Source organism: Callospermophilus lateralis, chromosome 9 (genome assembly GCF_048772815.1).
Source record: "Callospermophilus lateralis isolate mCalLat2 chromosome 9, mCalLat2.hap1, whole genome shotgun sequence".
Lineage (NCBI taxonomy): Eukaryota > Metazoa > Chordata > Mammalia > Rodentia > Sciuridae > Callospermophilus > Callospermophilus lateralis.
Window position 1 is genome coordinate 40,022,422 of NC_135313.1, and position 72,089 is coordinate 40,094,510.

Consider the following 72,089-nt stretch of genomic DNA (forward strand, 5'->3'; position numbering starts at 1 on the left):
AAATGTTTGCAGATAGGGCTGCATGTATTATACAGGAGGATTTTTTAACTCTTATATCAGTGAGCCAAATATCATACCATTCAAATGAGCTATATCATTATTTCTTTTTTTTTAAAGAGAGAGTGAGAGAGGGAGAGAGAGAAAGAATTTTTAATATTTATTTTTTTTAGTTATTGGCAGACACAACATCTTTGTTTGTATGTGGTGCTGAGGATCGAACCCGGGCCGCACGCATGCCAGACGAGCGCGCTACCGCTTGAGCCACATCCCCAGCCCCTATCATTATTTCTTAAGAGAAAAAAAAATCATATCTATAGTGATCTTGGGAACTAACAGTCAATGTGAAAAGACCATCAAAAGAAACTCACCAATCTACTTAATGTGATCTTTCTGAAAGATAAAAAAATAAATTTGATTAAGCAATATTAGCTTATAGTAAAACAATGATGCATTGTTATCCCTGTGATTAGAGATTCACACATACACACACACAAAAAAAAAACTAGCATAAAAATAGTTTCACAGTTTATAACTACTTAGAAGAACCATGTTCTTTTTCTTATTTTCTCTGAATTTGAGAGCATTTTTTGTTGTTGTTATATAACAAATCACCACAAATTTAGTACCTTAAAACATTACATATAAGTTTCTTTACAAATAATTACAATAAAGGTAAGATAATTCTTTGTCTTTACATTTCCCCCACACCTTATTGTGGTAAAACCACCTAACATGAGATTTACCTTCTTAACGGATTCTAAAGTATAACATATAGTATTGATATCTAAAAGCACTATGTTGCATCACAGATATCTTGAACTTATTCATCTTGCATAAGGGAAATTTTGTAACCAGTGTTTAGCAACTCCCCATTTTCTCTATCCCCCACCTCCTGACAATCAGTGTTCTATTCTTTCCTTCTGTGTATGTGACTCTTTTAAAGTCAATCTTCTACTGAGCTCTCACAAAATGAAGTCAAGGGTCAGATTGTGTTTTTCTTTGAAGAAGGTCCTGGGAAAGAACACACTTCCAAGTTCATTCCATACATATAATTCATTTCCTTGTAGTTGTAAAACATGGAACCCACTTTCTCACCAGTTGCTGGCTAAATCCAACCACCAGTTTCTAGAATCCTGCTGTAGTTATTTTCCTCCTACAAGGCTCTCTCTTTAGGCAGCTTATGGATGACAATTTGCATTTTCAAGGCCAGAAGAGAGCATCTACAATGTGTTTTTTTGCATACAGACAAACCTAACACCATTATTTTTGCCACATAGTGTAACCAAAGCAATACAGTGTAAAGCCATTTATTTGCCATACTCTATTAGCTAGAACCATCTGCACTGAAAAACATGAAATTATACAAGGGTGTCACTCACTGCAGGTCACTTTCTGGTATTTATACATTACCCTAAAAGTGTTACATTACCCTATTTCCCCTAATATTGGAGAGAAGCAGCACAGAATGTTGGGGGAATGAAAACAGATTTTCTATCATAAATACATTTTTCATAGTGCATTAAATATAAATTACTTCAATCTCCTCAGTTTACCAAAAATCCTACAGTCTATTTATGTAGAGTTTACATTGTATTGGTGATGGGGATCATACCGAGGCTGTTGCACATGCACTCTACCCCTGAGCATCATCCCCTAATACTGTCAAAATTTAAAGAAGATTTTTAATTCTATAGGGAAGAATGACCTGGGACCCTCTCTGAGATTTTACTTTACATTTTACTGGAAAAATAAAAGCGAAATTTTGTCTACTAAATTATTAGGAAAATGGCAATCTGCATTTAATTTTTTTCTATACTTAAAACGATTTCTATTTGATCACAAAATCAGGTCATCGATAATCCTCAAAGTATTGTGTTTGTCAATGAAAAAAACCCATCAGAAGTTTGTGACTTATGCAGGTTTGGGGATATTGTCTGAATGATATGTTTTCCTGCATATTTTCAATTTCTCATTGGCTTCACTTTAATTCATCTTACCAGATTACTTTCAATAAAACAATGGGGCAGCATATTCATCTGCTTTGACATTTTTAATTTTAATTTTATTTTATTTTTGCTTTTCTGGCTTTTCACTGCTGCTTTGTTTTCCCTATGCACTTTCATTCTTATTGTCCCAGTGTAGCAATGTCATGCATCGGTAATTTTCTTGACTAAGGCAAGGCACATCATGGATTTCAGCTTTTATATTAACTGCTCTTCTTAGTTGGTGTTTATTTCAATCTCAATACTCATGTGAGGTGCAGAGGTGAGAAAAGGAACAGAAAAAGTGATAGCTCTTTGCTTCAACTAGCAACACATAGTAGAGATTCAAGATAATTGAAACAGACAGACACAATAAAGCAATTAAATTTTTATTTCTTTTTTAAATTTAGCTTCTGGCTCTCAAGGAACATAAATTCACACAGACAAGGTAGGATAAGACTCAGGATAAAGAAGATTGAGAAAGCTCAACATAATAAAAAAATCTAATTTTGTTTTTATTTGACTTTCAACCAAGAGACCAAGTGTTGAAATCAAAACAAACCCTAAGGCTTGTACATGCCAGTATTCAGTGTATTCTACAAAACAGAACTTTTAAGTATTATACTGAGTAAACAGCTTCTCACCTCATGGAGAAAACAAAGCAAAAACTCAAAACAAATTCTGTCCAAATTTGGATTAAAATTTTTGATAATATGCAAAGAAAAAACAACAAACTAAAAACTTAAGCAAACTAACAAATAGAAAAATTAAGACACTTTTGTTTGTGAGGATAAATCCAACACATATTAAGATTTATGTATGAATTTTGACTTACTAAAGATTATATGAATGGAGAGAATTCCTTTAAAGTAAATTTAGTTATATTTAATGAAATGATATAAAACTATTCTAGATAATGTTTGATTGAAAAGTGAGAATATTTTATTTATTAATGATGTTAGCAAAAAAAAGCATTATTTCACACTTTTTTCCTATAATATTCTCATAGTATCAATTCACAATCATTACCACTATGAGCATCAGACTATGTATGTTTATTTGTGAGAACATATTTAGCACATGTTTTTAATTTGTGACATTAAGAGAAAGGTGATCCATTAAACATAATGCATATTAAATTATTGATTAGATAAGGTTAACTTTTCAAAGTTTAGGATATTAAATAAATGAAAAAATATCCAAAAAAAGAATAAGGTATATGAACTTTTAAATGCAAAGTAATATAGTTTAGAAAAAAATGATAAGCAACAAATTTGACAAGGTCCAATTAACATTTCAAATTTAATGTATTCAAAACTGAACTTATGATCTTCTGCTCTACATGTGATCCACTTCTAATACTCCAAATCAAAGTAAATGACATTTCCACTTTTTATGTGGTTCAAAATAGAAATATGTGTTATTATTTACACCTCTCTCTCCTACACTCTCCAGATCCAATACATCATCAAGTTTGGCTATTCTTTATTATTATTATTATTATTATTATTATTTTGTTAGGGATTGAACCCAGGGCCTTGTGTGTGCTAGGCAAGCACTCTCTCTGAGGTACACCCTTAGACCCCTCTTTTCCTTTCTTCTACTTGTATCTGAAGTTGTCTTTTCTCACTGTCACTACTCTGATTAGCTTAATATGCCATCTTTTCCTGTCTCCTTGTTTTTACGAGCCTGATAGTGCTTCTTTCAATATCTAATATACCTTCCCCAGATCTTCCTTATTACATATAGTAGGTAAAGCAATTTTTAAAAAATAAAGATTGGATCTTGTTATTCCTTTAAAAAAAGAAACACACACACACACACACACACACACACACACACACACACACACACAAAACACAAAAACAAAAAACCCAAGAACAACAACAAAACTCTTCCCAGGCTGGGGCTGTGGGTAAGCTGTAGAGCTCATGTGTAACATCCTACATTCCTGGATTGGATCCCCAGTATTGTCAACTAAATAAATTAAGACTTCTAACAACTTTGTAACAAACCAAGGATTATACACAGAAACTTAATCATGCCTGAATATTTCTCATGTTCTTGTTTCAGAATATTCCCCAACTAGTTTAAGCCATATTTTTTTTTTGTTTGTGTTTTTTTATTGCCTTTTTGAAAAGTTCATTATAAATACACATAATATCATGGTTCATTTTGACACTATTTTATAAACATGAAATAAAATTTGTTCCAATTCAGTTCATACTACTTCCCCTTTCCCTGCACTCCTCCCTCCCCTTGTTCCCTTTCCTCAATTCTATAGATTTTTCTTCTATTTATTTATTATTGCTTTAATTCAGTACCTTTTGTATATACATAAAAGTGAAATTCATATCTGTACATAGGAGGGTTAGATCAGATTCCTTCCACGGTTCCTGCCTTTATTTATTTATTTATTTATTTATTTATTTATTTTTGGTAGCAGGGATTGGACTCAGGGGCACTCAACCACTGAGCCACATCCCCAGCACTATTTTGTATTTTATTAGAGACAGGGTCTCACTGAGTTGCTTAGTGCCTTGCTAAATTGCGGAGGCTGGCTTTGAACTTGTATCCTCTTACCTCCACCTCCTGAGCTGGTGGGATCACAAGCTTGCACTCTATGCCTGGAGGCCTGTTCCTGCTTTGTCTTATCCCTCCTCCCTCCCATTCAATCCCCTTTCTCTACCCTATGTACCTCTTTTCTGTTTTCATGGGATTCCTCCAATTGTTTCTTTTTTCTTCCTCCCTCCCTCCCTCCCTCCCTCCCTTTCTTCCTTCATTCCTTCCTTCCTCCCTGACTCCCTCCCTTCCTACCTTCCTTCTTCCTCGTTTCAGTTTAGTGTTCGCATCAGTGAAAACCATTTTGACCCTTGGTTTTCTAGGTCTGCTTTATATAATTTATAATGTTCTCTAATTCCTCCCATTTACCAACAATTACCATAATTTCATTCTTCTTTAAGACTGAATAAAATTCAGTTACATATACATACCACTTTTTTTAAAAGATGTGGCTACATCCCTGTAGTGATGCTGAATAGAGATCTTTTAGATATATACCAAGGAGTGGGATAGATGGTTCATATGGTGGTTCCATTTCCATTTTTTGAGAAATCTCTAAACTGCTTACCAGAGTGCTTGTACTAATTTGTAGTCCCATCCACAATGTATGAGTGAAATTTTTTTGCCCACATCCCCGCCAAATTTTTTTATTATTTGTACTCTTGATAATTGCCATTCTGACTGGAATGAAACGGAATCTCAGTGTACTTTTGCTTTGCATTTTCCTAATTGTTAGTGTTGAACCACTTTCATACATTTGTTGACCATTTGTATTTTTTCTTTCAAGAAGTGTCTCCTTGGTTCTTTTGCCCATTTATTAACCAAGTTATTATTTTTTGATATTAAGATTTTTGAGTTTATATATATTATGTATATTAATTCCCATCTGAGGAGCACGTAGCAAAGATCTTCTCCCTTTTCTAATAGGCTCTCTTTTCATGATCTTGGTTTCTGTGCTGTACAGGAACTTTGTCATTTGATGCTAGCCCACTTTTTAATTCTTGGTTTTTATTTTTTCAGCTTTTTCTTTGATATGACCAAAAGAACTAAAATACGCAATTTTACAGGAGTCTTAGTCCATAAAAGGCTGGCTTCATTGAGGCACAACATCATGGCAAAAGAGTGTGGTGGAGAAAAAGCAGGTCAGGATATCACATCAGGAAGGAGAGGGAGAGAGAGAGAGAGAGAGAGAAAGAGAGAGAACAAGCGAGTACATGCTCTGTTCAACAAGGACAAACTATACACTCCAAAGGCATGCCCTCAGTGACCCACTTCCTCCAGACACTTCCTACAGTTACTACCAACTTAATCCCTATTAGGAGCTTAATGCACTGATTAGGTTAAAATTCTCATAACCTCTTTCATGATCCAATCATTTCACCTTTAAACTTTCTTGCATGTCTCACACATGAGCTTTTGGGGGACCCATCATATCTAAACCATAACAGTTTTATTTATTGCAATTTAAAAGTCATTTTTTTTGAGAGAGAGAGAGAGAGAGAGAGAGAGAGAGAGAGAGAGAGAGAGAGAATTTTAATATTTATTTATTTATTTATTTATTTTTTTAGCGGACACAACTTCTTTGTTTGTATGTGGTGCTGAGGATCTAACCCGGGCGGCACGCATGCCAGGCGAGCGCACTACCGCTTGAGCCACATCCCCAGCCCCAACAATTTAAAAGTCATTTAAGGAAGCTGGTGGTCGTGCCAATATTTGGAATATTGAGGCACACATCTTCTAGAAGTTGCAAGTTTTCTGGTCTAATTTCTAGGTCTTTAATCCATTTTGAATGGACTTTTGTGAAGAGCAAAATGATCTAGTTTTATTCTTTACACACATGAATATCCAGTTTTTCACAGTCCCATTTATTATAAAGGCTAGTTTTTCTTTAATGTATGTTTCAAGCAACTTTGTTGATTGTCATATGACTGTATTAATGGGGTTTGTCTCTATGTCTTCTATTCTATTCCATTAGTCATTCTGTCTGTGTTGGTACCATTATTATGCTGTTGTCTCCTCTGTTACCTAATCAAATGCCACTTTATTCTTGATTTCATTAATAGATTGTTTCCATTTATGACCTTGTAGATCATGTTATAATTAATTTTCACTATTATTTACCTTGTTTTTTGTGTAATTATTGGCTTATTGTCATTTTTTTTTCACACCAACTTTGAAGTCATATAAGCACAGAAAGTTTCTTTTGTTTCTTGCTATATCCCTTCCATATGGCAATGGACTAGCTCATAATAAGCACAGAAAATTATTGCTAAATAAACTAGTAAGGAGCTATCTATTAGCATGTGTTATAAAAATTTAACATTCAAATGAATACCACCATTCTGTACTGTGGTAAATCCTGAAGAAATAATAAAGGAAACATGGGAGTTTAAAGTTGGAGAGAGTCTTAAACTCATTTATGCCATTCTTATTTTATTAGCAACCAAGTATTAAGATAAGAGGTTTATTAGACATTATACTACAAAAGAAGAGCCAAGACAAAAGTGAGGTCTTTCATCACTCCACCCAGTGCCGGTGCTACTGGCAGTCTGTGTCTCCTTTTCATGACTGCTTGCATTTCTTTGCCCTGTTTTCAGTAGCGTGGGCATCACTGTTGCATCTAGTGGTCTTCACAGTTAATCGTTACTTTCTTTGTGAAACTACTCTTCAATTTAAAAATTACCTGAGTCTTGTTTTTACTATTCTGACCATCATTTTCTAACCTTGCTTCTTTTTAAGATTAGTTGGTTGAGAAATTATCAACATATTAAAAGCTGTATGTATGTGTATGTATGTATGTGTGTGTGTGTGTGTGTGTGTGTATATATATATATATATATATATATATATATATATATGAATATCTTAAAAGCCATGAAACTGTCATCACTATCAAAATCAGAGACATTCCATCACCTTCAAGGTATCTTCTTACCATTATTGTTATTATTATTTTTAGTAGTAGTAATGTTAGTGATAAAAATGCTTATCCTAGCATATACTTTCTCGGCAAATTTTACATGTAAAATACCATATTGTTAGCTGAAGTCAACATGCTGTATATTAGATCCCAAATACTTGATCTCATAAGTGACAATAAGTACATTGCAATCACTATTTCCTGCTCCTACCAGACCTTGAAAGCCACCATTCTACTCCCTGTTTTTATGAGTCTATTTTAGACTGCAGATATGAGAATGACCTCATATAATATTTGTTTGCTATATCTGGCTTATTTTCCTTAGCATACTGGATAGACTAGGAGGACACTGTGCTTGCCCCTTATATGTGGTTGTTATTCAATGTTCTCTCCTTGTTCTCTTATACTTCACATATTCTGTAACATTTCAGGGTGATTGCATAGACTTCAAATTCTTTTACTTCCCTGTATGTGTGTGTGTGTGTGTGTGTGTGTGTGAGAGAGAGAGAGAGAGAGAGAGAGAGAGAGAGAGTGAGAGAGAGAGAGAGAGAGTAAGAGAGGTAGGGGGACACAGAGAGACAGAAGGAGAACTGTTCCAAAATTTAAATTCCAAGATGGTTCATTTTCTAAAACCAAATAAATCTAGTGGATATTGCTATTGCTATTTAGAAACCTTATAACATGGTAAATAAAATTAATTTAATCAGGTACTATCCAAATTAGTCTTTCCCTTTTCCAAACTGAGAACTGATGCTTAAGATTGTCATTTTTCTGTGCTCCAATGACTGAAAACTCAGAAATATCTGATTCGTTTTTCACCTGACCTTCTTTCTTCAGCACAGTCCATTTGTCATCAATTCCCGTGAATTCTATCACTTCTATATTTCCAAGTCCACCCTCTGCTCTCTATCCCAGCTGCCACTGTCTTTGTCACTCTGTTGCTCTCAACTAGATTGCTTTGTCAAATTGAACTGGTCAATCTGTCGCTATGATATTCTTTTCAAAGCAAGCTTCATGGTATCTTCACAGTCTTTTTAAGCTAAAAATTGACTAAGGTGCATTTCCTTATTTCTAAGATCAATATGAGACAACATGGATGAACCTTGAGGATATTATGCTAATAAGCCAGTCACAGAAGGACAAATGATCCATGATTTCATATGGATTAAGTATCTAAGAGTCAAACTCATAGAAGCAAAGAATAGAATGGTGCTTGACAAAGGCCTCTCAGGGGAGAGGAACTGGAAAATGCTAATAAACACATGTAAACTTTCAGTTGTACAAAATGAGTAAGTTCTAGAGATCTGGTGTATAACATAATGGCTATAGCAAATAATGCTATTTTGTACTTTTAAAAAATCTGTTATTAGGGTAGGTCTCTTGTTAAACTTACCACAACTGAAAAAATAATTATCATGGTGCTCTCCTGAATCAAAGAGTTTACCAGCAAAACTATTTTATTTTTCTTTAACATAAAATGCAAAATTTTAATTACGTCTTAAAATTTTTTGGTAAAAAAAAATGGACAAAACCTAACTTGAATTAGTTAAAACAAAAACATAATTATTTACTTTTGGAATCTAAGAAAGGGATCAGCAGTCAAATTATAGAAATGGCAAATGTAATTGTATACATCAGGTTTAATTAAATACAGGAGCTCAGACACCATTGAGACTCTTTTGTTCTCTGAGGGTCTTTAAACTCTTGCATGATTCTCTTTCAGTTTATACTATTTCAAATGAAGTAAAACTTTATCTAAGCAGGATCTCGGATTTACATGAAATAATACCTTTTTTTCAAGTTGATATTGCCTTAAAAGAACCCTATTTTTGTTTCAATGATAATAGAAAAGGGCAATAGAACCAAAGCAAAGGAATTATGAAAAAATAACTACAAAATACTGATCCTAAATAGAAACCCAGTTTTTGAGCAAACAGCTAAACAATTTAACCAGTGGGTTTTTTTTCTGTTGTTTTTATTGGTTTGTGTATGTGTGTGTGTGTGTGTGTGTATGTGTGTGTGTCTGCCCTCCTTTAGTCACATTACAAAGTTTGAACTTTATTTTCTAAGTATTGTTATGGTTTGCATGTGAGGTGTCCCCCAAAAGCACACGTATGACAATGCAAGAAGGTTCAGAGGAAAAATGATTGGGTTGTAAGAGTCTTGACCCAATCAGTAGATCCCCTGATTAGTAACTGAGTAGTAATTAAAGTGGCAGAGTGTGAATGGAGGAGGTGGGAATTTGGGCTTGGCTTTATATCTGGCAAGTGAAGTCTCTCTCTCTTTGCTTTCTGATCATCACGTTAGCTGCTTCCCTCTGCCACACTCTTCTGCCGTGATGTTCTGTCTCACCTTAGACCCTGAGGAATGGAGTCGGCTGTCTATGGATTGAGACCTCTGAAACTGTTATCCTCCAAATAAACTTTTCCTCCTCTACAATTGTTCTGGTCCGGTCTTTTAGTCGCAGCAGCGAAAAACCTGACTAAAACAAGTATAAATTGACTTTTAAGAAAAGCTACAAATGTCTTTTATCTTTCAGAGAAAGAAAATGAGCTGTGGCTTCCAAAAATATTTACAGAGCGATGTTGTCCTGTGGTTGTGTTCCGTGAAGGACTACTGTGTCCCTGTTGCTCAGGATGGAAGCCAGATCTTCCTGCTGTTGTTTTGTTAGCAGAGTCATGCAGCTAACAATGGCATTCAAAAGAAGGTAGCAGTTCTCCACACTCTCTAATTTCCATATGTAGCCACAGAACTTAGCACAGTATGTATTCAAATCTAATTTGCTTCCTTTCTGATTTGTACATAAAGTATATGGTTTCTAAATTGGTCTAATGGAAGCAATTATCAGAGCACTATTCACTGGAAGTGCTAAATGTGAGGAAAACCCATACAAAACAAAAAATACATTTTCAAGATAGAGTTATATAGCCATTTTAATTCAAGAAGTAAGCAGATCATTGAATAACATCCTTATTAATCTATTTTGAGTTCAATGAATTTTCCTAGAATCTAAACTACTTGAGGATGGCTGTGACTTTGCTTTGTTCAATACTAAATTTCCATTGTCATGAGAAGTAAATATTTTTCTACCATTTCATGTATATATACCTCCTTCTGTTCATCTTTGTTTTTTTCTATCTTTAAATCACTAAAACCTAAGTTTAGAGAGTTGTAAGTCAGTTACGTTTATAGTTAGTAACTTCTCTGAAAATCTCAGATAAAAAGTTGATAAATATTAAAGCTGTATCAGAGTCACTCTTACATAAATAAAATGGCATTCTGTAAAATTTGAATTAGAACTTATTATTTACCTACCAAATTTAAAGTCATAAGAACCAACAGTCCACAGCAGGGGCTGTTCCTATTTCAATACTTGGCACTCAGACCTCTGGGTTCAGATATTTGGTGTCTCCGTAATTGTTGAATGCGTCATTAGGATATGGAGGAAAGCTGTTTCCTGGATTTCTGTTTTGTGCTTTGTCCTAATATGGGTCACAACCCCCCAAATGTGGAATATTTTAAATTTCAAATAGATTCAAAAGGGTCTTTTATTTCATAGAAACACATTTGTCCCCCCTTTAAATTTGAAATTTTTATCCCAGAACTTTATGTAGTAAAGGAACTATGCAGGGTTTTTATTGTTGTTGTTGCTGTTGTTCTAGAGTTATAAAAACAAAGATGCTTACAGTGCTTACAAAGTATTGGTTACCTGTAGAGTGATCATGCTTGGGAACACTATTCATTTGTTGGCTTGGACCAATTTTAAATGCTGTAGGCAGAAGTCAAATTGCAAATAAAAACTAAATAATTGGTTTCTGAATATAACTTAAATAGAGGTTAAAAATGTGAAGATAATGAAACAAAACTATTTTTAAAAATTAAATATAAAAACATTTCTCTTTTGATGAATGGAGAGGGAAACTTTGATATATATATACACAATGGATCATTACTCAGAATTGAAAGAGAAGAAAATCATTGCATTTTGCAGGTAAACGGATGAAGTTGGAGAATATAATGCTAAGTAAAACAAGCCAATCCCCCAAAAAACAAAAGCTGAATATTTTCTTTGATATGAGGCTGCTAATGGTAATGAGGGGGGAGTATGGGAGGAATGGAGGAACTTTAGGTAGAGCAAAGGGGAGGGAGGGGAAAGGAGGGGAAAATGGGGTGGGAAAGATGGTGGAATGAGTTAGACATCATTACCCTAAGTACATGTATGAAGACATGAATGGTGTGAAAATACTTTGTATACAATCAGTGACTTGAGAAATTGTGCTGTATATGTATAATATGAAATGAATTGCATTCTGCCATCATGTGTAACTAATTAGAATAAATAAATAATTTAATTTAAAAAGTTTCTCTTTTCCCTTATATTCTGATATTGTGTATTAAATAAAATTTTGAAAGATAATCTCAACATTTAAGGCCTGCCAATTTAATCACAAAGTATCTTCTTGTCTATTATTATTAGACATATATCTACAGACATATCTTCTAGAAAATTCTCAATTTTCTTAATTCTATTTTCTTCAATTAGACATATGAGCCCACCATGTTAGCCTTTCTATCCTATTTTTATTTTTGTCCTTGTATGTTAATATTCCTTTGCACTGGTTATGTGTTTCTTATTACACTTTTTTTCTTTAGTTTGAAATTTATGAGTGGTCCTATGATTATTTTAATTTTAATCTTTCTAGAAAAAAGCATGCACCATTCATTTGTGAAGTCTAACATTAGTGGAACATCTACATGTTCCCTAAAAATAAAAATAAAAAACCCACTATAATACACTCCAACTTTGTTTATTGACCATTTTGACATGGGCACCATTTTTTACTGAATTGTCAAAATTGTTAATGTATTTCAAATTCATAATGCATTATTTTTATTTTTCTATAGCCAATATATTTTTTAAGACTAACTCAAAGATTTTACTCTTTTCTTTTGATCTTCTTGAATCGAAGAGCTAGGGTATTTAACAACAAAGAGTGAAATGCCTTTAGTTGAAAACATCCCCACACTGGACAAAATAAGTAAAGACAATGGTTTTCAAGCTGATGAACACTCGACAAAGGACAGTAATATCTAAAAGATGGAAATGCATGAGTTGAACCTGATAAATGCTGCATCAAATTATCTAAAGAATTTCCAGGACATTGGGGCAAAAGAGAAGAACTTAAGTACCAAATTCTAAGAGAACACTACAAGGAAAGAGTTGAGTGCCTCGAATCTGTAGAGGCCCCTTTTAGGAAAACCAGTACAGAACTGAAAACAGTATGTATGTGAGAAAATTTCTTACAGTGGGGAAAGAATCACTGAAAGGCTTAGAGAATGATACATGAAGTTCACGGAGTATCAGGAATGAACCTTGTTCCCTTTATCCCAACTGGGAAAACTCATAATTCACTGGAGATTAGGAAGAGTACTCAGAAAGGTTTTTAGCTAATAGTTCAGATTAGTAAGCACTAGACAAATACCATTTCAGTTCAGCCTGAAAATCTTAAAAGCAATGATTCCCGTTAACAAGTAATTGAAATGCATCCCAGAACAAAGCTCAGTAATATTTACAATGATGCATAAACATCTAGTATCTGCAAAAATAAAACTCACAATATCTGGTATTCAAACATTGCCAGGAAATAAAAAGCAATAACAACAGGATATGTGAATCAATTAAAGCTTAAGTAGAGGAGAATAAACAGAAAATGATATTAAACAGGTAACATAAGAATATTCTTATTTTAGCAATTTTTTTCTAGTTCTCTAAGCATGTCATTTGTATTTTGATGGGAATTTCATTGACTCTGTGTATCATTTTTGGTCTTACAGACATTTTGACAACACTAATTCTCCCTTTCCAAGAACATGGGATGTCTTTTGATCTTCTAAGGCCTTCAATTTTTTTTTTCTTCAGCATTCTATAGTTTTCATTGTAGAGATTTTTCACGTCTTTGCTTAGATTTTTTACAAGGTTATTTTTTTTTTATTTTTTAGGTCACTGTAAAATAAAATTTTTCCTGATTTCTTACCATATTTATTTTTGAAGTATAGAACAGCTTTTGATTTTTTTATGTTGATATTTTATTGTGCTACATTGCTGAGTTTGCTTATAAGCTCTAGAAGTTCTTGGTGGAGTTTTTTTGGGTATTCTACATAATAGGGTCATGTCATCGGCAAATAGAGATAATTTAACTTCCTCTTTGCCTATTCCTTTAATTTCCTTCTTTTGCCCAATTTCTGTGGCTACAATTCAAAAGCTATGTTTAATAGGAGTGATGAAAGTAGAAATCCTTCTCCTATTTCTTATTTTAGAGGAAATTATTTCAGTTTTTCTCCATTTGTTATGATGTTGGCTTTGGTATTGTCATATTTACTCTTTATAATATTAAGGTAATTTTCTTCTATTCATATTTTCTTCAGTGTTTTTAGTATGAATGGGTGTTGGTTTTGTCAAGGACATTTTCTTCATCCTTTGGGGTATTCATGTGATTCCTACACTAAATTTTATTTATATGGCGAGTTACATTGACTGATTTATCTATGTTGAATACAACTTGCATCCCTGGGATAAAAATGACTTGATCATGGTTTTTGAATGTTGTTTGTTGATATTTTATTAAGGATTTCTGCACCTCTCTTCATCAGGGGTACTGATCCGTAGTTTCCTCTTTAATGTGTCTTTTCCTGGTTTTGGTAGCAGAATGATATTGGCTTCATAGAATTAGGTTCTCTTTCTAATTCTTGGAATAATTTGAGGAAGGTTCCCCTTAGTTCTTCTTTAAAAGTCAAGTGTACCTTGGCTGAGAATTTATATGACGCTGGATTTTTCCTTGTTGGATCTTTTTAAATTGCTCTTTCAATCTCATTTCTTCTTCATGGTCTATTAAGAGTCCTGAGATTCATATTGAAAAATAAAAGACCAAGTATAGCCAATAGCAAGAAAAACAATTCTGGAGGTATTACAATATCTTATCTCAAATATACTACGGAGAAATAGTGAATCAAAAAAACAGCATGATATTGGCTTCAAAACAGAAATTAAGACACAGAGACAGACTCACAAAGATACTGTCATCTGATTCTTCACAAATGATTCTTTAGAAATCAAAAAAATACATTGAAGAAAAGATTGCTTTTAAAATAAACAGTGATGAGAAAACTAGGTATTCATATGTAGAAGAATAAAACTAGATCCTATTTTCTAACTTGAACAAAAGGTAAGTCAAAGTGAATCAAAGACTTAGGAATTAGTACAGAAACTTTGCAACTGCTAGAAGAAAACACAGGCTTAACACTCAAATATATTGGTGTAGGCACTGACATCCTTAACAAGACCCTAAAGCTTAAGATATAAAATGACAAATCAATAAATGGGAAGATATCAAATTAAAAATCCTATTTACATCAAAAGAGTAAGATAAGACCATGCATAGAGAGACTACAGAATGTGATAAAATATTTGCCAGGTACTTCTTCAACAATGGATTCATATTATATAAAGGACTCAAAAAACTTAGCATCCATCCAAAAAAAATCTACCCAATGAATAAATGAGGAAAAGTGTCATTTATCAAAACAAAACAAAAAATAGGAGCTACTAACAAATTAAAAAAAAAAATTGTTCAACATCTCTAGCAATCAAGGGAATGCAAATCAAAACAACATTGAGATTTTTACCTTACTCCATCTACAATGGTAAGATCAAGAATATAAATAATAATGAATGCTGGTTAGGATGTGGGGAAAAAGGTACACTCATACATTGTTGGTGGGACTGCAAATTAGTATAACCACTCCAGAAAACGTTATGGAATTTCCTGGAAGACTGGGTGTGGGTGCACTATATGACCCAACTATCCCACTTTTTGACATTTATTCTAAAGAACTAAAATCAGCATATTGTAGTGGCACAGACACATCAATGTTCATAACAGTGCAATTTACAATAGTCATTGGGCCTACCACCATATGAAAAGATCAAGAAATTGTTGTATATATACACAATAAAGTTTTATATTTTCTGGCAAATGGATGAACTGAAGAACATCATGGAAAGTGAAATAAGCCAGACTCAAAAAGTGAAAGGTGAAATATTTTCTCTCCTATGTATAAACTAGAGTGAAATAAGTGAAAAGTTCAAGCTAGGGAACCCGTGAGAATAGAAATGAAATGAATGGAATAGAGAAAAGGATTGAGGACCAGGGAGGAAGAACGGGAAAAGGGAGGAACTGTGGAATAAAAATGACCAAATTATGTTACGTACATATTTGAAGATAAAAAAAAGTGAATTCCACTTTTATGCATGACTATAAATCACCACTTAAAAAATAATAAATAAATAGAAGGAAGGCCAGAAGATTAGAGGCAAATGAACAGAATGGGGAGAAGAGAAGGGAAAGTGGAAGTACTGGGGACTGAGATGGAACAAATTATAATCCATGCATACATAAACATGTCAAAATGAACTTCACTACTATGGATAACTATAATTAACTAATAAAAACACTTAAAAATTAAAATTAAAATTAAAGATATTGTATTGGACACAGGGCAGTAAAAACTATCTGAAATAAAACTGAAAGAGAAAAATGACTGAAAATATTTAACAGAAAGTTTGTGGATACCTTCAGAAACTTAATATAGGTGTAATTGGAGTCAATTAAAGAAATCAAAAAGGTACCAGAAATACATTTGAGGAGATTATTACCTACAATATCTAGTGGAAAGTTACTATATCATTTTAATAATTTTGTATTTATAATTTAAGAAGCATTCATAAAGTTAGCAGGGCAAAGATTGGAATATATTTCAATGTACTTATATTTATGGCTAATAAGTTTATTTTGAAATATATACATAAGTATTTTTTATACCTTTATACTATTTATTTGCTTTTATGTGGTGCTGAGAATCAAACCCAAGGGCTCACACATGCTAGGCAAGCACTCTACTGCTAAGCCACAATCCCAGCCCCTAATTCAGTATATTTTTGAAGCTATTGTAAGTGGGGTAGTTTTCCTAATTTCTCTTTCAGTTGATTCATCATTGGTGTATAGTAACTTAATTGATTCATAGGTATTAATTTTATATCCTGCTACTTTACTGAATTCGTTTATGAGTCCTAGAAGTTTTCTAATGGAGTTTTTGGCATTACATAAATACAGAATCTTGTCTTCAGCAAATAAAAACAGTTTGAGCTCTTCTTTTCCTATTCATATCTCTTTATTTATTTTTATTTTGTCTAATTGTTCTGGCTAGAATTTTAAGAACTGTGTCTAATATAAGTGGTGAAAAAGGGTATATTTATTTTATTCTAGTTTTCATAGGGAATGTTTTCAGTTTTTATCAATTTAGATTGATGATGCTGGCCTTGGGTTTAACATATATAGCTTTTACAAAGTTGAAATATGTCCCTATATAAAAAGGATGGATCAGTTGAAAAAACAAGTAGGAAAACTATCCCATTCACAGTAGTCTCCAAAAAATAAAATACTTGGGAATAAATCTAACAAAAGAAGTGAAAGACCTCTACAATGAAAACTACAGAACACTAAAGAAAGAAATTGAAGAAGATCTCAGAAAATGGAAATACCTCCCATGTTCTTGCATAGACAGACTTAATATTGTCAAAATGGCCATAATTAAAAATGCTATACAAATTTAATGCTATTTCTGTTCAGACTCTAATAACATTCTTCAGAGAAATAGAAAAAGCAATCTTGAAATTCATTTGGAAAAATAAAGAGACCCGAAGCAACAGCAAAAGCAATCCTTATCAAAAAACATGAATCAGGAGGCATCACAATACCAGACCTCAAATTCTACTAGAATATAGCAAAAATAAAAAAAAAAAAGTCAAAAAACAAAAAAAAAAAACCCTGTGATATTAGCATAAAAACAGACATGAAGACCAATGGAACAGAAGACAGAGACAAACACGCATAAATACAGTTATGTCATCCTAGACAAAGGTGCAATAAACATATGTTGTAGAAAAGATAGATTCTTCAATGAATGATGCTGGGCAAACTGGAAACCCACATGTAGCAGAATGAAATCAAGCACCTATCTCTTATTGTGAACAAAACTCAACTCAAAGTGGATCAAGGACCTAGCATTAGACCAGAGACCGTGCATCTGTTATAAGAAAGACTAGGGCAAACTTTCCATTATGTAGGCTTAGGAACGGAATTCCTCAACAAGACTCCTAAAGCACAAGAAGCAAAAGAGGAATCAATAAATGTGATGATATTGAACTGAAAAGCTTCTTCACGCCAAAGGAAACAATCAAGAATGAAAATAGAGAGCCTAAATAATAGAAAAAAATCTTTGCCCTGTACACCTTAGGTAGAGCATTAATCTCCAGGGTATATAAAGAACTCAAGAAACTAACACCTAAAACAAACAAACAAACAAACAAAACCAAATAACCCAATCAATCAATGGGAAAAGGAACTGAACAGGCATGTCACAGATGAAGAAATATGAATTGTCAACAAATAGATGAAAAAAATGTTCAACTTCTCTAGCAATCAGAGAAATACAGATTAAAACTCCACTGAGATTCCTTCTCACTGCAATCAGAATGGCAATTATCAAGAATACAATAATGATAAATGTTGGGGAGGCTGTCAGGAAAAGGGTACATTCATACATTGCTGGTGGGACTGCCAATTGGTGCAACCACTATGAAAAGCAGTATGGAGAATCCTCAGAAAACTTGGAATGGAAACACTATTTGACCCAGTTATTCCACTCCTTGGTATATGCTCAAAGGACTTCAATCAGCATACTCTAGAGACAAAGCCAATCAATATATACAGCTCAATTCATAATAGCTAAGCTATCCCTGCAACAGATTAATAGATAACAAAAAGTGTGTTATATAAACACAATGGAATATTGCTCTTTCACAAAAAAGAAAGACTTTATACCTTTTGCTGGGAAGTGGATGAAACTGAAGATTATCATGCCAAGTGAAATAAGTCAATTTCCCCCAAAACAAAAGTTGAATGTTTTCTCTGACATGGGGATACTAGCACACAATAAGGCTGGGGAGGGAAACCTATAAGTTCATTATATTAAAAAAAAAAAAAAGGTAATAAAGGGAAGGGAGTGGAGACGGGAATAAGAAAGAGAGTAGAATAAATTGGGCATAACTTTTCTCTGTATGAATACACCACCAGTGAGACTCCACATCATGTACAACCACAAGAATGAGATCCTAATTAGAATGTTATACTAATGTATATATAATATGTGAAAGTACACTCTACTATCATGTATATCTAAAACGAACAAATAAAAAAATTTAAGTTATTTTTTAGTGGTTTCTGTTTTTAAAAGTATTTGGGATGCTAATATGTCAAATCTTCACTTTGCTTTCATTTCTGGGGTCCTGAAGATTTCAGAACATTTTAATCCAGCACCATGATTTTTTCCCCACTATAATCTAATCTCAAAATGTGTTATTCTCTCTTAAATCCACATGTTAAAGGCAATAAAGGTCATTAAAAAATAATTTATTTTCTTTTTCCTAGAATCAATGATAAAGACCAGCAAAATCATTCATTGCTCACACCTGGTGCTCAGAATGCAACCTGCAAGGTGAATTTTATCCTCCAAGTCTGTGGCTCCCAAATCTTGCTTATTAGCAAACAACATGCAGATTTCTGTCAACTTGAACTCTGACACTCATTCCAGACAATTATTTCAGTCATAAGTGTGATGATAGGGGAAAAGGAATATTCAATTTTCAAAAAAAGAAAGTATAACTTAAATGATATCATTATTTGGTTTTTAAGGAGTCCTAAACTATCAGGGCATAATTTATTTTGAAAAAAATCAACACATCATATTTCAAAAAGGAATGTTGGAGGCAAATCCTAGCTATTCCTTTTGACTATGAAAGAAAAGAGCAATTGATCAGATAATTTTTCAGATAAGACATCTAGAAATAATATTTTAACTCTGTCATACAAGCAGTACTAAAACCTAGTAAAATTTATAAATTGGTTTGGCATATATCATGTCAAGTTGAATGCATTATTTAAATTGGAAATAGAATTATTTCATCCTATAAATTACATTGATAGGTATTATCTGAAGTACTGATAAAGAGGAATAATCCATGAAGAAATCCCTTGCTACTATAAATTTTATAAATCATCTATAACTTTTTATTGGGAAATATTTTTGTGTTATTCGTTTGTCAACAATAAGAAAATTTACACAATACACCATATTGCATTAATTATATGAAATATGATATTATCACTGTAGCTTCATTAACATTTAAGAAAACTAGAAAGATGCACTCAAGTGTACTAAAATCATAAACTAGTTTTTGTAAAAGTGATTTAACATGTTTTGACTTATTTGAGGGTGCCCTGTAAAATATTACTTCTAAAGACCTACTCAAATATTTTTTAACTGTGATCCTATGCATTCCAATGTTTTTACAATCCTTTTCTCAAAATCCCCCACATTGTATTTGTGTAATCTCATTTAACAACTGAGTAAGTGTCTCCTTTAGTTTAATTTTTTAAAAAAAATATATAAAAGCAATATTAATTCTAAGAATTCTGGTCCCCAGCTAATTTTACTAAGCAATAATATTTATGTCTATGTAGAACTTCAAAATCAAAATTCCAATATGACAAATACTAAAAAGCAAGAATCATCATCATCATCATCATGCAAAGATACATAAAGCTAGCAATTTCTCATTTTGAATGATAAAGAATGTAAATAATTTTGTTGGCATTAGTTCTAGGATCAGAGTTTTCTGTAAGTTTATGACTGAAATGATTGTCAAGATTTTGGTTGCAAACTGATTTTATTTGTCTAATCTATCATTTTTAAATATTGTCAGAAACATATATAATGAATGTTATTTATATTTTTTCTTTAACTTATGGAATTTTGATACATTGCTTGATACAAATTGGATTAAACTTGCACAAAAACAATGTATCAAAAGTGCTAAATATCCTGGGCTGCAGATACAGTTCAATTGGTAGAGTGCTTGCCTTGCATGAAAAAGGCCCTGGATTCTATCCCAGCACCACACACACACACACACACACACACACACACACACACAAAATGTTAACTATATTTCATCCAGGAAATAGCATCCAATAAATTAGTCTAAGGAGCAAAATATTTACAAAGGCTTAGCCAGAAAGATATTCACTGAGGCATTGGGAGAATAAATCATAATAGCAGAAATTCTTGTTAGGAGACTTAGTGACACAAGAAAACAGAATCTCTTGATAATTGAACCATGTAGAGAAATTTTAAGTTTTCCCTTTGAAAGTTTGAAAATGTTAGTGTATAAATAAGCAGATAATGACAGATTGACAGGGGAAAGAAGCATACAGATTTGTTAGCATAAAGCAACCTAAGTACAATATTCAAAGGACAACTGGATAGTTGAAAAGTGAATATTGTATCAAAAGAAACTTGGGGGTCCCACAGTTAGTAGTGACTAAGTCACAGGAGGTAGTGACTAGTCATGTGAGGGTAAATGTAAATGAATGAACAAAACAAAGGCATCCTATTATCCAGGTAAAGTCTTACTTACAGGTGACAGCCATAAAAAGATCAATATAAAGAAGAAGAAGAAGGGAAAAAAAAGTCATTTGTGATTTCTGTATGGGGCAGCTCTCAAACTCCCACTCTCTTTTTGGTGCAAACAGAACTTTCCAGGAAAATAGAAGGAAATCAGATAGAAAAGCTTCTATGGATATCACTCTTTATTATATATATTTAAAAAGTCTTTTAATGAAAGGAGAGCTTTTCAGACATTCATGTGTCTGCAACTCCACTAAATAGCCTTCTGGAAATGTGCAGAAGAAGTATATTTTGGGATGGCCTGTTTTTATCCCTTTTGATCTAAAGAAAGTTGGTCTTCATATTCTCACATTTTCTCACAGAGATGTTTTATCCATCTAAGCATGAGCTTGCAATGGGGTTTCGGCTCCATTGCCTATCAGCTGGCTGTTTGGAGTCCTCCTGTTTTTGGGTTCTTCACTTGTCTTGTCAGTTCCCTTTTATTCTTCCTGTTCTGATGTTCCTACTGTGTTGTGTCTTCTAATGATTTATTCTTATTTTGTTGTACTTCATGTTTCAAATGAGACACGTAGCCATCAAGTTTACTGTACCTATTGTCTATGGATGCTCTATATACTTTTATGTTCAAATGCAGAAACATTCAAAATAAAGCTTCAATCGCTATCACTGTGTTCTAAGAATTCATTTGCTCATCATTTTAAACAATAAAAAATATGGTTTTCTTCTTGTTAAAGGATAGCTTTGGTAATGAAGATAAATTCTTTAAACAACTGTGGTAATGATTAACATATAGGTTTTGATCATAGATGGTCTTCCAATTGTTTTTCTGTTATTTTTGTTTGATTGTTTTCATTATATCTGATTACTGTGGCATGATTTTATTTTGTAGTTAACTACTCACTGAAGTGGGTGTATACTAGAATTAATAAAAATTGTAAGTAGAGGAGGATGCCAAACTTTCCATAAAAGCTCTTTCAGTGCTGGGAACATACATAAAATAAATGCCTTATAATAAATGTATAGATTAAGAAAATAACCACATGATTTTGCATTTATGACTTTGAATCTTATAGTTGAAATGCAGGCTTTTTAAATAATATTAAATCAGTGTTGTAAGAATAATAAATTGTAGGTTGCTGTTTAAGCTTCTTTGTTTTACTCTTTTTCTTACTCCCCTGACTGGTGATATAGCAATTCCAGCAAAGAACTGGCAGTGCTAAGACAGAATTCAGTTTCTAGCTCTCTAATGTGTCAATTATTAGCTTTAGAAATCACAAAGAACAGTAGAATAAAAAGTACATCATATTAAATTATTAAGAAAATGAAGACATTAGAACTGTGAAAGCAGTAATAACAGGATTAAGTAAAAACCTATTATAGTCCACATCCTATAATTTTTAAGAAAAGATTTTGTTAATGCCAAGTAACCACAACTGCAATGCTTTTTTGGTCAGCTGGTTTTAATGATTGCAACTAATATCTCTCACTGAGTAGAAAAGTTGAAAGCTTTGTCATATTGAAGTGTAAACACCTACAGCAAAATGGAACAGAGAAATATTTTAATCCTGCAGAACTTAATACAGAGTGCAAACTTAACAAATGCAACCTCTTTTTTTGTAACTCTTAGGCAAAGAATCCCAGCTTGCTATCTGTACCATTTCCAGATGTTTTTCTCCTTACACACCTTGTGGGCATGTAGAACATAGTGGTCACTTGAAAGTACTACTGTGCTTTACTTCTCCATGGATAACATTGGGGAACAAAAGGCCTGGACCTGAAAGTCAAAATGTAATTATAATGCATTAATAAAAACAGTTTTTAAAAATATGAAACAAAAGAAAAGGAATATTTACTGACACTAGGCTACAGCTCCTATCAGGCTCTAGAATTAGAGTAATAAATGAACAGCAATCAAAAAAAAATTATATCCATATTAGTTCAAATAGGAAAGCTAAATTTTATATTCTCTTACAGAATATCCAACCCCCAAGGATCTTAATAAGACTTCCTGTATATTACCTTGTACATAAAAGTTTTCTTATATATGACTTGTTCAATCTGGTAATTTTTTTACTTCTTTCCTCAATCATTCTCTTATGATTTTGTTTGATTTGTTAAAATAGAAGTAGCATAGCTCACGTTTTTAAATGTATTACACAATGTAAAACAGTTCTGCAAACTGTATTCATTATACAAATGAAAGATAACCTAAGACAATACTTGGCCTCTATAAAATATTGAATTTCCTCACATGAGGTTTTTTTTTAGATATTTAATCCTATGAAGTATTCATTAGATAAAAACTATTCATATAGTTAGAAATTAAAACACTTTCAGCACTTTCAGAGGAGTGTTGAACAAATCTCATGCATAATTAATAGTATATGTCATTGTGAACATCATCATGTTGAGATGGAGGTCACAATTAATTAATGGCTTAAATAACAAGACAAATAATGGGTATTGGCTCTTCAAAATTTAATGGGAATTTCGTATGGAAATCAATTAGAAACATTGTTTATAAAGAATTCCATTCATATAATCGAACTCTTAGCATTTTCTATTTAGAATCTTTAAGAAGTATCTCTGAATATATCTGGACACATATAGTGTTGGTTATGCTAGTTCATATCTGTTTGTCTATCTAATCGGTTATTATGGATATTTAAATGAATCCTCAGCATGCAAAATCATTTCAGGAATAAATTGTTCTCACTATTTTTAGCAGTTAGGAAAGTACATTTGCAAGTTAATGCCAGTGACTGTCATAGGTAAAGGGCTAATAAATTAGCCTGAAGAAGGGAAGGAACTTAGCTGTTTTACCTGAAGACTTTGTAAATGTGTGTTATGTGCCTTATGCTTATGAATATCATTAGAAAAAACCTACCTTCCAACTTCTTAGCCAGATCAAAAGAAAGTAATTTAAATACTACTCTTTTTTAGATTCATATATTTGAACTATTTTCTCTCCATATTTTCCTTTTATTAGCTGTTTTACTGATATGATACTAACTAATATTATTAAGTTAGTAGAGTAACAAAATTACTTTTTAAGTGTAAAGGATTACAAAATTATATAAAATATTTTTTATAATTGCAGGCCTGTGTGAGATTCAAACTCAAGTTTGTTGTCATCTAGTGCAACTTAATGTACTTACAAATGTTCATTAGGAAATACTGATTTCAAACATATATCTCAAAATTAAGAATAACATCATCAGCCCGGTGCTTTGGCTCAGGCCTGTAATCCCAGCAGTTCACCAAGCTGAAGCAGGAGGATTGTGAATTCAAAGACAGCCTCAGAAAAATTGAGACACTGAGCATCTCAATGAGACCCTGTCTCTAAATAAAATACAAAAATACAAAATAGGGCTGTAGATGTGGCTCAGGGGTTGAAAGCCTCTGAGTTCAATCCCCAGTAGAACCCTCCCACCAAAAAAAAAAAAAAAACATAACATCATCATAAATACAAATATTTGCTGTATTTGCCTTTCAGTCTAATTTGGGAAGGAAGTATTGAAAGCTTCACTTTAGTCTCACACTACACTCTTGCACTATATTGAACATTAATCCTTCTTAACGTATTTATAAAAGTAATGCACTCCTGAACAAATCACTCAAATGTTTTCTGACCTGCTATAACTTTCAGGAAGTAGAGTGTTATGATGGAAAAGAAATTTCAACCATCATTAATCAATGAGTTTCTTTCTTTAAAAAGTCAAAGTAAAAGGCATGTATTTAAATTTAGCAATATTTCTAAGTGCATTAGAGTTGCAATGATCCATAGACCTCACCTTAATTACATTTTTTCATGGAAAGGTAAGCAAGTATAATCTAATAACATAAGGCTTCTTAATTTTATAAGCATTTAAAAATTCAAAAACAGCAATTCAAAGATGTCAAAAATAGTTTCTTTCACATTATAAAGGTGAATAAATTGATAACTTAAGCACAAACACCAAAGTAAATTGCAATATGAATTCAACTCTGATAATATTGAGAACTGACTACTTGCTTCATGCTTCTGTGGGAGTATTCAAGTCTAATAAATATAGAAGGCTTGTCGTTTTTGCTGATGAGCTATGATAATCCTCAAACACAAAATAGGTGATACTTATTCATTAATTTAGAACTTTCTAGTGCTATTATTTCTCTTATTACATATCTCACAGTCTGGTTTTAAGTGTTTCATGTGAAATATTTATTGTGGCCATGGACTCAAACTCTGTTTAAACAAGAGATGTCTCCACAGGCACAAACTCTTTATTTTCAGTACACTACTGAAAATAGACCAGAAACTGGATTTGTAGATAATTTGTTTTGAATCCCAGTGAGACCCTATAGACTGTGTGATGTTGTATATGTCATTGAGCTCTGAATGGAGCTTCATTTTCTGCAGGTAGAAATTTGGGGAAAAACATTTCTAGCAAGTAGGAATGGGAACATAATTTATATTGTGTTAAATTTATGGTATATTTTTAATACACTTGTATTTTAGAATACTTGTAGAAGTACTGTATAATAAGTTTCCATATATCCAAACCTCAGTACTGCCATTATTAATATCCTACACTGGTATAGTTAATTTTTTAAGATTAACATTTAGATCTGTGTTCTCTTCTAGGATCCCATCCAGGGTATCACATTATATTTAGTCACCATGTCTCCTGAGATTTCTCTGGACTGTGACAGTGTTTTAGTCAGATTTTTCACCACTGTGACCAAATGAACTAACAATAACAATCAGAGGAGGAAAAAAATTTATTTTAGACTCAGAGTTTCAGAGGTCTCAATCTATGGATGCCAATTTCATGGCTCTGGGTTAGAGGTAAGGCAGAACAACCATGGTGGAATAGTTCTGTGGAAGAAGAAAGTAGCTCAACACATGAAACCGAGAAGGAGAGAGAGAGAGAGAGAGAGAGAGAGAGAGAGAGAGAGAGAGAGAGAGAGAGAGAGAGAGAGAACTACTGTGCTCACCAAAGACAAAATATAAACCCTGAAGGCAGGCCCTCAATGACATGCCTCCTACAGTTACCACCCAGTTAATCCTTATCAGTGGATTCCAACACTGCTTAGGTTAAGATTCATAACCTTATCATTTTATCTATGAATATCATGTATTGTCTCACACATAAGCTTTTAGGGGACACTCATATCTAAACCATAACTGATAGTGTCTCAGACTTTTCATCTTTTCATGACCTCAACCAGTTTAGAGGGTATTGCTTAGGTATTTTGTGGAATGACCCTCATTAGGTGATAGTTTCCCCATTAATAAACTAAGTAAGGTTTGGGGAAGATGAATCATGGAGATTACATGCCATTCTTATCAAGAATGAATCATGGAGATTACATGCCATTCTTATCAAGTTATATCTGGGGCATGTGCTACTAATAATGGCTTATCACTGTTGTTGCTGACTTTGATCACTTGGCTGAGGTGTTGGTAAATTTTCTCGATGACCATTAATTTTCTCTTTTCCCCCTCACCCATTTCACACTTTACTCCTTAGAAGGCAGTCACTCTGTATAACCTACACTTAAGACTTGGAGTTACATTCCACATTTTATTTTCCCCATCTTTTTTTAAAAATTTTTTAAATATTTTTTATTGGTTGTTCAAAACATTACAAAGCTCTTGACATATCATATTTTATACATTAGATTCAAGTGGGTTATGAACTCCCATTTTTACCCCAATTACAGATTGCAGAATCACATCGGTTGTACATCCACATTTTTACATGATGCCATATTCGTGACTGTTGTATAATGCTACCTTTCCTATCCTCTATTATCATTTACCACATTCACTGTAATTTGAATTTCTCATGTATTCCTCACAAAAACTTCTGAAAAAAGAAAAAAATTATTCAAATGTTACAAACAAGTCTTCTGAGGTTGGGAGACATACCTTTACTCCTCACAGTCATACAACTGTATTTTTTAATTTGTTTTTTTTTTTCTAGGTATTCATGATAGTAGAGTGTATTTTGACATGTTATTCCTATCCTTATATATGAATACATAATCAGTATAACTAACTCCATATCATAAACCATATTTCATTTTATTTGGATTTCTTCTGCACTGATCCAAGCAGTACTAGAGTTCAAAACAGTATGTACTCAAATGTAGCATGAGTTTTGACTCTTCCCTCCATTTGTTTGTTTGTTTGATCATTTATTTATATCAGTATGGACACTGGATATTTACTTTATAATTCTGATTAAAATTCATTACCATATTATCTAATATATTGCTCAGATTGTTCCCTCTCAAATACTAGAGCTTCTTCCCATTGACACCACTTCCTTTGGACATGTTACTATAGTTTGTTTTTTTGTTTTGCTTTTAACACTCACTTTTTTTTTTTGGCATCATGAAATGCTCCAGACTCATCTTGTGATTTTCCTGCTCCAATCCTAGAATTGGTCATTTCCTTTTTCAAGGAGCCTGGTTTATCTTAATGGAGAATAAATTAAAAATCAAGATCCAGGTAATGAGTGTGCTTATTGATACTACAGTGCTGTTGAGTCTATGATTTCTCAACAGAGTAAGCAATGAGATAAATAAATGTGTACTGACTTTTATACTTACACATATCTGTACATATTTGCATAGGGAACAACTTGGAAATATATTCATCTAACAATGACTTCACATTTTTGTCTCCACCTCTAATTTGGTAGTACATGTATCTTCCTTAAATTCTCTCTTTGTGTCTCTTATTCACTTTGTAATCCATCACTGACAGCAAGAAACTTATCTGCCACCATTGATTTAATTGTTTAGTACAAGTATGCATGAATATTGTGTTCATATTCTTAACCTACACACCATGGTCAAGAACTTTACCATCTAGAACAGGACACTTACATATAGTTTCTTTTCCCTGTCGTCATTACTATCTCCATCAACTTCTCAAGTTACTTAGGTCAGCATTTTTCTATATTCAGTGAGGTTACTACTTTTGCAATAAAATTAGATTAGTTTGTCATAGTCTACTTTCCATTCTTGTATAACCAACAACTTAAATGATTTTAAATTTACATATATTATGATTCATTTTTTATACTGTAAAGTTCTATAGGTTTTGACAAATGTAGAGTGTTATGTATCCATAATTATAGTATTATTCAAACAAATTCACTGCACTTAAAAATCCTTTGTTCTTCATCTATTTAAAATTCCCCTATTCCTGAAACTTTGCAACCACTAATCTGATTATCAAGATTATCATTCTATATTTTTGCCTTTTCCAGAATGTGAGATAAATGGAATCATATGATAAGTAGATTTTTCAGACTACCTTCTTTCTCCTTTTATATATTTATAGCTTTGACTTGAGTTTAATTGTTTAAAACCTATTGTTTTAAACATCCTTATCACGGGACTAATTCACTGGTTAGGTTAAGGTTCTCATAACCCAATAATTTTACCTAAAAACTTTCTTGAATTGTGTCACTCATGAGCTTTTGGAGGATATCACACATTTCAACCACAACAATAGGCAAGGGGTAAGATGAAGGAGTAGCTATCACAAGCCAAAGAAGAAAACCATGAAAAAGGCTTCTTGATAGTAAGTGTGTTATTAGGTAGGCAGACTAGATAGTCAATTGAGCACCTCCTTCTTTCAATGGAGGAGGGAGAATATTTAATATCACCTCATCTTCTAACTATTCTTTAATTTTCTTCTGGGGACTTCTATTGGACAGAAACACCTGGAAACCAGAATGTATGAATGCATTCCTGTTTTACATATTTATCAACCCCTGGAACACACACCAGACTCAAGAGCAATTGAAAGTGGATCCATTCAGCACATCATTTTATGAAATTCCCTTTCTTTATTTTATTCCAACAATGTATCTATCTGTTATCATCTATGTCTATCTCTCTCTATCTCATTTGTGATAGTCCAAAGGAAACAATGCAATGAGCTCTTTGTTGCTTTAAAACAACACAGTAATTTCCTTAGGACAAATACTTCTTTCTCTAGAGCTCAAGGACAGCTCCCCAGTTCAACCTGGTACTTTCCTTTTAACTTAACCCCTACCATAGCTGATGAACACAAGAGAAGAGCTCCCACAGTCTGTCAAATGAGACCTGGCATACTGATTTTCACCACATCATTTAAAGAAATCTCTTATTTCTCCAAGTCTCTCCCTATCATTTGACTTTGGAAATGTATGAATCAGAGTAATTTGTCAAACTCTTCCTGTTGCACTCTCTTTCTGTTTTTGTTAATATGTATGGCAAATATACATAGATGCCTGTTAACTTTATTTTTTCACTTCTTTGATATGAAAGCAGAGTTTGGGGAAAATACCTCAACTAGAGAAGGCATTACATATATGGCCTTGACCATATGCATTCTAATCCAGACATAAGGGGAATAAAAGATACCTTTTTTGTTTTCTCTTTAAGTTCTTTCTGTTTAGAACAATGGTCCATTCCCTATTAATACAAAAATTTTCAAGGCTTGTGTTAAATATTATGATTAAAAAGAGTGAAACACTGTTAGTTTTAAGGCAGGAAAACTTAAGGGGAAAGTTATCTAAGAAAACTACAAGTATTCAGGCATTCTTGATTCTTCTACCCTGATACAATAACAGATCCCATTTCCTATGTTAATTAATAATGGGATTGCAAGCATGAATGGTATTTGTTTGCACTAAAAGTTCTTGAACATGAAACAACATTGTACTACATGATCATTTGTTCATCTCTTTAAAAACAATCAGAAATAATTGTTTCAGATTTTTTTTTATAATTGAGGATAATGTATATAAGTAATAATTATTCCAGTAAGTATAGGCCTCTGTGATTTTGAAAATGATTATGATAATATGCAACACTGCAAAAAAGAAAAAGAACAATCCTTCCAGTTTTTCATGTGCTGATTTCTAGTGTGATCATCCTGCAGCTCCAGATCCTGATAGAGACAGATTTGATTTATGGACACATAATTTTGTCTTTTCATGAATGTCATATAAATTAGAATCATAGTTAAAAGGAAGCCTTTTGAATTTACCTTCTTTCATACAACATCTCATATTAAGAGATGTTGTATATATCAACATTTTTGCTTTTCTTTATCACTGAGCAATATTCCATTGTATAATTTAACACAGTTGGTTATTATCAATTTAAATAATATTTGGGTGGTTTCCACCTTTGCAGATTAAACACATCAATATCCACCTGCAGGATTTCCTTTGAACTTAAATTTTAGTTTTCTCAAAGGTATACACAGAAGCATGAAATGAAAGATCATGAAATAAAATATGTAGCATGTTGCTCTGCTCTTATATCAACACTTGGTGTTACAATTTAAAATTTTTCTATCATTCTAACAAGTTCTAGAATACCCAATTGTGGTTTTATTTTTAATTTTTAATGTCTAATGATGTTGAAGACATTGTCAGGTCTTGGTTTGCTATCTGTAATTTATTTGGCCAAGTGTCTGTTGAAATTCTATCAGTTTTCATTGTACGATGAATTACCTTATTTCTGAATTATAATAATTATATAATCTTGATAAGTGTCTTTTGGCAGATATGTGATTTGCAAATACTTTTCCCCTATTTTAAGATTTGTTAGTGATTTTTAATACCATTTTTTGCAAAATAGAAGTTTTTTATTTTAATATAGTTCAATTTATAACTTGTTTTCCTTTATAGATTATGAATTTTGTAGCATGTCTTTATTAATGTAAGCTCACAGATTCTCTAATATTTTCATCTGGAAGTTTTGTAATTGTAGGTTGTAAGGGTAAGTCTGAAAAGCATTATAATGCTAAATGGGTGTGATGAGAACAGACAGACCTTAGCATCCTTCTAGATTTAGCAGAAAACAATTTCATCTTTCACCACAAAGAATTATATTAGCTTCAGGGTTTTTATAGTTACCCTTTATCAGACCAAGAAACATTAAACTTTTCTCTATATATCCTTTTTATTTTTTGATAGCATGCTGAGATTTTATAACACATAGATGTTGAACTTTGCCAAAGCCATTTTATGTATCTATTCAGGTGATCATACAAATGTGTTCTTTAGTTTGTTGATATGATGAATTGTGTTGTTTAAATAAATGTCTTAAGCATCTATTTTTTATTTCATCAGCTTTCTTTTAATTTCCTCTCCTCAATTTCATTAATTTGTCACCCTCTTTTTTTATATTCCCTATCTTTTGTTTTGGGGGGTTTAATTTGTACTTAAGGAGAAACCTTACAGATTTTAGACTCCCTTCTTTATTGTCAAAATTTAATGCTCTAATTTTTCCTCTTATTTCAATTCCAGCTTGTATTTACATTTTTATTCTATTATAAATATCTTCTAATTACTTCTTTAGTTTCTTTTGGGACTGATAGGCAACTTATAAATATGCTTTTTACTTTTTTATTTGTTCTTTTTAGTTATATATGACAATAAAATGTATTTTGGCTTACATAGAGTATACTTATTCTCATCAAAATCCTACTCTTGTGGTTGTACAAGATGCAGATTTACCCTAGTCATGTATTCAAATACAAGGCTAGAAAAGTTATGTCTGATTAATTCTATTATCCTTAACTATTCCTCTCTTCCTGCCTTTCCCTTCATTGCCCTTTGTCTAATCAATGGATTTCTCTTCTTCCTTTCCCCACTCTCTTTGTTGTGGGTCAGCATCCACATATTGGAGAAAACATTTGGACTTTGTTATTTTAGGATTGGCTTATTTCACTTAACATGATATTATCCAGTTCTATCCATTTACTAGCAAATGCCATAATTTTATTCTTCATTATGGCTGAATAATATTCCATTGGGTATATATACCACATTTTCTTTATCCATTAATCCATTGAAGAACACCTAAGTTTTTCCATACCTAGGCTATTCTGAGTTGAGCTGCTATAAAAATTGGTGTGGCTACCTCAGAGTAGAATGCTGAGTTTATGTTCTTTGGATATAGATGAAGGAGTGGAATAACTGGGTCAGATGGTGGTTCCATTCCAGGTTTTCTAAGGAATCTCCATACTGCTTTCCAGAGTGAATGCACTAATTTGCCATCCCACTAGCAATGTATTCGAGTACCACATTTATTGTTATTTGTATTCTTGATAATTGTGATTCTGACTGTAGTGAGATGGAATCTCATTGTAGTTTTAATCTGCATTTCTCTAATTGTTAGAGAAGTTGAACATTTTTAAAATCTACTTGTTATTTCTTCATCTGTGAAGTTCTTATTCAGTTTCTTTGACCATTTATTGATTTGGTTATTTTTTTTTGATGTTAAGTTTTTTGAGTTCTTTATGTAAATTGGGAGATTAATGCTCTATCTGAGGTGCAGGTAGTAAAAAATTTCTTCCATTCTGTAGGATCTTTGTTCAAGTTCTTGATTGTTTTGCTGTGAAAAAGCTTTTTAGTTTGATATCATCTCATTTATTGTTTCTTGATTTTGCTTCTTGTGCTTTAGGAATCTTTTTGAGGAAATCAGTTCCTAAGCTGGCATGATGGAGAGTTGGGCCTACTTTTTCTTGTAGTAGGCGCAGGATCTCTGGTCTAATGCATAGGTCCTTGATCCACTTTGACTTGAATTTTGTGCATGGTTTGAGATAGGGTTTAATTTTATTCTACTACATATATATTTCTAGTTTTTCCAGCACCATTTGTTGAAAAGGCTATCTTTTCTCCAATGTATGTTTATAGCACCCTTGTCTAGGATGAGATAATTGCATTTATGTAAATTTTCCTCTGTGTCTTCTATTCTGTTTCATTGGTCTTTATGTCTGTTTTTTTTTTCCTTTGTGTGTGTGTGTGTGTGTGTGTGTGTGTGTGCGCACGCTAATACCTTGTTGTTTTTGTTGCTATAGCTCTGTAGTGTAATCTGAAGTCTGGTTTTGTGATGCCCTCTGCATCAATTTTCTCATTAAGATTTGCTGTGGCTATTCTGGGCCTCTTATTTTTTTCAAATAAATTTCCTGATGGCCTTTTCTATTTCTATGGAGAATGTCATTGGTATTTTAACAGGGCTTTTATTAAATCTCCATAGCACTTTTGGTAATATAGCCGTTTTGACAATTCTAATTCTGCCTATGCAAATACGTGTAAGAGCTTTACATTTTCTGAGGTCTTTTACAATTTCTTTCTTTAGTGTTCTGTAGTTTTCATTATAGAGGCATTTCACCTCTTTTATCAGATTGATTTCAAGTATTTTATTTTATTTTATTTTTTTTGAGGCCATTGTGAATGGGATAGTTTCCTGATTTCTCTTTCAGCTAATAATTTATTGCTGTATAGGAATGCAATTGATTTACTGGTGTTGATTTTATACCCTGCAAATCTGATGAATTTGTTTATTAGTTCTAGAAGCTTTATAAGTAGAGTTTTTGAGTACTGTAAATATAGAATTATGTAATCATCAAGTAGGAATAGTTTGAGGTTCTATTTTCTGATTCATATAAATTTATTTCTTTTTTCTAATTGTTCTGGCTAAGGTTTCAAGGACTATTTTAAATAGGAGTGGTAAAGGAGGGCACCCTATCTTGTTCCAGTTTCTGGATAAAATGCTTACAATTCTTCTCCATTTAGAATGGTATTGGCCTTGGATTTAGCATATATATCTTTTACAATGTTGAAGTATATTCCTATTAACACAAGTTATTTTAGTGTTTTGAGCATGAATGGATGCTGTATTTTGTCAAATGTCTTTCTGAATCTATTGAGTTAGTTAGTCATGTGATTCTTTTTAAAAGTCTGTTGATATGGTCAATCGTATTTATTGATTTCCCTATTTTGATCCAACCTTTCATCCCTGGAATGAACCCCACTTGATCTTAGTACACTATCTTTTTGATACATATTGAAATGCATTTTGACAGTATTTTATTTAAATTTTTGTGTCAATGTTCATCAGGGATATTGGTCTGAAGTTTTCTTTCCTTAATTTGGTATCAGGGTGACACTTCTTCCATAAAATGAGTTTTGAAGGGTTCCCTCCTTTTCTTTTCATGTAATAATTAGAGGAGTATGTGTATAAGTTCTTCTTTAAAGGTCTTGTAGAACTCAGCTGAGAATTCATCTGGTCCTGGGCTTTTCTTTGTTGGTAGGGTTCTGATGGTGTCTTCAATTTCTTTGCTTAAAATTGATCAGTTTAAATATGTTGTCTTACTATTCTCATTTACCTCCTTTGTCCTCTTGATTCAATTTGGTTAGGTCATATGTCTCTAGAAACTTTTAAATGTCTTCAAAATTTTCTATAGATTTTCTAAGTTCTGGTTATCTTCTATATTTCAGTGATGTCTGTGGTAAGTTTTCTTTTTCATCATGGGCTTTTTCTCACTTTTATTATTAGCTTGGTTAAGGGTTTATTAATTTGGTTATTTTTTTAGGAATCACCTTTTTGTTTTAATTATTTTTGAATTTTTTTGTTTAAATTTTATTAATTTTGGCTCTGATTTTGATTATTCCTGTCTTCTGCTTTTGGGGTTGGTTTGTTCTTTTTCTAGGGTTTTGAGATGTAATGTTAGGTTATTTATGGTGATTTTCTGTTCTTTTAATGAATGAGCTCAATTAAACAAACTTTCCTCTTAGAACTGCTTTCATAGTGTACCAGAGATTATGATATGTTGTCTCACTATTCTCATTTACCTCTAAGTGTTATTTTATTTCATCCCTGATTTTTAAAGCTCTCTATTGGTCGTTTAATAGTGTATTATTTAATTTCTAGTTGTTAGAGTAGCATCTATTTTTATTTTATCATTAATTTCTAATTTCAGTTCATTATGATCTGATAGAATGCAAGGTATTATCTCTGTTTTTTAATTTGCTAAGAGTTGTTTTGTAGATAAAGAAATGGTCTATTTTGGATAATATTTTATGTGCTGTTGAGAAGGGAGTGTATTTATTCATTGATCGATGAAATATTGTATTTATGTTTGTTAAATCTAAATTATCAATTGTATTTTTTAGTTCTATAGTTTCTTTATTTAGTTTCCTGTACACTTCTGGTAGATCTTTACTTTTGAGTGCCAGTTTATTAAGCTGAATATCCTCTGGGTCAGCTCAGGGAGGGTTGCTCCTCCATTTCTGGGGTTCCACAGGCCAAGATATTCTAGCACTTACAGATCTTTTCAGACTTGTGTCCACCCTGCTCTCCAGCCCAAGGCGAAGCTCTAATTCTGTTCCTTAACATTCTCTGATGTACCCAAACTTTCTCAGTCCTCAAGGCTCTCTGTCTGATAGTGAGTATTAGTGATTTTTTTTCTTTCACTCACCTCCCAGAGAAATAGTTTTTTCACTGTTTGTGTCCTGAGTCACCAAGCTGTGAGAAAGACCACTTCCTAGTAACCTGCTATCTTGTCTGCCCTAAAAATATGTTTCTTAAATTCTAAGTACCTATGCTTTTTCCATATATAATTCTTTTATTGCTATATAGATTAATTATATCATGGTATAAGAAAAGATCAGGTACAATTTTAATATTTTACAATATTTAAAAATATATATTGTATGACCCTGAATATTATTTATGTTAATGTTTCATGTAAATCATTAGTTTTTTACTTGTTGAGGGCAATCATCTCTAAAAAGTATGTCAGGCTAGGGATATAGTTCAGTTGGTAGAATGCTTGTCTCACAAGCACAAGGGGCTGGGTTCAATCCCCAGCATCACCAAAAAGAAAAAATAAAACTACAAAGAGTGTGTCTTTTATGTTTTCTCTATGCTTATTAATTTTTTGTCTATTCGTTCTATTTATTATTCAGAGGAGTACTGATATCATCAATTAAAATCATGGCATTTTCTATTGTTCCTTTTAGTCTATTTTCTTTAGCTTCATGTAATTTGTTCATTGCACATATATTTTGAATTGTTATAACTTCTTGGAGCTTTGGTTAATTTTTCATTGTATAATTTTGCTTTATTAGCTCTGATAATATTCCTTGTGTTGATGTTGATATTATTATAGTTATAATCCATATACAATCCAGTTTTGTTTTGAATAACATTTGCATCATTTATCTTTTCCCCAAATTTTATTTTCAAACTACACATTCTTTAGATATGAAGTGAATCACTTGTATCGAGTATATATTGGATCTTTCCTGTTTATCCCATCTAAAGTAAATTTATTTATTTAATATGTTTAGAATGTTAATATTCAATGAAAATTTATATATGCATGGAATGAAATCTATTGCTTTCTATTTGTTACTACTATCTTTTAGTTATTTCCTCAGGTATGCCTTCATCTCATCACAAGATGAGACCGGAAGCCAGAAAACAAGAAGGAGCCAGTATTGCTCTGTTTATAAGTCTCTCTCAAGAGAGCAACGAGCTTACTCAAGGAGACCAGTATTGATCTCCCCTAAGAATAGTGACTCCACTGACCCAATTGCTCCTCTCTAGGATCTACTTTTCACTATTTCATCACCTCCCAAAATTGCAATAGTGATGACCACACTTCCAACACAGGGACCCTTAGGAGACACATTCAAATAAAACACAACTCCCAACAGTCTCTTCAGAAGATATTATTAAACCTACTTTCTATTTTGAAAATCTTTAAATAAAATCTAAAATTTCAGCATTGGCCTGCATTCTTAAAAATTAACTGTACTCCAAGATAACCAAAATGTTGATGAAAGAAAATTAATTTATATAGAAGTATACATTAAGGTCACATATTTTAAAAAGAACTGGTAACATCAAATTTTCTGAATTTGGTAACCATGAATGACATGCCGGTTCTGAGCAATGATCTAATATCATCAAAGTAGAAATAAACTGACATGTACTGCCTGATGGAAGTACATATTGATGACTCTGAAGTGCTTCTGCCAAAAAATTGCCACAGAATCTTATCAAGAATCTCCAGGTCTAACTATCCATTTATAGGAAATAGAAGCAGCAAAGAAATGTGCTCATATCACTGGAAGGCCATCTGCAAAGTTTCAAATGCTGGGAAATGTTACAAATTAAATCTGTGGTTTCATTAACAAATATATAGAAAGAAAAATAAAAAAGGTAGGAAGGATGGGGAGAGAGTTATGTTTTCAAAGCAGATTGTCAACTAATTGCAATTTATTGGTTTCATAAAGATCCTGATTCAGACTAGTGGTTCAGAGCCAGAGATGATTTTAACACCCAGGGGACATAGGAAATAGCTGAAGAAGGTTTCATTTGTCACAACCAAAGAGGAGGGATGCAAAGCACGTCTATTTTTGAAAGCTGGAGATGTCGATGCACAGTTTAAGATGTATAAGACAATTCACCCCTAAAAAATGATTATGTGGCCTAAAGTGTTTAACTGTCAGTGGTGTTGAGGTTGAGAAATCTAGTTTCAAATGAATGAGCTTCATATTTTATACACATTATAGTTCTGTAATGGAAAACATAGACACACATGGACACAAGGAGCTATCACACTATTAGAGTGGAGCATTAATACAAACTGTATATTCTTATTGCTGAATGCTAACAGAAAGAATAAGAGAAATGACTTGATATGTTCATTGGAATCACTCTTTTTCTTTCTTTTTTTCTGTTTTTCTTCCTATTGTGATGGGGATCAAATCCAGTGATTGCATTTGGTAGACAAGTACTCTACCACAGAACTACATTTAACATTTTTGTGTCTATGAAACATGTAATAACTAAAGGACATGGAGAATAAAATGTTGAGAATGCAATGCTCTATATTAAAATGTCTCTTACAGGATTTTGCTAAATCAATTTTTCTGACATGTTTTCTTAAGTTATTTATTTGGTATGAATGAGCAGGAGAATTAGATGATTTTTATATTTCTTTCCTTAATGAAAATGTATGACAGAATGATAAAGATAATTTGAGCTGGCAATTTTCTTACTTTTTACAATTTGTTTTTCTGGATTGAAAAGATTATGCATATATCCTAGTTCACTCTAGAAAAATATTAATGACCATAATTATTTATTGAGCATTTGCTGTACTCCAGTATGCACTTTGTATTTATTATCTCATTTAATCCTCAGATACATATGTCCACACATAAATCTATTGGGAATATTTAATCAGACCCATTTTACATGTGAAACAAAGTTTAATATGGAAAAATAGCATCTAAAATATTTTCCTGTTAAGAGGTGATAAAGCCAAGTTCAAACCCAATTCTCCCTGACAAAACTCCATTTGCCTAAACATTTAGTGTTTAATATTAAAAAAATTATATATAAAAGAAAAACATCTTCTTCTTCAGTTCATTTCAAATGAGTTTTTTAAAACTGAAGTATGAAGTAGATAATAACCATCCATATCTTCTTATGGCTCTGATTTTGAAACACTAACTATGTGGAGTATACTATATATATATATATATATATTGCAGAAACACATTGATTCCCAAGAGGTATCTACAATTATTAATGCTTCTAATACTTATATAAAAATTCATCTTTAAATTTTGCTAATGTGATTTTAAAATATGAATATTGCTTGAGAACATGATGAGTTATATCTCTGTAAAGATTTTTCATGCTGCCTTTGGGTCTTATGACAAAGTTCCTGAAAAGTTTCATTAAAATATATCATTGATCTCAAAGAACTATTATGAATGAATCAATTGCACGGACTACTAAGTGATGGTCTCATTTCCATAGAAATGGCTTCATTATGAGTAAATACTGAAATGTATGAAGTCAGTATTGTTTGGAGTAAGTCTTGCAGCACTTTCCTTTCCACTAAATCATATAAATATCTTCTTTCATATTTTAAATCAAATGATTTGATTTCATCACGCACACTAGAAAATAGCCTCAAATTTTCAGTCTTAACTATTAGTTACATTATTTGTGCAAGTTTACTTAGGCCTATAGTGACAATGAATTGCTTTGAATAAAATATTTTTTTTCATATTTTTAAATTATAGGCTTTGTTTGAAAGTTGAAATCACTGCTTGTTTTCTTTCTGGTTTTAATTTAAGAAATAAAAATTCATAATTATGAGCTTTGTCCAAATAGATTGTTATAAAAATAATTATCTACTCTTTTCAGTTTTCTGACCAATTTCTTAAGCCTAATAACTTCTGTCAACCCAAACACAATTACAGGAACACATATAGCTACTATGAAAAGGCATTTGCAGTTACACACTTACTTATTTAGTTAATTATGGTAATTACTGAGATTTGTTATCCCCTTTTTCTGTAAAGAAAATTGTTTGTTTTTTTTTTCAAATTGAGAATGATCAATTTATGATTTATACAATTAAACAATATAACTAATAGGGATTTTTTTTCTTTCAAAATGTGTTTGTTGCTACTAATATCTTTAAGGAGATATAAATATTTTGAAAGTTCTTGTTATTAAGTAGGAAACATACAACATCTTTATAAACTTGTTCAAATATACAACATCAGTACAGTTGCTCGATATCACATATCAGGCAATATTGAAGCTAGAATTCAAACAATGAACTTGGCTTCAAAGTCCAACTTTTGAGCTAATTACCTGAAAGGTAGTCTATAGCAACTTCTTTTACTATAATACAAGGGACAAAATAAAGCAAAGTATTTATTCCAAGTTAGCAAATGATTGACCACACGTCGCTTTTTGCTTGCTGTTTTTTCAATGCCACGAAAATGTTAAAAATAAAGGCACTTTCATTAGACTTCGTCATTTGCTATAATAAAATGATAGCATAATTTTTGACTTACTGAATATTGCATCATTCATTTATGTAAATGCCTGTCCCTGTAAGAAATTGAATTCTCTACACAATTAGACAGGCTAAACCTGCCTAACAAAGTTCATGCAAAATAGTTATAAAACAGTTTCTCAAATTTCAATTCATATCTTTATTTATTCTTATTTTGCACACAATGCTAACAACTAAGTTTCTTATCTACATAAAATAAGAAGTGATAAATAGGAGAGGGAGATGAAAGATGGAAGGTTGTTTTTTGATCAACTTTTATCAACCTTATTTTTTTAAAAATTTTCAGCCTGGTTAGTATCCAAAAGGAATAATCATAATTAAGATTATAATGGGAACTTACCATTTTTAAATAAATGAATGGTTTATGTTATTTTCAAGCAGTTGCTATGCAGAGGAAAGTAATTTGTTTTTTATTTTAAAGACCTCAGAGATAAAGTTTTACAGATTTCTTAGTTAAAAGAAAAAATATTCTCTATGTTTGAAATATTTGTTCCATCTTGTTTTCATCTCCATAACTTGTTTCTTGTAGAGATTGTATTATTTGAAAGCATTGGACTATAAGTATTTGAAAGTGAAAATAAACAAAGGCAAAATCCACTTTCATCAGAACTACACTAGCAGTTATATGAGTATAAAGGGTCTATATTTTAAATTATTCTTAGCACACTGCATGACATATAATAACAACAAATATGATTGTTATTCATATTTTTTATTATTGTTGACCTTATAATGATAGACAATCACAAGGTCAAAGAATAGATGTGAATAAACTGTCATTTTAATAAAATAATTCAACCTATATAATAATTTATAATAAATCTAAATTTAAAATAAACTATTTCATCAGTAGAAACTTCAGACAAGTCATCCTTCGCCTACTTCCAATCTTTTAAATTTATAACTTCAAAATAATTAGCTTTGCTACAGGCATATTGAAGATAGAAAAAAAGCCCAGCAAGGGAATGCATTTGTCAAGATAAATTGGAGAAAACTTATTTGATGATTCAAGACAGGTTGAAAAAGGTACTTCTTTCTTATAAGACAAGTAGCCAGACAGAAGTCCCTCGGTGACTCCTGAGGAAAAGACATATAATCATCTCTCATTTCTTCCAGATCTCTTTTCCTGAGAACTGGAGAGATGATAGGACTGGGGTCCTGATTATGGATAAGTGTGGGTTCCCAGGGCTGCAGAACCTGCCAGCTGTGCTGTCCAACCCCTGCAAATTCTGCTAAAATTGGTCATGCTCCTAAAACTTCCCCGGATCACCCAGCTGTGATGATAATATATTATCTTCTAAGAGAGAACAAAGTACTACTGTGTAATGAAGTCAGACAGCAATACAAAAACTTTGCCCTTTGTTTCAAAAACATTGAGGAAATCCGTATTTCAATATATTTAACAAGCAGCACTGTTTAAAATTAATGTGGTCTTTAAAATCTCTTTAACATACTCACAAGCTTAATATTCAAAGGAGTATTCTTTAACATTTTATTTACAATTACTAACCCTGGATGTTGAAAAGAAAAAAAAAAAGAAAAAAGTGAGTAGTTTCCTGGACTTATAGTAAGGTAGTTAAGGGTTTAGACTCTTGAGCAAAACATCCTTGTTTTGAATCCACGATTGTCCATGTAATAGGTATCATTTAAATTCTCTGTTGCTCATTCCCTCGTCTATATTCAGAAGGTGATTACAGTCTCTACATCAAAGAATTGTTATGATTAAACAGGCAAAGTCAGACTTAGATCTATGCCTAGCACACAGAGAGCTCTATGAAGTACTTAGTTATCCATGTATGTCTCACCTTGTAAAAAAGTAAGCAAAGTTATAAGGCGACATATAGGTAATAATTATAATATGATTCAGAATAATTAAAATAAGTATAATTAGATGGTGATAAATAAAGCTCAAATAAAGTTCTGATTTATTGAATTTATTTCCTTAATATTTAGTGAAATAATGGAGCAACTAATAATCAGACTTACTCTTTCCATGGTGTTCTACAAAGTCCTAGACAGATATAATTTAGTTCTCTTAGGTAGAAAGTAACTATACACCAAACCCACTTCTTGTTATTTCTTGACAGAAAGCTACACTTCCGAGTCTCCTTTGTAAATGACAGAAAATATGTGACTTAGTTGTAATCAATATAAGGTGAATCAAAATGGAGTAGACCATTTTCTCCTTGATCTTGAAGAATTTCCCCACATATTCACGATCCCCAATTCCATATTCTTTTCCTTTGGGTTATTACCTGAGCTATTTTACATGAATGAGAATAAATATCTATTCTTCCTTATTACTCACTTTTTGGTTAGAGACTAAGGAATTAAAGTAAAATACCTCTGTCCAATCTTCTGATGTAGGTGAGAAAGGCCAGTGGGGGGAAAAAAAAAAAAAAAAAAAAAATATATATATATATATATATATATATATATATATATATATATATATATACTTTTTCTCTGACTAATGGCAGCAAAGTTCATCATTAAGGATTAGAATTTTCATATCATTCTCATGCATAATCAATCAATATCAGTGACAAATCAAAACTGTCATATATCCAACAAAGAAGGCCTAACAGCCAATTCTTGTATTCTACAGATGGAGTATCAGAGATTTGAGACTTTCTTTCTTTCTTTTCTGTTTTCTTTTTTTTTCCTGTCATCTGGTATAAAGAGATTCTTAATGATTTAAGTTTCTCTAAATATCCTATCTTGCCCACTCTTTTTTGAGTTTCTTAGAAGGAAACAAACACATCTCAACTCTTTAGGCTGCATTCAACTTCTATAGTTTAAATATTCTTGCTCATTCATATTTAAATATAACACTAGCTTGTAATCATGAGTTGGTGAGGAACCTGCTTTAATTAAGTAGTTGAGAGAAGTAATAAAATAGTAATTTAGTATACTCACTGTTACAGAATAAATTGAAATCTTTGAGTGATATTCCTTCATTAAAAAAACAGGTTATAGAGATTTTGTGGTTTTTTTTTCCATTTGAAATTATTACTCATGGTATTATGGTGTTTTTTAAGTACTATATCTGTTTATTTGAATATAAATATTTAGAGCGAAATGTTTCCTTCTTGAATATCTCCTTTGAAGATCATTAGGGAGAATATTAAATTAAACACAAGCTTAAGGTGATGAAATTACAGTGCTGAGATAATAGTTTTCACTTTACAAAACAGCAAGACCTCAATGTGACTGTGCCCTATTATCATAGACATGACAGAGGTACTTGCCTTGAAGATGTACTTAAAAAATTGGTTTCATGTTTTCTAAATTCCAGTTATTCATTCTTTCAATAGAACAGGGAAATAAAATTGTTCTGGGGGTTTTCTTGTGTTACCTAGCCATTTTACTTAACAAAAATATAAAGATTAAATTAGAAAAGAGCTTAAAAACAATGTCATTGTCATTTCATGAAATTTTTCATGGTATCTTAAAATATTTTAATTGTCTACTAATGTCAAGTATGTTATATAATTGTGTCTTTTTAGAAAATAGTAAAAGTACAAATTCGGTATTGCTAAGATCTAGGAGATAAATAGATAACATTTATTTATTTCCCCTCAGATTCTTTTAAAATTTTCTGTGAAAGTTAACAATTTTTCCCCTTAAACCTGAATTAAAATACATAAACATAAAATTTGTGTTAATAATTGCTCTACAGAAAGAATTTTAAACATGTTTTATTTACATGACATTGGAAGTTATCTTTGAGTATACAATATGCCAACAATGAAATTGTTGCAAAGATAAAAGTACTAATAGAATGCTTTCATACAAAATTAGAGAAATTATAATTTAATTTTATATCTATTCACTTATTTTTTCTATGTCTAATTGTCTATATATTAGTATATATTAGATAGGGATACAGCATAACAAGCAAAGTTAAACCTCAAACCAATTAAAATTATTCAGGTATATTTTGCTGTCTAATAATGATGTTACTAATATTAGATTATATAAAATTCAATTGTTTTTACTCCATACAATTATACTGTTACTATTTTTGGCATTTTTCAATCATTAACTAATATTAAATCTCCTTGTAGGTAGATCAGAAAGAATATTATTAAACAAAACAGAAGTGAATAATACCATACTTTAAAAAACAATATTTTACAGTGTTTACAGAAAGTGAGAACAATAGAATTTGGCTATGAGCAGGAGAAGAAAAGAAAGAGAAACCAGAAAGACAAACAATATAAAACCAAATAAAAATATACAAACAAACAAACAAAAATATGTCTTAAAGACAAAAACACGAAAAATAAAAAGAGGGTTAACAACTAGGAAAGAGTTATAAGAAGGTATTAGATATGGAAATATATTTTAACATGGAAATTAGAAAGAAAGGAAAATGTTTCTGGGAGAGAAATTCTTTTGTGTGGTAAAGTAAAAAGTTGTAGAATGTCTAAGTAAGTTGCACAAGTAAGTTGTACAAGAACTGTGGAGAATAAAGTTCAAAAAATTTGTATCTAAGTTGACTACAATTAACAAATTAAGTAATAATCTGCTCTTTTCTATCAAGATAATTCCTTATGTCTGTTAGGTTTTATTGTTCAGGGAAACTAGTCTTAAAGAAATTAGGGCTTGTATAACTCTGATTTTTTAAAAAAACTGTTATTTTAGAGTATTAGACTATACTACAGATTCTAATTTTTTTTTTTTACAAGCTAAACTTGGTTAATACAAAACACCAATGTAACTGCAGTAGTGTTACTGACTTCTTTGTATACTAGATGTATTCATGTCTTCCAAGTTTACATATTTTCAAAATATAAGGTTTAGAAAAGCATTTTACCAAACTGGTGTTCTTCAAATTAAAGTCTGAAGTAAAGATTTGAAATTATAAAAATTATGTTTCTTGGTTCATAGGTATTATATGAAATAAATATATTCTTACGTTAATTTAATTTTGTATTTTCCTTGTAAGCTTTATAACTATTATCTGTTAATGTCTTGAATAAGGACAACTTCTGATATAACAACCTGAGTTAATTTGAGACAATGGGCCACCACCTATAGGACAGACAGGATATAAGGCTAGCTTCCAATACTAATATTGACCCCAATTAAACACAATGGGTAAATAACTGTAAAGTTATAGATATTAAATTTAAAACTCAGTACTACTAATTTAACATGGGTGAAACTTGGTTGCTCAATGTTTAAAAACGAAACTTAGATGCTAAATTTAAGAAAATAAAAGAGCCAAGTTGAAAAAGAGGCAATATCTGGCTCCTGCTATTTTAGGTCAGCTCAAACCAAGGGAATGAGGGGATTTCTCTTAATGATTTGCAACTGTGGGCACATGACCTTCCAATCAGAGGAATTCAAGAGACCCTGGAGAACAAAAAGCCAACCAGTGCACATGCTGCAAAGGGGAGGGTCATTGGAGAGGAAAAATCCTTAATGATTTCAAAGGAATCCACACATTATCATATAGATCCTGACCTGACCTATCCTGAAAATTGGCCCTAAAGTTGCACAGAGCTTCTCCCCAAGTTCCTAAGAGTGATACCCTGAGGAAACTCAGCTGATTCTTAACAATAGATAGGAGCAAGTTCAAATTAACCAGCTTGATGTTAAACACCAGGCAAGAAAGTCATAATGAAAGCACAACCATGCCTCTCATTTAAAAGGAAAGATAATACATCTTTCAATGTAATTTAAGCTGTACACTTATGTCAGCCCCACAAAGAGTAAGTAAGACTGGAGGCTATGAAAGTATTCTTAGAGAGGAGTGCCTATTAAATATCAAAAGAGACTATCAGATTCAGAAATTTTCTTAGTCAATTTAAGACCTGCAAATCTGCCAAACCTCCTATATAGACAGACTTGATCTGTATTTGCTAGTATAATTATCTAGCCCTAAGGGACAGAATTAAAGGGATCTCTACTAAACACAGATGTAATGCCATTAGAATGACCAGGGTTCTTTTAGGATTTATTGGCTTCTATAGCTACAATTATTTTTGTGACCCATTAGATAAATGGCTGGGATAATTAATTGGTCTTTACAAATAAATGTGAATGTTTCAATTTGTGTAATTTCTTTATCAAAATTGCACCAATACCTTCACATCTCACCTAGAATAAAAGTCAATTCCCTCATAAATATACTACAAGGTGTGGGGAGATATTCGATATGGCTATGGAAACAAATGACTTATTTAACAAAAAGCTACAACACTTTTCTAGTGTGCATGTTGCAAACAAGAATAATAGTAGAGGATTACATGACTGACATATGTGAATACACATAGTGTTGAGGTTACTGTGGCCACACAGACTACAAGTCAGATTTAATTGATATAATAACAGAACAGGGTGGAAATAATAAAATTACCTCACAGGTCAGTGACTCCAGAGGGTTCATCAGTGTCAACCTGAAGCAATGGCTAGCAGAATATGATGTTCAAGATACAGGGTATGGGATGGCGTTGTGGCTCAGTGGCAGAGCACTTATCTTGCATGCATGAGGCACTGGGTTCTATCCTCAGCACCATGTAAATAAATAAAATAAAGGCATTGTGTCCTACAACTAAAAAAAAAATAAAAATTAAAAAAGATACTGGGTATGTTGGCAATATATAAATTTATTTTTTGACATCATCAAAATATATCAAAAGCCAGTGGGCAGAAGACTGATATCAACTACCAAAATGGAGAAATCCTCTTCTAATTTCCACACCTGCCTGGATCAGTTTTGAGATCTAGAGGCCAGAAATTGAAGAGAAAAATTTGTATCCTTTAAGGTGGGTTCTGAAATGTCACTGCAACAATATGCAAGAAATATTTCTCACTAATTCTTCCAATTGACCTATGGCAAAGTACTACAGTTAATACAGAAAAACAGAGAGAAAGGAATATACATTTTTTCAGAGATATTGAATATACAGTCTGAAATAATAATGAAACCAAAGATATAGGAAGATCATGCTCAATTGATTTCTTGTATAAAATTATTCACTGATAATGTAGTGGTTACAATGACCACACCTATAGTTAGTGTCCTTATAGAGTTCTCTGTAATATAGACAAAAACCTACTTTAGTTGTAAAGTCAAATGCAACATTTTGAGAGTACCTGCAGTCTCCTTCCTCCACTTCCTTTGAGTTCTGTTTAATTAGAAGTAGTACTGCATACTGCCCAAAATCACAGGGAGAACTGATACTTGACAAGGGGTGATGGTCCTCATCAGAGACTGCTATGTTAAACAGTATAACCACTAAAAAATATGGATGGATAATAAATGACAGATGGCTCCCAAAAATGTAACCAAGTGAAAAATCCAATTATAGTGTTGTGTTGATGTAATGTCTACACTAGAACATACTATCACAGCCTCTGTAATTTGGTATGTGACTATGTATCTGGTGACTACATTTTGTCAATCCCATTCAGGAAAGGTGACCAAAATAATATGCATTCACATGGGAAGGACAGCAGTTCACACTCACTAGCTTACCCTAGGGATAAGCTAATTCTGCTCTCTGTTACAATTTAGTCCAAAGGGACCTTGATTGACTTGACATTCTGCAAACATTTGCAAAAATCACACTGACTCACTTTATTGATGACATTGTGCTTATTGAATCTGGTGTGCAGGAAAACACAGGTACTTTTATATGCCCTTGAAGGGAAATGAGTTGCAAAATCTAAGAGAGAAATCTGAAAAAGTTTCAAAAATCTTCCAATTATGACATTTTTTAAGATCAATGGAACTACATTATGTTGGAATGTCTTTTCTGGGATAAAGTGAGGACTCAGTGGTTGACAGAACTCTTTGAATTCTGGACTCACCATATAAGCATGGATCATTGTTAGAAAGGCCATCTATTTTATGGCATAAAAGACTTGGTTTTTGCATGGTAGCCATAGATGAGAGAGTTCTGTAGCAGTTTGGGTGTCTCCCATTAGCTATGTTTCCACTCAGGCTATGATAATCTAATGGATCTCAATAAGGATTCTTATCAAGTTAATGACAAATTTCTTGAGCATCAGGCACTGTTAGAAAAATCTCTACTGGTAGGACTCTTGGTCCAAGGAAAGAGAATAGTTATCCATGGAACACCAAGTGAACACATAACAGAAATTAACCATTATGAACTGGACATTGTTCTGGGTACTGAACCCAGGGGTGCTTTGCCACTAAACTACATCCTTCACTCCTTTTTTAAAATCATTTTTTAATTTGGACAGGGGCTTGCTAACTTACTGAGGTGAGCCTTGAACTTATGATCCTCTTGTCTCAGCCTCCTAAATTGCTGAGATTATAGTCATGTGCCTCTATGCCCCACATGAATTGGCTATTTTTAAATCAGTCAAGTGAAAAATTCAGAAATGGGCCATTAAATGATGAAAATGGCTTAATTAGGGCCTGACCTGAACATGCCCAGGGACTTATATAAATTATACAAATAGGTATTTCTCCTACCCATGCCATCTACTTCTGTTGCAGTGATACTGTTTTCTCAGCCCAAATCTATGAATTCATTGAGAATTTTTCAATGGCATATTGGTAGAAAAAGAGAAAGAAATCATATGAAGTTTATAGAGATTTGGCACCATATGATACTTTGAGTTGAGAATGGACTGTTTTCTCAGTATTGTCCAACTTAAGGGTGGTCCATAATAGCAGTGATATATGGGAAAAAATTGAGTAATATACATAGTTATTTCCTTGGTGTGGAGGGAATTATATCTGAAGTTAGATTTACACTTGTGAATTGGCTAATTGGTTTGGTTATCTCTAAAGAACTCGAGGAAATATGGGTAGATGATTAGAAAGAGGATGGTGCGGGGGGGGGGGGAGTGTATTCATTCCATGTTGTTGCTCTATCAGATGACCTCAATTCACTTATTGGCTTAAAACAGAAAAGAAAAAAAATATGTGCTATTACACTTTTGGAGGTCAGAATCAAAAATAGGGCTGACATAGGTCTAGAATCAGGAGTTGGCAAGGCAGAATTCCTTTTGGAGGCCCTAATGGAGAAGTGAGCCTTTACCTCTTCCACCTTGAAGAGATTGCTTGCATTCCTTGGCTTCTAGTTTCCTTTTATTTCCAAAACTATGAATGTCCAGTTGAGTCAGTCCCTCTCTCTTTATCTCCCTCTTTCTCTTTCTTGCTCTCGCTCTCTCCCCTGTTGCCTTCCTCTTCCTTCCATATAAGCATCCTTGTGATTACCTTGGGCTATCTAGATATTTTGCAAAGATTTCTCTATATTAAAGTCAGATGTTTAGCCATCTAATTCCATCTGCAATTGTAATTCTCCTTTCCTGTGTATCCTGAAAGAGCCATAGGATCTAAGACTGGGAACTTTGGAAAAAAAAAAATATATATATATATATATATTTGTCAGGGCAAAGGGGCATTATTCTTTCTAGCACTCATGTGTAGAAGTGGGCATGACATGCCTATATATTGGGGTCTTATGTCAAAATCACTAGAAAGAGCTAAAGAAAAGATAGCTCTCCACTGCAGTACATTTCTTATAGATCACCAGCTTGTATCTTACTGACAATCCAGCCAGTTGGATTTGCTATAAATTCTGTAGAATATTCAAGCCCCAATTTCATACAGCATTCTTTGCTGTTTTTTCTTTCCTCCTGTTCCATTTTTTTCCCCATTATTTTGATAGAGTGCTTGTCTTGCTTGTATAAGGCCCTGGGTTCAATCCCCAGCATCATGATGATGATGATGATGATGATAATAATAATTTGTATAATGAGTTATTCCATTAGTTTAATATAACAGTGATTTACATATTTGGCTTGAGAGTCAAAGAGATATTGGCTTGAATTTTGATTACTAAATAATTCTGTGACTTTTGTTGATGTATTTAAATATTCTGGCTGTTATCTATGAAACAAGATAAATAATAACTAAGTAGAAGTTAAATAAACAAATGCATAGATAACTGATAAAAATGGTAGACATAAAAATTTTCATTAAAAGGTATCTATTATTAGTATTTCTAGTATTAGTTTATTTGTTTGTTTGTTTTTTACCCTGGATAGAAAACTTATATGAAATAAAACAAAACATTCATAGCTATCACATGTTCATGCTTTTTATATTTTCATATTTCATATATTTAAAACATACATTGCAAACAATCAGAAACATAATTCATTAATATCATACATTATCAAATTTTTATTAAATGTTCTACCCTAATTTTTTTTCCATGATCCTCACAGTGTTTGTGGTTATTGAATCATAGGGTGCCTTGACAACAAAGAAGACACTCACAGTGTATAATTATCCTATAAATAATTAAAATGGTCATGGGGAAACTCACATACAGCGCTGAGGTCATCATTACAGATGATTCATACCAAGGTTAAGGTTATTAGGACAATTATAAATAGATGTAGGTGAAAATAACAAAAAATTTGCTGCAGTCTATAAAATATGACCATGGTAAAAAATCGGAAGGGTAAAGTTTTTAACAGTGCAAACGGAATGTAACTTTTGAGAAAATGGACTGCCCTCATCATTATGGCATAGACCTTTATTGTATTTAATGATGTAATTACACAGCATAATACCGAATGCTTTGAATACCAAGCATGAAATGCTGTGTAAATGACTTGAGAGAGCATAACTGTGTGAATGGGCTTTGCTAATGAGTTTTGCTCCTCAACTCTGGCCTCACAGGGCAAATCTGCAAAACCTGATGCAGCCAACTCAAGAATGAAGATTTTGAGTGGAAGCCAAATTCAAAATTTAACAGTTAAAAGAGTTAAACATGAGAAATTAAGACAGAAAATAAGAGCTGGTTTAAGAAACTTAAACTATATCTCCCTTGAAAGACAATCCCAGTGCATCTTAAAAATAATATCTCTGATCTCACAGGAATGGAACATTAGGAGTGCTGCCTTCCAATTGAGATACATATTACATTGAATGCTAAACATATCCACACATGTATAAGATTATATTTGTAGAATACCAGGCTGCCCTATTTGTGGCCATGTGTCTCACAGTTATTTTACATTTCAAAAAGGTTTTTTTGTTTGTTTGTTTGTTTCATAGTAGCCCTTATAATGAATTGGAGTTATCTATTGCTACTCACCTCTGGGTATATCACAGGTAGAAAACTACACCAAACCCCAATATAAAAATACAATCAGTACATCCCATGCTGCACAAAGAGATTGACTAATTTGATTTTTGAAGTTGCTTGATTTGAGGAATACCCATCCTCTTAGGAAATAAACTAAATCTTCCTTCCTTGTGATTCTACATGGCCACATCATAGATTAACCGATGTGGTATAAAAAATATTATACTTTCATGAAAGTAAAGTAAAAAACAAAATGAATTTTTTTATTTTCATATTTTAAGTGATATAAGGTTTGTTATCAGAAGTCTTATCTTCTCCTCTTGTTCTGCATTTCTCTAATTCCTTTGAAATTTTTGCTGTGCTTTTACAGAATGCCTAGAGTATGAAAAGCCTTTTATGTCACTTTTGAACAATACATTTGAAGGGACCTGCAGTGTCCTTGCTGCCCTCCTAGATCCATGCCACTGGGTCTGGCTATTCTGATGTGGAGAAGACATGGAAGAAAGAAGATGTTTTTCAGCCAAGAGCCATGAGAAATCACCCTCTGGTGAGACATATGAATGAGACTGAGACCATAGTGAGCCCAGTGGCTCATGGGAATCATCAGACCACTGCTCTGTGAGTGACCTCAGGGAACACCACCAGAGAAAAATACAGAGTTGAGCTCAACTTGAACTGTAGAATTTTAAGCACAGTTGTGGTTGTGGTTTTAGGCTTCCAAGTGCCAAAAAGGCATCATATTTCAAAAATGTTAATAATAAAGTGCTTATTTCTCTTGTATTAAAATTGTTCTTAAACATCCTCTGTCTTTGCTTCTCTCCTCTTTTCCTCTTTTTTCCCCTCTTTTCTACTTTCCACTTCTCATATAAACACATAATAGAGTAGCATAACCCTGGGAGTGAACATCAAGCAATTTCAGCAGCTGTATCTACTAATGTGGATAACGAGCATATATCCTGACTTATATATTCGGAAATTATATATAAAAATAGATACATAAATAAATATTACTGAAAAATCAATATGCTCTAGACTGGTCCTAGCCTTTATATTTTTAATTTGCAAGTCTGAGAAGTATAATCTCTTTCACTATATTCCTAGTTTATTTTCAAGTAAAGCCTTTACCACAAAAAAAGTTCATTTAAAATGATATCTGGATCGCTAATGTTTTTAACTGATATCATTTGCAAACATATTAACATAGTGATGAACTATTCTTAGAAGAATTTATGCATACAAAACTTACACATTAGTCTCATACAAAAACATACAATTGGCAAGCAGACTAAATGAATCTAAAAATGTTTTATTTTAATGATTTGGCATGTGGATAGTCTATTATGATTAATATTGGTACTCTTAATTTCTCTATTTTAAAAATTAAGTGCTTATAATATCCTTTTTCAAATATAAGAAAAAGAGCTGGGTGTGGTGGTGCACACCTGTGATTCCTGTGGTTTGGCTGAGAGAGCAGGATTTTAAGTTCTAAGCTAGCCTAAGCAATGGCAAGGCACTAAGCAACTCAGTGAGACCCTGTCTCTAAATAAAATACAAAATAGAGCAGGGGAGGTGGCTCAGTGGTTGAATGCCCCTGAGTTCAGTCCCTGGCACCTCCCTCCCTAAAAAAGGAAAAAGAAAAGACAGACGGCTCTTGTGAACCACCAGACCACAGCTTTGTGAGTGACCTTTATCACTTTCAAATAGATTTTAAAATACTTTAATTATATATATAATATATAATTTTATTAAATTTATGTATATTTGTGATATATATGTGTGTATATATATATTATATATAATATATATATATATATATATATATATATAAAACTTATTAAAAATAAAGTTTGTATCTATTTTAAACCTGGACAGTTAAAGTATTTTCAAATTTTCAGGTGATAAATACATTAGTATTGTAATGCTCTCAAGTGTTTGTTAGCATGTAACCTTATAAAATACGAGCATAAATAAAAATGAGATGATAAAATATTTAAAAATATTTAATGTTTCTTGAGTTACATATCAGAATGAATACATCCAAATTAAACTTTTCATAATCATTTCTTTCTTTAAGCAGTAGATATTTCTTAGCATTATTATGAAGAAAAACCACAGTAAAAAAGCAATAAATAACTAAAATATTTATTTCTGCTGCTGCATCATGTGTCAATTTGCAGAAAATAATTCTGGGAAGTATTTTCAAATCCTCACTACTTCTTTATGCAACAATTTTCAAAACCGTCATCATTTTCACAACAACTAGAAAACTTAGTCATTTCTAGACTCATATAAAAAATGTTAAATGAATCAAATATGCCCCAAACAGCTTTTTACCATACTATCTGGTTGTGTTATTCATACTAAAGTTCAATATCAGCTTCTGTTATTTTATTCTAAACTTTTCCCAATTAATTTTGTGCTTTTTCAGTTAGAGAAAAAAGATTAGAAATGACAGCCACACATTTCAAGAAACACAGTAGCACAGTTAACAAGTGACCTTAGAATTTTAAAATCTAAATCTGATCCTAAATATTTCATACTCATATTCTATGTGGATTCTAGAGCTTTTGTGTGTTATGCATTAACCATTTTTTCCCTAGTGAGGAATCATTTTTTTTAAAAAAAAAGAAATACCTTCATTAAATTTGAAATAGTTTGTGACTAAAGATAAATAATAAAAATATCTACATGGGATTGGACATTTCTTCACCTTGAGCTCTTTAAAAATTTAATGACTTCAGAGCTGTCTAGGGTTTGAATGCTTAATTTTTAGAAAGCTCGGTCAAATCGGAAAGGCACATAAAGAGAAACCAAGATATAAACCTTGTTTTTCCTCACTTATTTTGGGCAAATTCATTCATTCAACAAACATTTAGTAACTACTATTTTTGAAGTTATATAATAGATAAATGTAACGAATAGTTCGAAATAAGGGAAGGTGATTGAGATAATTAACACCCATAGTGACTGGAAAATAATTATTACACATTTTTTTTTTTTTTTTGAGAACAATAGAATTGTGGTAAACATACCAAGAAGGAAGTGTTGGCCTTACTTTTGAGAGATAACACAGCAGGGTAGAAAATGTTAATGTTATGTTTTGTAAATGTCCCCCCATGGTTCATGTACTTGAAATCTTGGTTCCCAATGAAGCAATGTCCAGAGGTAAGACTTTTGGAAATTCATTAGATCAAAAGGGCTCTAACCTCATCAGAAGATGAATCCATCTGATAGATTAATACTTTGAATGGACTACTTGAAGGAAGTGGAAAGTGGAAGCAGATGGGGCTTGGTTGGAAGGAGTAGGTCCCTAATGGTAAGCCCTCAGGACTATATCTTGTCCCTACCACCTCCCCCGCCAGGAGCTGTGCAACTCTCCTCAGCCACACCCTTCCACCTTGATGCTCTGCCACACCTCAGACCCAAAGTAAAGGAGCTGACCAACCTTGGAATCAAGCCTCTGAAACCAGAAGTCAAAATAAATCTTTTTTTCCTCTGATTTGTCAGGTATTTTAGTCATAGTGATGAAAAGCTCACTAAAAGAGAATTTCAAAGTCAAGAATAAAATAAGGAATGTACTTTTCAGAAGGCAAGGGCCTGATGAAGTCTTGAAATAAATACCATATCTCAGAAATGATCATTCTTGAGAGTTATATTAATTTAGGATATGTGATTCTGTATACAGATTCTGTATAAAATTACGTGATTCTGTAATTGAGAGTGGAAAGGTTAGAAGAAATTGAATGAAATATGAAGGGTACTGAGTATGGAATTAATATTTCTGCCCAAGATATGAGGACACAAAGGAAATTCATGATATTCTTTCCCAGACTAACTCCTGAGATACAACTTCAAAGAATAATTTTAAAAAAATGAGTAGAAGAAACACATTTTTTATGTAATAAAACTGGAGGTAGCTGGGGAAGATTTGTATACATTAAAGAAATTATAAATTCATTCTATGAAAACATTGGCCTTGTTATGCTACATTTTTTAAAAAGTTCTGAAGAAGCTAAAGGGTTGGGGACTTTATTGTCTGGATTTGTAACTCAGGAGTGTGAACATTTCCTGTGCTGGATTAGTCAGCACAGGCACTCTAAAAACACTGTTCCTTAAAGATTTGTTACAGAGGCCCATGCGATTCCTCATTAGAGGCAAATACATGTTTCTGTATGTTTACTCAGGAAAGTAAAATAGAGCTTTAGTCATTGGGCCTAAACTCAAAAATATAGGTCTTTATTCAAAGATTATAAAGTAAAAGGATTTAAAAGCTATAAAATTAAAAAAAAAACATTAAAGAAATGCTTCCTCTTTGAATCCTTGACTTATTAATATTCTCAATTAATCAATTGCCTCCTGCTCAGTCGTGTTCTTTTCCACCTCACCTTTATGTTGGTGCTCTATAAGCTCTTGAGCCTGTTCACTAATCTTATCTCTGCTCAGTTCCTAGGCAATCTTGGTTTTCATATAAATGAATACTGTGTACAAATGGAAGGCATTCCAGTTACATGTGGAGCCTCAACACCTCTTTGAACTCTAGACTCATGTACATCTCAAAACTAATGCACTTAGACCTAAAAAAATGATCTATCCTCTCCCTATCATTAAAAAAAAAACAAAAACAACAACAACAACAAAAAAAAAAAACAAAAAAACTTTTGTTCACTTATCTGATTAAGCTTTGCTCCTGAGAATCATCACTGGATATTTTCTCTTTCTTACTGCATATAATCTACTAAGTCCTATCATCTGCACAGATAAACGAATCTGAACTTTCCACATTTCAACTCTACTAAACTTACTGTATTCTCAACCTTATTCAAGTCAATATTATTTTTATATATTACTGCAGATACACACATTATTTTTATTCCTACTCTATATAGGATTATCACACTCAACTCTACATTCAGCTGCTATAATCATATTTTAAAATATTCATTATTTTAAAAAATATAGACATTGATATAGACACAGATACAGTTAATGTATAGTTCTTTGAAATACATATTCATTCTTTACTCTGGTCTAAGATCAATACTCTTGACTTTTACTGCTCAATTTATAAGGTATTAGCAAAGAATGCCAAACAAAAATTGCATGGTTTGATCTGAAATGTTTGCTCTAGTGTCTATTAATTAAGGATTCTTAAATAAGTTATTTAATCTTTTGAACCTAGATTCAGTTATGTGTAGAGTTGGACTATTATTAGCAATGTATTTATAAAATGACTATAAGATTGAAAGAGATAATAAATAGAATAGTACCTGACATGTCATATTAATGAATTACTTTAGTCTAAAATTCTTCTCAGTGGATCTTGCATGCATGCCAAGCCCTTTTCTGACCTAGGATTTCTAGTTGCTGCCACACAGATCACTCTGTTCCACTCACCACATAACTGATTCCTACTCAACCGAGGTATTACCTTGGGTATATTAACATATGTATGTATATTATAACATATATATGTATATTAACATATATATGTATATTAACATGTATATATATATAATACATATATGCTTGTAAATGTTCTCACCTTCAGAGGGAGGCATCTCTGACCAACTTCACAGCCCAATGCCTCTCCCCTCTCATTGTGCATTTACTCTATCACTGACCGTTTTTATTTTCTTCCTAATATTTAGGTAGGTAATAAATATTCTCACTGTTTTTTTTTTTTTTTTTGAGCATATTGCCTGTATGTGTTTAAAGTCATTAGATCCGTGACATCAGGGACCTGAATTTTGTTTAAAAGCAGTTGATCAACAATGCCCCACATTCAACATTCAAATTCTATTGTGTTTCCTAGAACAAGGGTGGCTCAGGTTCACAATGTCTTTACTTAGACTAATTGTGTTTCATAATACTTCTGATATATACTAGCTCTTCATTAAAAATAGTTGAGAATAAAATATTTCAAATCTTCCAGAGAGGTCTTTACTCCAATGAACTGCTATAGGCCAGCAAATTAATAGTCACAGTTTATTTAGATCAATATTTTTAGTATTTCTTTGATTTAGTATAGCAAATAAAATGCTTTGTGATTTTAATGTCATAGTGATTTTGTTTGATTTGTTTTTGATAAAGGAATCTTATTTGAGATGAATAAAAGGAATTGAAGTAGTTGGCAGACCAGGAATACATTTTATTTATAACAAACTTTGAAATTAACAAAAGAAGATAAATTTGAATGCCTCAAAGTTTTGAAAATATAAAAGAAATGATAAATTGTTCAGTAGCATTTCGGTAAAGTGTAGGGATACGTAAATAAGACCAAGTAGTTTGCTATATTCTGATAGCAAGTCATTATGAATAAAACTAGAGCTATATACAATGAGTATTTGGAGAGGTATGCCATTATGTTCTCTGGAGGGTACTTAGGATGAAAGTATAGCAGATGAGACAGAAAAATATTTATAAATGACGTGATATTCACTAACATTCTATTATTTTTTTCCATTAAATATATGACAGTTTACAAGTTTAAGCTATTTGCTAAATACAAAAACTATTTAAGAGAAGTTAGTAAGACATAAATCCATGCATCTACTTCCCAAGTTTGCAAAATACCCAATTGAGATACCCAATGCCACAGAGAAATTTTGTGAGAAATTTTCTTCAGAGAATGAGCTAATAATACTTATTTGCACAAAACAACATATCATCTTAGCATCTTGTAGATATTTCCTTACTCAGATATAAAATAAAAAAATCTGCGGCACAAACCCTTTAACCTAATAACACATAAAAGTTTAATGTTCAAGTAAAGTTTTAAAACCCTTAAGGACCACTTTGAAGAAGAATATAAAAGTAACCTTGAATCTTAGGAAAGAGGAAAAAAAATATTAAACATAGTCCCTTACATGCACAGCTATTTTTCAAGGTGGATCAGCTCAATAAAAATTATGACCTTTTTCTGTACCTTATTTTATTTTCCAAACCTAAAAATATTGCCAGTGCCTGAGGCGTAAGTCAGAGTGAACCTACATTATCACTCCAGAGACTTGGCATTTTCCTCATTAGGCTCCATGGTACCTGACTGAGTGACCTTGTTTGGTGAGAAGACACAGATGGAGTCTGTCAGTAAATCTTGTTAATGTAACAAGTATTCCTACTGTTAGATGAGTGTTGCACCTGATACTGGCATTTCTTCCCTTAGTAAACAACCCCTATTCCCTCTCCAACATGGGTCTCTTCTCTTATGCCATGAGGGTTTTCAGCATTAGCTTGTTCTAAGGATTATCTGAAAGACTGTCTCTTGCTGTGAAGGTGAGATGCTCTCTCTTTTCTAATGGCAAACCCTTGCTGGCTTTTGCAAGATGCAAAAATGACTCTAAATGTGGCATATCTAAACCTAAACTAAGCCGACAACCCCATGTTAAAATGTCCCTTAGATGAAAAATAAGATTGACTATCAGGTAACCAGTGTTCTCATTTATAATTTCTCCCTGTTAATCATGTTTCTCTATGTCAAGGATAAAGCTTGAGAAAAGAGGCATTCTTAATTGGGAAACTGGAATATTTCCATGTGTATGATTATAAGGGAATGGTATAGTGGCAAGTTGCAGGAGTAACTTTGAAAAAGACATTTAACCCCTAAAATTTTCATAGTCTTTTATATAAAATTGGTTGGTAATTGTAACCTTTCAGGTTTAATGATATGGTCAAATAACTAGTAACATGTTACTAGGTGTGAGTCATAAACTTTACAATTATATCTACATACAATTAAAAATATATGATATAAAAACAAAGACAGTTACAAGTGCACTGCCAGGAACACAATCTGAAACGTAGTAGATAATTATTATGTAAAAATTTTAATTAGAGAGTGGAAGTTTTGAAACTTAGATCATTTCTGCAAAATAACAGCAGCATGGAATAATATACAAATGTTATTAATGACCCATTTACAATGAGTCTTAGTTACACTATTATTCAGACTTGTTTTAACATTATGTTTTCATTTGAGATAATTTGATAACTATTAACCAAGGAAATATTTTTGGTTGTGTCTTATTCACTGTATTAAATGAGAAGTATACAATAATCCCTGAGGGTGATAGGAGCCCTGTATGAAGGAGGGCTGAGTAGGAAGAATACACTTTTCTTTAGCATGTGCAAAGCGCAGACACTGAGGCCAACAAAAGAGCTATACACTGGAAGATTAAAAAGTTCCTGGCCATATCATAGTAACTAGACAGAAAGTAACTCAAAAATTATGATCAACAATGATAAAGTGTGGATTATCATTATAAACAATGTGCATTATATAAAGCCTCAAATGTCGGACAATGAATCAATGGCAATAGGATAGGAGTCTTAGCAAGATTTCTATGTTGATATATATATTGAAGTTTAAAATTTGAGATTAGAGATACACAGAGAAAATATACTTTATTAAATGTTCTGAACTATGAAAGAAACATAAATATGTTCACTAAAGCAAGCTCAAGGCAGTTTTATGGATTTTGGTGTGGCCAGCGATTATTTCTTATTAACTAATTCTCAATAGAACCAGCAGAATAATCAATATACTGTTCTAACTAGTTCTCAATAGAACCAGCAGAAGGATCAATATACTGTTCTGAAAAAAAGTGACAGTTTTCTACAGGATTTATGAAGAATAAAATGAGGTCTCTATCATTTACGAACAATAAGAACGTCAGCTTTCAAAACTTCTATAAAATAGATATTTACTAGATGTCTTTTTCTCCTGAGAAATTTTCTTTTTCTTTCTTGCTTGGAGAATAAAATGTAAATAAATTACCACTTGGAAATGTTTCTCTGATTCTATTCTTCCCTTTAATGTTTTCACTGTGTTTGTTACTTTACTTTATAAAACCCTGTGTTTAATATTATGCAATAAGTCAGATCACCAGTTGGAAGCTGGTCTCAGTATTTTAGTGAGACCCTATCTCAAAATTAAAATAATAAATAAATAAAAAGGGCTGGGAATGTAGCTTAGCATTAGAGAATCTCTGGATTTAATTCCTGGTACTTCAAAATACTACTACTACTACTAATAATAATAATAAATCAAATAAAATGAATAAGATGGGAGAATTTTAGTGGAAAACACATCTGAGTAACATTTGCTTCTGCAAAGTATAGACCCATAAGTATTTATTTATAAGCTATTATGTTGTCTCTTTTAAATGGCATAATAAAAAACAATTCTTTAATGAACTCAAAGAAATCCCCAATAAGACAAAACAATGTATACAGTTTTACTAATGTTCTTACAGATGCACAAGTATTCAATATGTACTTGTTGGATCATCACTATAGAATAAGTACATGAACCAATTGTGACACTGCCAATATTATAAACACAGATTACAACTTAAGAGGGGAAAAATATCATGTTTATAATATTTTAATATAATGTGGTCAATAGCCATACCTTAATTTTTAATATTTGTACTTCTGAAACAGACTTGACTTAGAAAAAAAATCAATAGCAAATATAAAAATAAACTATTTGATCTAGAGAAAATAAATCTTCCCTAAAGCACTACCTAAGTGAACTCTAGTAAGTAAGACTTAAAAAAAAAAAAAAATATATATATATATATATATTTTTTTTAAACTTGCTAAGATAGGTGTGTGTGTGTGTGTGTGTGTGTGTGTGTGTGTGTGTGTGTGTGTCTGCGTAGAAAAGGCCAGGGGAGAGGGAGAAGGAAACAATCTTCTCTCATTAGAATCCAAAGTCACAATCCCACAAAATCTTCAATACCTTAATAAAAAGGTGAAGATGACTAATACATACATTTTTCATTTATTTATTTTTTGTACCAGGATTGAACTCAGGGGTACTCAGCCACTGAGCCACATCCCCAGCTCCACTTTGTATTTTATTTGAGACAAGTTCTCACTGAGTTGCTTAGCACATCGCTTTTGCTGAGGTTGGCTTTGACTTGTGATCCTCCTGCCTCTGCCTCCAGAGCCTCTGGGATTACAGGCCTGAGCTGCCACATCCGGCTCAGACAAACATTTTAATGTAACTATACTTCCTATCTTCTGAAATATAACTTTATAGAAACTATTGTCTGAGGAGCATTATTGTCAAAGAAATTGAGCATGTACCTCTACTCATTTGTTCTTAAAATCGGTGTAATTTAATAAACTATAAAATATACGAATATAGATGTATAACCACTAATGCCACAGCAGAGCCAGTGGTTTAATATGGAAAATATGACTTGTACCTGGTGAAACTATGTGAGGTGTGTACAGACTGTGGGTGGCAAGAAGTGAAGAACTAGGGCTCCTGACTTAAAGCTCAGCATGCATGACATTGATACTGGTAGCTGGAACTTATTGGTTGGCTAGGCAGTACTTCGATCCTTCACAAATATTATTTAATATTTGTGAATATTATTAATATTCAGACTAAAATTTATACATAGTAAAAAACAAATACAGTTTGCATTCTGTTTTCAGATCTTAAATTTGAAACACAAAAACTTGAAGTAACCACATATTATAATACCATTTAGTAACTCAATTTCTATTGCTTCATATTTATAATTTTTTTGAAAACAAAAAGATAAAAACAAAGTCCATAGCCTTTGAATATTTTGTAACTAAAGAGATAGACATAAAAACATGAAAAACTAAATAATATTACACAGTAAATAAGATTCCATACTGAATATCATCTCATGTTGTGTGCAAAAGCTGAATGACAAAAAAGTCAAGTCAACTCTTACCTTTGGAAATTTCTCCAATTTCTACAGCAAGATGTGATAAATATCCTTTCTAAACATGTTGAAAATATATATATTTATAAAACACATACACAAATGTGCACATGCACATAAATATAATAAATAATTATGATTTGAAGATCTATTAACTAGATAAATAAGTTCTTATGTTTGGCTGAACTTATACTTCTTGGAAAGGTTGAATTTACATTTCACACAGTAAATCTTAAGTAAATACATTCTAATGTTTCTAATGTTAGAACACAATGGTTGGAGAGATTAAAGAAAATAAACAATTAGATATGGCAGCTGCCAAAGAGAATCACCTGCATACATATATATCTATATTTAGATTGATAGGCATCTAGATGTAGGTCTAGATATCTCAACCTGTCCAACATACAGATATTTGTTATGGTCCATGCATGATCCACAAGATTTTAGTCCCAGAAAATTAATGTATGATAAATTACTTTTGGGGGTGGGTTGCATGTACATGTACATTTTCAAAATGACGATTATAGAGGTGTAACTGGCATATTCAGAAGTAAATTTTTTTTTAACATTCTCCATTCTCTAGACAACAAAATTATTTTCAAAAATAATTTTATGATGATAAATAATAGCATCAAATCATTATTTTTAAAACAAATATTAGTTGAATAATACGTTTAAATTTTAAAGTGATTTAATATTCAGACTAAAATTTATACATAGTAAAAAACAAATACAGTTTACATTCTGTTTTCAGATCTTAATTTTGAAACACAAAAACTTGAAGTGACCACATATTATAATACCATTTAGTAACTCAATTTCTATTGCTTCATATTTATAATCACTGTTCTATCACTCTTTATTCTGAAATTCTAGTAAATTTAAGAATATGAAGAATCTTAGGAGCCTGAAGACCAAAATTTCTCTAGAAGCATAACTTAACATTTCCCAACTACTTTTATATTAATCTCAAAGTAAATACATATAGCTGAGTGTTAGGGTTAGGTATAATTCAGAATTCTATTTTTCATGTAGAATAAAATATTTATGAAATAAAAAGTCATAAAATAGGTCAATTTGAAGCTTGTATATATTATTAAAATAAATAGTAGCCCCAGTTATTGTTTAGAATTTATAAAAATATAAGATATTTTCTGAAAAGTATTGTATAAGTGATATACACAGAACTGCTTGCACATGGTGATAATGAAAGGGAAGCCATCTTTTAGTTAGCTTATTATAACTTAAAAATTTTCAGATTGTATAAACTATTTTCTTGCCCTGAGTATATCCTACTCCCAGTCAGATCATTTTGATTGAGGATTTTTAAGGGTTCCAAATTTATTGTTTCATGTGCTAATCTCTTGGTTCAGTCCCAGAGCTGCCCAGTTACGTTTTGGGGGTATCAATTTACACTTGTTAGAATAAAATTGTTCTTCCATCTGTGGATCTTGGTATTTATAAATTCATTATGTTAAGTGGGTGCCTTAAAATGACCTTTTGTTTTTAAATTGTACATTTCAACATCCCTAAAGAATTCAGTCTAGAAAGTTAGAAAGATGGATAGATTGCCTAGAAAGAACAATATTAGGTAACAACAGACTTTGTAACAATAATAATTATAAGAAGGCAACAACAAGTGTCCAGAAGAAATATATATTTTTGAAGCTAGGCTTTTAATCTCAGAAGAAATTAAGGTCTATAAGTAGACAAACTACAAAAGAAATTATCTTGTGTGGAACAAATCGGTGGTATTTTAGAGACTCGATCCAGTTATATGTTAGGTCCCCACTGGACTCTGTACTAGACAGTTCATGATCTATTTCTTTGATTTTTGTGCTGAAACCTCCAAGGGAAAAAACCTACCAAATGTGTCCTCTTTAAAAGACATCTTCCAAAGCAATGAAAAGTATTTCTCTTAATAAATCTCTTTGGGATTGGGCTAAGGATTACTAAATAGAAAAATGTGTTTTATTTCTGGATACATATACAAAGACCTGTACTATATTTGTAAAGAAAAAACAAGAGTAAAGTAAATTTCTATGAACAGAGGAATAAGAAACAAATTATCAGACAGTGAATAACATGGAAAATTACCATGAGGTAGTTTTTAAAACTCAGAAAATCTTCATGTATACATATAGCTATCTAAAACGAAAGGTAAGTTGAGAAAATATGTGCCCTATGTAATATATTTTTTTTCAAAAAATAAACATTCAAATCAGGATAAAAGCACATATATAATAAACACACATATTCAAGGTGTGTATATATAAATGTATATAGCATACATGTATTTGCCTAGCAATAATACATAAAGTACATACATATAAACATTCCTGTTAAATGTCTCTATGGATATATTTGAATACAAATATGTCTGTGACTATAATATTGAAACAAAAACTACTCAAATTTATAAGTTTCCTATAAAAGTGAAATTGTAATGAGGCAGTATTAGATTTATTTGTAATGACCTTTTGCTTTACAATATGACCTAAGCAATAATAACTTAACATTTGTTACTTTGGAGGGTACCTGTACATTTTCTGAAAATATTATTTATTGTACTTCGGTTTTAAACTAATAATGATGAACTCTTTAGAAGAGTGGTATATCAAAGTAGAAAAATGAGGTAATTGGATGTGATAACTGGCATCAGACCTTTACTATGGCATCCAGATATGTGGGTAGTTGGCAGCAGAGAGCGAGTCCACAGCATAGGAGACAGTTGGTCCTAAAAAAATTGCATAAACATTTATAAAGCATTATTACTATCAGTCCACCCAGAGGAAGAAACTTTGAGAAATTTATTTGTTAAATTCTTTCTTAAACATCCAGTACTGTCAGACATCAAACTACATGGCCAAAGCAAAGCAAAACCAGGTCTTAATCTCTACTCAGTAAATTCAAAATGAAATATGAGCACATAAATTATCATATGTGAATTGACTTTTATTTACTTTCTCTTTAGACATAGAACATATTCTTAGGTTGTTAAAGAGATTATCTTAATGATTTCTACATTTTTTTCTAATAATTTAAAGAGAGTTTTCTTATTTCAAACAATCTGAGTATGTGCAGCAAAATGGAATATCATAAAAATTTGTGTTTATTTGATTTATTTTTCCAGTTATACTCCAGAAAGCAAAGTTTTGTGAGGTATATAACATTTGATTAAGTTAAATTTTATAAAATCTGGATCTGAGGAAATTTAAGCTCTTTCTATCAAATTAAATAAAAATCTTAACATTTTAGAATTTATAGTAAGAAAAATATTGTAGGAGTTACTAGTGTTTATATAAAAGAATAAAAATTGTATTAAATTGTGTTAAAACAAATAAAATTTTAATAAACAAATCATTTGATTTATTTACTTAAATTAGTAGTGATTTTTTACTGTTCTTTCATATTTACCTTATTTTATGTTTTTACAAAATGTAGCTGTGTGATCAATCAATTTAAGATATGGAGTCTTGTGTCAACTACAAAATGCTTTGATTATTCACTGGAAATTTAAAGTACCTAAATAATACATCTCAAGTGCAACTATATGCATACATAAAATATATTTATTTATATATTACTAATATGTATATTATTTCATATATTCATTTCTGTTAATATGTAAATATATTAATGCACTAGTTTGAATGATGGTATTTAGAAATCTTCAAAAATTTAAAAACATCTCCTTTGATTTTCTAAGTAATAGGTTTTGGCTAATATATTTTCTCTACATTAAACTGAGTTTTTCGCTAACATTTTATATGATTAATTAGGAAGATATCTGATCATATTTTCTTCTTCATGTTTCTTTTCAAACCAGTACTATGCAGGAAAAATTTCTATGTATGTTGAATAGTGCCTTTTTGAGTCAGTCTTAGTATAGTTAAAAAATGCACAAAATTTAATATGACACTTTCCCAAGTGACTACAAGCAGTAGTATTTTATTTTTAATAAAGTATATTAGATAATCCCTGTCTGCCCTTTATATTTTGTGTTAAAGTTTATCCCATGTGCCATTTGAGATAAATCACACACAAAACCAGGTAATTTTAAAAAATGCCAGTTTTATGTGTTATAGTATTTTTGTAAGATCCCCTAATATTTAATATTGACAATTTTAAAAATGAGTTTTATGAACCTAAGATTATAGACCCTTTCAAAAGTATTTTTCTTATCAATTTTTGTCTCTTTTCTCTTGAAAGCATTATAATCAGCTACTATTCCTTTGATGGTTTAAAGTATTAGGTATCCACAGTTCAAATGATAATGTCATATATTTAAAATACTACTAAGCCAAGAAACAAACAAAAAACATTTGTCTTTGAAACATCTAATCAAGGAAAAGGGTTGTTTTTAGAAATGTATATAGTTGTATTTCTCAGTATTAACAATCTCTTCTTTAACCCTCTTAACTTGCATTTTTATCAGTAATGATATGTATTTAATACAGTGAATATTATCTATATTAGAATTAACTGTTCAGAGAGACACTTCTATTACACATATGATGAAATCTAATATTGTCTTAATGGCTAATCAAGTAAGATTTTTTCCTATGTTAATACCCATAAGCATAAACCGCTTTAACTGGATAATCCAATAAAAACAGATGGTTTTTAATCAAGTATATTGATTCTGATGCTTATATAAGGTCTTCAAAACATTTGACCACTGTTGAACTATACTTAAAACACAGGGTTTGTTGTTTTGAAATCTGGTGGTTCCTGTTCAGATAACCAGCCATCATTCCAAAAGTCCATTTATTGCTAAGGTAGCAGGGATTGAAGTGGCTCCAAACTTCAGCCATCTGTTGCAGGGACATCAGCCTTCACTGATAAAACTCTGGCCCATGACCTAACTTTCTTTCAGCCTATGATTTAATGTTTTTGGTCACTGAATGCTTTTATAGCAGTGATTCTTCATTACTTCATTAATCCATTAATTAGTTTCTATTAATACTTACACTAAAAAAGCAAGATTCAAAAGCTAGCTTATTTTCCTTCTTCAAAAGAAACTCCTCTGCTTTCATGCAAATTTACTCATCTTTTCATAAATAACAAGTTTTTAGTTTTAAAACTTTTCAGATCCCTAATGGACAGCAAGACCAATGCACACTTCTGAGGCCAAAGATCTTTTGTTTCTTTTTGCTTTTTGCGGGCTGGGAGGGGGAGGGGTTGTTTTGTTTTGTCTTCGTTTTTGCTTATCTAATGTATTGCATCTCTTTTCCAAAGAGTAGGAAAGCAAAATCCACATTGGAAAGGTTCTCTTTCAATACTCTAAACCTGGGAAAGCTGCTGAAATTGTTCTCACACCTCTATTCTGTTTCCATATTGATTCCAGTGAATCCTGCATCCTCTGCTTTCCCCACAGGAATTATTGCAGTCCTCTTGAGTGTGGATGTTCATTTGATATAAAATATGGCATTTGGAGATTCCTTTTCAAGATAATAGCTGGACTTTGAAAACTATTGTTTTGTGCATAATCCAATTTGAATGTCAAAAAATTGTTACTTATGTATTTCTCCTTTCATTCCATCTGTAACACATTTTAATCTTTCTCTAAGGAGATGGATGCTTAGTGTAGTCTAGGGCAAAGAACAGGCCTCAAAAAAGTAAAGATAAAAACATTATAATTTTAAAATCAATTACTCCTTTTGAGAAGCTTATTTAAAAGCTCACTACATCTGCCTATAAAAATTCATTCTTCTTGCATACTTTACTTTGAACATGATTCTTAATCTTTTTCTTAATTAAAATGCTAAACATTTTTAAAATAAGAGTAACATTACACAAGGTTTATAGTGAAACACATCAGTTCTTTCCTCTAACCCAGCCAACTCCAGAAACACTTCTCTAAGAAAGCTTACATTTTCAGTTTTTCAGTAATTAGGGTAAATGTATGGCTTTTAATTTCATTTGAGTATGTTTCAACAGGAAGCACACCCTTAAACCCCACTCCACAGTGGAGATATAGATAGAACATTTTCATCATCCTCAGTGAATTCCTTCTGTCCCTTCTGGTTCAATTTCCACCCCACAGAGGCAAACACTGATCTGAATTCCATCAGAAAACATTGCAGCTGCCTCTGTTCTTCAAATTCATCTGCATGGAATCCTAACCTGTAAGCAGTTGGTATCTGATTCCTTTCACTCAGTGTGATTTTGAGATTAATATATATTGCTGCCTATGTTAGAATTTCATTACTTTTTAATGCCCTGTAATATAATATATCTGAATTTAATTTGTCTACCTTGCAATTTGATGCTCCCATAAAGATATATGAACATTCATTTTCAAGTGGTGTTTGAGGACATATGTTTATATTTCCTTTTCCTAGGCATACAATTATTAAGTTATAAAGTAGAGGTAAATTCAAATTTGTAGTAAAATGCCAGTGTTCCAAAGAAGCACACTTTAAGTTTTTCCTTTTAGGCCGACATAATAAAAAAAAAAATTTTGGACATTATTATAATTGCAATATATTTATGCATCAACTTAGGAAATTTTAACCATATTATGGTTGAAATTTTATATCTATAAGGATGATATAGTTCCTCATTTTAAGCTTCCCATAGACTAGTTTTAATTTTCTCAATATAAGTATAGTTTCTTGAGTATATACAAGTTTGGTGTTCCATTTGAGTGAGCTCTGAGGGTTTGCATTATTTTATTTGGTTTATTGTGGTTTGGGGTCTGAACATCTGGGCTTGCACACACCAGTCAAGTGCTCTACCACTGAGCTACATCCCTTGTCAGTAGTTTCATGTTTTCAAGTATTTTGTTCACTGCATTGAAGTACTTTATAAGAGTTATTGAACATATTGCCTCTGTTATTTTTTGAGGTGTACGTTACATAAAATAATATTTCTTTTTATTGTAGTTTTATCAGTTTCATAGATTCATGATTCACAAAACTACCAATAAAATTAAAACGTACAACAGCTTTTTAACCCTTACAATGTTTCTTTTTAACATTCTGTAATCACCTACTGGTGATTAATCAGGCTCTGTCGATTGCTGGTTGTTTAATGTCCCTATTTGTTGCCTATTTCAGAATCTCATATGTGTGTATGTAGTATTTTCAACTTTGCTACTTGTTCTAGATTCTGTATATCTATGATTTATTTATTTTTAATTCCTAAAAGTATCAATGTATGAATATACCACAACTGGGTTATTCCATTCCTTAGGTGAATGACATTGTTATATAATAAGAAACACATGTTTCTTCTTTGTTCCCATTTGCTGGCACAGAGCTCCTAAAACCTTTGTACTTTGCTTTGAGACAAAAGTGAAAGCAGCTTCTTTTTACTAAAAATAATCTCATTTTAACTATATCTGAGTCTGTTTTAATGACTCAGCAAACTACGAGAGTCTTGATGGGTACCTAGCTAACTTCAGAATTGGAGCTGTTAACCAGGAGAACTGACCAATCAGGTTGAAACTTTCATCCTCAGGCCTGGATTTCTAGGAGGGCACAGGCGGTGAAAATTACACAAGGTAACATTACAAAAAATTATAAACCTTGTGAAACCACCAATTCTCAATGATGTAATTAATCATGCTTATGTAATGGTAACTCCACAAAAGATCTTAAATGAAGTCTTCAAACCTAGATGTTGGCAAGTTAAGAGCCTGGGAGAGTGGAGTGCATGGAAAAGGTGTGGAAGCTATGCACACACTTTCCCACCATGTCTGGCCCCATGCATCTCTTCCATTTGACTATTTCTGTATTGCATCCCTAATACCAGTAATAGTGACTAAGGCAGTTCTTGAGTTCAGTAAATCATTCCAGAAAATTATCAAACAAGGTGTGGGGTTGGAGGAACCACAGATTTATAGGCAGTCAGTCAGAAGTATTGCATGTCCCACAGAAAAGAGTTCCTCAAAGTGTGCATGTGTTGATATATATATATATATATATATATATATATATATATATATTTTTTTTTAATTTTTCTTAATTTTTTATTGTTTTTTTATAAAATAAATGACAGGGGCTGGGAATGTGGCGCAAGCAGTAACGAGTTCACCTGTTATGTGCTGGGCACTGGGTTTGATCCTCAGCACCACATAAAAACAAAATAAAGATGTTGTGTCTGTAGAAAACTAAAAAATAAATATTAAAAAAATTCTCTCTCTCTTCTCTCTCTCTCTCTCTCTATTAAAAAAATAAAAAAATAAATGACAGTGGAATTCATTACAATTCGTATTACACATATACAGCACAATTTTACATATCTCTGGTTATATATAAAGTATGCTCACAACAATTTGTGTCTTCATACGTGTACTTTGGATAATATCCATCACATTTCACCATCCTTGCTCACCCCCCCGCACCATCTGCTTCCTTCTCCTCCCACCCCTCTGCCCTATCTGGAGTTCATCTATTCCTTCCATGCTCTCCCTCCCTACTCCAATGTGAATCAGCTTCCTTATATCAGAGAAAACATTCGGCATTTGATCAAGTGGGATTCATCCCAGGGATACAAGGTTGGTTCAATATATGGAAATCAATAAATATAATTCATCATATCAATAGACTAAAAGATAAAAATTATATGATCATCTCAATAGATGCAGAAAAGGCATTTGACAAAATATAGCATCCGTTAATGTTCAAAACACTAGAAACACTAGAGATAATAGGAACATATCTCAACATTGTAAAGGCTATCTACGCTAAGCCCCAGGCCAACATCATTCTAAATGGAGAAAAATTGAAGGCATTCCCTCTAAAAACTAGAACAAGACAGGGATGCCCTCTTTCACCACTTCTATTTAACATAGTTCTCGAAATACTGGTCAGAGAAATTAGACAGATGAAAGAAATTAAAGAGATATGTATAGGAAAAGAAGAACTTAAATTACTACTATTTGCTGACAATATGATTCTATACCAAGAAGACCCAAAAAGTTCCACCAGAAATCTTCTAGAACTAGAAAATTAATTCAGCAAAGTAGTAGGATATAAAATCAACACCCATAAATCTAAGGTATTTCTGTATATCAGTGACAAATCCGCTGAGAGGGAAATGAGTAAAATGACCCCATTTACAATAGCATAAATAAATAAATAGATAAATAAATAAATAAATAAAGTACCTGGGAATCAACTTAATGAAAGAGGCGAAAGATCTATACAATGAAAACTGTGTTCATACATTTTTATAAAATTTGCTAAAGTAATAAAATCATTGGATTAGATTGCTTTTTTTTCCATTCTGACTTCTCTCATACTTTTTTTATTATATTAGGTGAAATTAAGTAACCATAAATGTTTTTGACATATTAAAGTAGAAATGGGGTTTTGAATAAATTTATTTTGGTTTAATGGGCCATGTTAACTGATTCTTTGTAACTCCTTGTCTACTTGACTTCTAGTAAAGCATCCTAATGTAAAAATGACTTCTACAAATACTGTGCAAATATTATAGATTCACTTAGATTCACCTACCACCTTGACACTACTATGCAGAGCAGTGGCTTTAACTTACTGTTACATGTTTTATTGGCACCTGGTATTGAAAACATGTAGGTGAAAGAGGGAAAACAATAATACTAGTCTGTAGAAAATGCTTCCAATAATCAGACATATTAAATTTAAACAGAGAATTTAGATTTCACCTAAATTTATTTAAAGTTTTCTCCTTGGAAAAAATATACTTACTATTGTGATATATATCATCATATATAAATATTTGAAAAATTTGGAGGAATCATGCAAAAAAGAATTTATCAGATTTCTGGTGTTTATGAGAGGAAAACATGCAGCATTATGCAGTAGGAAATTAGCTTTTCATGAAGTACATGTTTTTATGCTAATCAAAGCAACATAGGATGTCAGTCTTCATTATCTCACACATCCTGTCTTCACATAATCTAGGTTTCCAAATGAAATAATCCCAAAACTTTAATATAAACACAGCATAAACTATCAGAAGAAACAAATATTACAGTTAAAAAAATCTTAGACATATTCATCATTAAGCTGAGGTTCATATGTAGTAACTATCAACTTTAAATTCATTTCAGTTGTTTATATATATTACTAAATATTAGTTTGGCTTCTGGTATTATAGAAAGAATTACCTCAGTGGAAGACCTAAGAATATAAGGCTAAATAAAAAAGACTGATAGACTCAGAATGAGTATGCTAAGAACTTTTAAAAGTTATAAAAATTCCACAGAGGGCTGGGGATGTGGCTCAAGTGGTAGCACACTCGCCTGGCATGCCTGTGACCCGGGTTTAATCCTCAGCACCACATACAAAGATGTGTCCGCCGAAAACTAAAAAATAAATATTAAAAAAAATCTCTCTCTCTCTCTCTCTCTCTCTCTCTCTCTCTCTCTCTCTCTCTCTCTCTCCTGTCTCTCTCTTAAAAAAAAAAAAAATTCCACAGAGCACAGAGGATTGTATGTACCTTGAGTATATTATTATCAAACAAAATGCACTAGACCAATATCTGTAAGAACAAGTGCAATGTCTAGTATTGTTCTGAAATCCTGAAAAACACAGTTGTTGCAGTTATTAA